Raw genomic sequence first — 72089 nt, 5'->3', positions numbered from 1 at the left:
TCTAGTCCCACACACCTCAGTAAATGAGTTTCGTTTTTATCGTATCCATTTGGTCTGTTGCCATGGCGATTAATGCTACAAAACTAGTTACAAAAAAATGCTTACTTATAATCAATGGACAGGTTGTTCAGGAAGGGCTTTGTGTTTTTCAGCATACTATGCATTAACGATAATTGTCATGGCCTATCAGTATTTGAATCTTATAACAACACATCAGTCATGCTGTTCATCTTCTTGAAAATATTTCCAGTAAATGACACTGCAGATATTTCGTTGCGTCTTTTTATTCAGGGTTTGTTTACCACAAACCGCATATGAACTTCGTTTAGCATGTCGTAAACAGAGCCAAGAGATAGTTGTTCAATACATCCCTGGTGTCATCTATCACAGAATACCAGTTTACTCTGGAAGGGACGTGACAGAGAATTTTGTCACTACTCTTTTCTGTCTAATGAGTAATGATTCCAGTCCATAAGATGTTTCAGATATTGACCAAAATAGACTGCAGCGGGAGGTTACAAAACAATCGAACATCTGTGAGTCAGTTTGAGTGCAGATACAACAAGGAACCAATATATTTCCATTGCATCAAGTTCCATCACTCTGGGTCAATTTTCTCACACTTACATAGGGACGAAATGAGTATTAGACAATGATATAGGTGCTGTGAACGTCCTTTGTGGAAATGCAGCGATTTTTGTGTGTTTTTCTTTTTATCCTGAAGGATACAAGAGCATTCGTGCCCCCTTTTAGGAGTAAGTATAATTTCATATTATCCCCTTTTACCCATTACAGGTGATACACACAAGTTACTTTAGGTATCTTCAGATAAGAATTATTTTTAAAGAATGTAATACGTTGCCTGACTGCATTTCGGATCATTTGCTGATCGAATCCTTTAAGCATAACTAGAGGTACAAATGTTATTAATCCATTCATTAAAATCCCTACAATTTTCACAGTCAAATAATTACCCAAACCTGACACCCTTTGTTATGTTAAGTTAAACCGTAACTTCTAGGCGAAGAGGTACCTCTGCATGAAGGTGGTCTGTATATAATCGAGTATGGACCAGACAATCCAGTGACTGATATCATGAGCATCCATCTTTGCAACTGGAATACAATGACATGCGTAGACCAAGTCAGCGTGCCTGACCATCCGATCCCGTTAGTCGCCTCTGAAGACACGTGAGGGTAGCTGAAGACGAGTATCTATGAAATGTGCGCAGCAATTCAGCACAATGGATGCTTGTTAAAGATACAAACTAAGTATATTATGTTCTTTTTAGTATTACTTAATTATGTATGAACGAAAAAGGATCTCAGTTGCCTATTCCTTTTCAGAAAACCTTCCAGAAGAACTTGGTATATATCCTCTTGCAGCATCTTTCTCTGATTTCCAGAGGGAAATCGGAATGTCCCCTGTAATAGCTGTTATGCAAGGAATAGAAGGTAGTATAGATGATTTTACAACATGTACACATGTAGTGAGTGCTTGAGTATCAATAGGCTTGACGCATTGTACCCATTTGGGACCACACAACTGCACATATAAAGAACAAAGACATATTGTTGTCATCAATACTATGTAAAAAGCGTGAATTTAAAAAAAGGAAGATCTCGTTTACAAGATATCAATACATGATGTTTAAAATATTCACAATGATTTATTTCAGACAATAGGGTGGATAAAATCATTCAACGTTCCTCAGATGAAGGATTGTCCATCATTTTTATCTGCGAAGATTTTCCAAAAACCATTGCATCAATGATGAACACTGAGCAAATTTCGAGATTACCGACCAGTAAATTAGGGTTCAACTTCTTGATATTCTCGGATGTTGATGGACTATATTCAACTTTGAACGAGGTAAAAGTAAAGTCGACATGTGGTCAAAAGTATTGACTTGTTATTCTCTTTATTTCTGGTATAACAAATGTTCAAGGACCACCAAAACTGTTATTCCGGCGCCGTCAGCAACGCTTAGAATATGCTTTCTTGAATTGTTGACTCCATTTCCGGTAAATACAAAATCACGTGCAATAATCGTGAACACGTTTTCAACTGCATTGTACTTAATCTCCATTGAAGAAAATGTCAATTAAGTATTATTATTTAATTGTTTCATCATAATATAGAACAGTGCCCGAGTTTAGTGCTATGATTAACAATAAGAAATCGTGTTCGCTTGATCAATTCAGTTCCATAAAAGATGACGAGGAATGTCCTGGAGTATCATCTGAACCATTTTAGCCACAGGCTACTGAGGGCAAATCATAACTGATGAACCCAGGATTACAATTACGAAGTGACCATGTAAAACTACAAACAAATCAAATATGTCACAGGTCCTTCAATGCAATTATGGCCTTTTAAAGAACATTTGGCATATCAGTTACGCATTAAAGGTGTTAGTAATTATAAAATACATTTGATCTTAACTGAGGAAATGAACTGTTGATTTCCTAGGCTCATCAGATTGACCGACGCTATGGAGCAGGTTCACTCCTCCGTCATTTCTCAAAATGGTTGATTGTGCTGACCAGTGGAGAGGTGGACTCGCTGATACTTGACGATGTTCTTTTTGACAACGTGGCTGTGACGACCTTACAGGCAATGGGAATGCCTGTGGAAATGGTTTGTTCTGAAAGAGATTCTTCATAAACGTTTGGAAACTTCAGTCAACTGATACTGTAATTTCTCAGTTACTCCAAAGAATTTGACAAAAACAAATGTTGATATATTGACATAGTAAAGGGCATACAAACAGATCTAATTCCTTGTTTGGTAGATTTTGTCCCAGCTCTATACACTGATGTGGAAGAACAATTCTAGACAGCTCCAGAACGTTTCACTGTCACATGCTGAACAGATTCTTACTCGAGTTTTTCCAAACACAAAGCATGGATTAAATGGCAGACTCTTGAAAGCAGCAGTTCTTCAGGTGAGCAGAATATAAAAGCTGTTGACTAAATCTACCAGACGTCCTGAATACACAATGTTATACCAGGGGTCCTGTAAATGAAAACATTGCTCATACGATGTACACTTTCATTGTTGTAGTGGGAAACATGTGAGAAGAAAATCGTCAGTGGAACATTCACCTATACAGGGTTTTGTGACTACGTGCTATCTTACCTTTCTAGATCTATGAATTTCAGGTAAATACTTACATTTGTTGTGCAAATGAAATACTCATTGCAGTTGCAGTTATGGTATATCAAGTTTCTATTTACAAATTAACACAGTCATTGCTGACTTCCTGTGATTGGACTGTCTATATTGTGAATTTAATTGTATTATATTAATTGAAGATGAATGGCATTTTTTTATGTGCGTGAAGCATACTCTAGTATCAGGAATAAATATATTAAGAAATATTTTAGTAACTTCCCCAAAATTATGAATTTTATATCTATTCTACAGAGTGAAAATATGGATATGATAAAAAAAATGTATGTTTATTCTTATATCATGTAAATAAGAAACACAAGCTGTAAATACTTTAAAATGCGCTGGTGTGTTACATATTATCATGATTGTATTTTGGGCGGGAGGCCTGTTACTGAACAAAATGTCTGTCTGTCTGTCTGTCTGTCCAGTGATTGGTCAGGAGTGTGTTTCGTATTTCAGTTACACATATATTGAACCAGAGGACAAATCCTGGGGCGTGCAGCATGAGGATGGCACGTGGGATGGAATAATAAGAATGCTCATCGATGGGGTAATGATGATATTATTATGACATAATTATGCTAAATATGTATTTCATCTTATTACAATTGAGTGCTGCAACAGGACAAGGTCTATGTGAAAAAAAAGAATACAGTGGCAGTAATGTTCCAAGTGCTGAAGATGTAATGTTCTATTATTGCGGTTTCACCTGTCCGGAGGTAGCATTACCTTGGTGTTTCTTAACACTACTTAGGCGTCATTTCCCCTGGAGAGAAATCGACCAACCAACGTGCCAACTAATCCAGGAGGACACACTGTGATTGTGTAGCTATATATTTGAATACTTGCAAGGGGATCTCTGCCCAAGTGTCACTGTTGTTTAGGTATTGGTCTTTATCAAGTGGTATAGATGCATGTACAAATACCATAATACCTTTTTTGACATGTGTATATTGCTCTTTAAGAATATGCAATAACTTGTCACACGACTATAACGATCCAAAGCATGACGCAAGCATGAAAGTGTATGTTACATGTACAGTTTATCATACATTTGCCTTTAATGCTGCTAATATTTCCACTGCGAATTTACATTAAATCTATTGAATGTGTTTTACTTACAGACAGCTGATTTATGTCCAGTTCCATATGAGTTCAACTACCACTTATCTCAGTACGTGACCTTTTTGCACGAATGTGGTATCACTTCTACCAATATCATCTACAAGAAACCAGAGTCACAAATGAATTGGACAGTTCTACTGGACTGCTTTCACTGGTCGACACATGTATGTGGATTCGTGGTATTTGTTGGGGTCAGTGTTCTACTTGTCATCTTTAAGAAAGTTAGTGTATGGATACCTATGGAAAGTCAACGGAATACGTTCCCGGACACATTCGTGACAGCTTTTGGCGTGCCTTTCAAACAAGGTTTGTAGGACCTATTGTTCCAATAACCTTTCCTAATATTTTCCTGAACACATTAGAACTATTGTTGACCCTTTGATTAAGGTGTTATGACCTACTGTGTGGAGGCATGTTCCTGTCTTTTTTGCCCTATAATGATATGTGATCTTTGCAAAAGTCTGGTTCTGGTGATCTTTGGATTAATCTGGTTCCCCTGACATTGTTCGAAGAGCCGAACTTTAAAATACTTTCACATATATTCTTGGTATGTGTTTGCCCCAGGAAATGCAAATAGTTACTTTCGTTTTTAAAGTCATTTCATTTTATCTATGCAGGGTCGACAACATTACCAGCCACAGACTCACAACGTACCTTGCTCTGTTTCTGGTGGATATTTTGCATCCTCATCACGTCTGTATACTGTGGGAACTTTGTTGCCTACCTGTCTGTTGCTAAAGAGGACATCCCCTTTACAGGGCTGGACGACCTGCTGGAAAGCGGATATGACATTGGAGTCAGCAGTGGTGTTTTAGCAGAGGCAACTTTAAAGGTAACATAAAATAAATTGGTCCCTAGTATGGTGATCTACCTTCAGTTCTTGGGGATGAATAGCTCATGTTTACATTGTATTGTCTAAAATAGTTTTGTACTTTTAAGATACATGCTAGCTAGTTTTAACTATTTTTTGTGCTACTCTAGTCATTTTACAGTCCGTCGATGACTGGTTATTTAACTGCTTGTATTCATTGTGTATGTACAACATTTCTTGTCACTATATGGCTGAAATATTGCCGAGGTGACATCGCTCACATAAAATAAATTATCTCCTGGCCTTCCAAACCATTTCGATGTATGCCTTCTTGGACATTCTATGCATGTGTTTTGGAAGAAAAATTGTATACATGGAACAAGCATTCAGACAATATTTACAACATTTCAAAACTGTTTCAGGATTCCAATCTATCCCTCTATCAACGAATATGGCAGAAGATTAGAGAACATCAACCTGAGAACATGACACCTACTGAAGATTTCAAGTACCACTATGACAGACTGATACAGGGTGACTATGCCCTCATGACAACCTCAGACCGCATCAGAAGATACACTGCCCACAGATGTGACATTGCAGCAACAGATAATCCCTTTTTCCATAGATTTATATCTTTTTTGCTTCCAAAATACTCACCTCTTGTTGGACTTTTAGATCAACGGTAAGTGTTACATTCCATTTGCTGTTTGCATTGGTCATATATGAACAATTGTCTTTAAAATTGTAAAAGTAATACATGTGCTTTACATTTTTCGTTCCATCCTGGGTGAGTGTAGTATTGAAGAGAAAGGAGGACAGATGGATATAAATTCTCTTCCATTTCATGTCTTTTTCAGGATGATGTCCCTAGTGGAACAGGGTCTACCCGATTACTGGAGGGATCTTGTTTTACCCGAACAGAAGCAGTGTTCCTATTTAAAACAAATGATATTCAAAGTAGATCATTTGTCCTTGGTTCTAATCGTTTCCGGAATCGGAGTAACCACAGCAACAGTCGTCCTTGTGTTGGAAAAATGTGGAGTTTGCCGTTGTTATTGAGAAGACAGGAAAGTGTGTGAGTGGATTTGGACAATATTCCAGCTGTATCATGGCCAAGGAAAGACTGGAGGGATGCAGGTGTTTGGACGTGTATATCTTTGGTTAAAACACTTAAGCACGGGTATGGTGCTAACAAACCTCTTTTTAATGCTTTAAGTCCAAGAGGCCTCAATTTACAATTATTTTGTTCCGGGTTCATGATCATGAATAAAAATGGCTACGCGAATCTCTATTTTATCTTTGGAAAGCACTGGATCAATAATGGCAACTAGATTTGTTCAAGACATCCATTAGATGGTTTTCATTATGTTCCCCACTTATATTTTATATTTTAAAAGACATTTATGTAAATTACCCGGACAGAACATGACGTCTCACCCCAGAACCTGATACATTCACAAATGTTGTTAGCATATGTTGGCATGTGTGACATCCTTCTATGCATCTGGGAGATTTGACTTTCTTTAACATCATGCTCTAGCTGCATATCTAGAAGACTTGTCTATGAGATTCCTTATTGTTTGAGTCTTCCCTTTCTTTAGTCAATAACAGGAGACAGAGCCACATGCCCTGGAACAAAGGTGGTGGTTCAATTCAATGAACAATGTCAATATGTGACGAGCATCCGAGTTGACTAAGGCGAGGAGGCGGAGACGCATTGAAGACACCAGGGTGGGTGCTCCAAATGTCAACATGTCAACATCCCAGTGTGTGCTCTATATACATTCTTGTTCACAAAAAAAGAAAAAAACAAATGTTTTAAAAACGATTGTTTCAAACCTAATGAAGTTGACAAGTCCTGAACGTTTCCACTGTATTGCAGTTTCCACTTTCTCAAGATTTGAAAGCATAATTGCTTCCAGTTTAGAATCTTAGTCCAAATCATTAGTGAGCTATGCTCAGGAAATGATCTTAATCGGATCCTTTAACCTTGGGAGCACAAAAATGGGAACTAATATTGACATAGCATAACAGAGTGGTTCTTTTGAGTTTATTTTGTCTTGAAGTACAAGCAATACGATTTTCCAATAAGGTTTATTATGTTTATTCCCCTCGATCTATTAATGACTCAATTGATCTGACAGAATTAATGATGGTTCGAAAATGGGCGCTATATGACTGTTTGGACACTGGTGTAGTGAGAGAGTGAATGAGTTTAGTTTTACGCCGCTTTTATATTCCAACAATATCACGACGGAATACCAGAAATGACTTTCACACATTGTACCCATGTGGGGACCGAACCCGTGTTTTCCGCGTGACAAGCGAACGCTTAACCACTAAGCTACCCTACCGCTCCGACACTGTTTTAGAGTACATTGGACAAATGTGTATGATATTTAGCCATGTGTATGATATTTTGATAATAATTTGGTACAAACGACAGTCAGGATCTATAATTAGTACAAAGTATAGGCGAGGTCAAATGTCAGTAATTATAACTTAATGACAAGTTTTCAAATAAAGTAAATATCATTAGGTTTATCAACTGTGTCGTCAAAGGTAATTAGGAAAAATAAACTATATGAACCTATCCATAAACCACGCAATTTGAATTGAGTTATGTGTGCCGAATGGTAGCTTTTGTTGTGAAACAGTAGATTTGACTTTGTCAGATAGGCGTCCGGGGCAGTCTTATGGTTAAAGTGTTTTCTCGATCCGGTCTCGATTCCCCACATGGGTACAATATGTGAAGCCTGTTTCTGTTGTCCTTCCTGTGACATTGCTGGAATATGCTGAAAGCGGCGTAAAACCATACTCATCCACACACTTTGTCAGATACTGCCCTGGGATACACGTTTCGCATCTCCCATCACTTACGGCAGCACTGATGTAAAGATATTTTTTCACAACTGATTCTGTAGCAATGACACCAAACTGATGCTCTGTTAGGTAACGACCGTTTTATGGGAATGAGCCACACATGTAAAGACTAGAAGAGTATTAAATCAAATAGTGTATTACCGGAAACGGATGTATTGGTTTTTCATATTCGGGTGATTTCCTGGCAGCTTAAAGTACCTCTATATACATCGCAATGCCTCTCTGTATTGCCATATCCGTGTGACATGCTTTATAACATTAAGAGGAGTGGACGGAACCAGACAATCCAGTAATTGACGTCAGGAGCAAAGACACATCACGTTTTGGTTGAGCTGATGCGCTATCAACCCAATCACCGAAACTGACCGCCAGGAGCATTAAGTCGCACTCAGCAATTTTCCTGTCAGATAACGGCGATAAATAATAGATTCAATACCGTGACTGACTTTATGAGCATCGATATTTGCAAATCGTATACGCAGACATGCATCAGGTCAGCGAGGCGGGCCTCCCGATCCCGTTACTGACCTATGATAAAGGAGTTGCTGGAGACCACGATCCTGATTCTGACCAGAATCTTCAGGGATAATTCCATAAGAGATTTCAAGTCTTTACGTCTGCAACATTTTTAAATGTACTTTACACATGGACATTGATACAAACGGATGGATGTTAAACTTGTGCTGTTTTCCGAGATACTGTCCCTCTTGTTATACATAATGCAGTAAAGATTCCTTCTCTCCAGAGTGGCATGGTCTCTATATAAAAATATCTACATTTGACGAAATGTCGTTCTGGAGTGAATAAGCCTATAATACATGCATTGAGTATTCTTCGAGAGACCAGGAATCTTATTTGGGCATGTCCCGCGGTACAAGTTGGCCACGAAAGGTAGAGATGAATCATGGCCTTTTTCTTTCCGTTGTCTTCTCCTACATATGGTATGTCCATCGGCCTGAAGGTTTTAGATCTTGATCCTTGACGTAACTGGCATATGTCCTAAATCCCCAAGGTCTATACAGGGGACAAACTGGGTTAATTATATAGGAGTCGTCCAAGTAACGCCTGGTTTCAGAAACGCAACGTTGGAAAATTCTCTGACAACACCTGAAACATCTTAATTATACTGACTCTTTCTCACAAATCAACGTAACTTGTTTGAGAAAAAGATATCTTTTAATTAATATATGATATACAAGGAGAAAATAAACTTTGTATCACAGTAAAATGGCATGTTTGATGTTCAAACTAAGACACGGGGTACAAAAGTAGAAAAAGGGTACAACCACACAACAGACATGAATATTTCCAATAATTCTAGACTATGAAATTTTGACGGTCTTCAAATTTTCGAAATATAAAAATAATAATAAAGAAATTTGTTATAGATGAATTTTAAGAGAGCTGGTGACATATATATTAAATCATTATGAATGAAATTTTAGGCTGTTTTTATACTACGACCCGTACAGTAATATGACTTAAATGAATATTACTGTAACATATGGCTGTTGGAATGTTTAGCAGGAAGTCAGGAAGCATAATGTGTATGGGTGATCTAGGCTATACGGAACTCCTGCGAGTGATAGGCTGAGAGGCCGCACGGATCAAAGGCAGCTACAGTAACGAATATGCTCTTGATGGAGCTGTGCTTTGCGGCTAAAGTCATTCGAAGTTCGGTTTTCCTTGTCAGCAATCTCTCGACGATGTCGGCGCCGGCGTGAACGGTTCCCACCTGGACTTCGTATTGCAGGGTCTTCCACGGCGACGAGAACACAACTGGCCAGGACACTATCACCTCCGAGGCATTACGTGTCAGCGACATACTCTTAGAGTCTGAAAAAAGAGTTTCACATGCTAATAATAAGAGTGACGATAATGATAATGATGATGATGATGAGTCAATGAGTTGGGTTTTACGCCGCTTTTAGCAATATTCCAGCAATATCACGGCGGGAGACACCAGAAATTGGCTTCACACATTGTTCCCATGTGGGGAATCGAGCGAACGCTTTAACCACTAGGCTACCCCACCTCCTTAATGATGATGATGATGATGATATGCTGACTATGAGCCTAAATAGTCCAACTGTGGTGGGATCGCCCCGTCATCTTTTTTTGCACTTATATCTTTTAATCTGTGAAGAATGATATAATGTATTTGTATGAAATTTAACGGATTAACATGACAGCAAAAAATATGAAATACCAACGCACAGTTTGAAATTCGATTTGAAATACTTGTCAGCCGTTATATGCAAGTGAAGGAAATTTATTCCTTTCTTGGCGCCATATTGTACATGATATATACTGTTTCCAAATAGTTCACAAAGTATTATCTCTAAGTATAATACGCTCAACGTTGTGTTGAACTTACATCTGCCCGAAGTAACAGCTTGGTCCTAATTCCACATATAGTCATCACTTTGCGGTTTCATTGAACCTCGGATAACTCGAAGTATCTGCGGATGTCCCTTCAACATCGACACAACCGTGTTTAACTATATGCTCATACACAACCACACGAAGAGAGCGGCTTACCAGAAATGGTTGGGGGTGTGCTGTGGACTGTGAAATTCGACACCGTCTTTTCTCCCGTTGTCCCGAGTACATCCACAGGAATGATAAGGGCCTCATAGATCGAACCGTTCTGAAGTTTCAAACCTGCCAGCGTTGCATGTGTATATTCGAAATAATTGGAAATGTCCGTCTGATATGTCACCTTCTGTCCCTCGATTCCAACCTGAAAAGTGGAACAATATCTTCATAGGTGTGAAGGATACACTGATAATCATAGGATACATAAGTGGTCCTTTCAGCTGACGTTAGGATCACTGAAATATCCACCATGGTACTAAAATCGGTGAGGATCCGTATTAAACATGGTCATCATTTCATAAATCATGGGCGACTATGCTTGTCGTAAAAGGCGACTAACGGGATCGGGTGGTCAGGCTCGCTGACTTGGTTGACACATGTCATCGGTTCCCAATTGCGCAGATCGATGCTCATGCTGTTGATCACTGGATTGTCTGGTCCAGATTCGATTATTTACAGACCGACGCCATATAGCTGGAATATTGCTGAGTGCAGCGTAAAACTAAACTCACTCACTCACTCATAAATCATGGTTTAGTTTGTTTCTTGTTTGTTTGTTGTTTAATGCAGCAATCATTCCAGTTCTGTGACGGCTGTCTGTAAATAATCTGTCTGGACCACACAATCAAGTGATTATCCTTGTTGGTCGAAAGGGGGGTCAGCATGGATGATGTATATTATGGTATCCCAAGTTCGTAGATCCATGCTCATGATATTAACCACTGGAATGGTTCTGATTTTACAGCCATCATAAACCTGGAATAGTGCTGAGTAACTGTCTTTATACAACAAACATATCACAATACATATCTCAAACAGTAGTGTTTGCAAGAAAGGCTCTAAAAGTTAAATTAGTAACTGTTATTCTACGATTTTCTAGAACCTCAAACCCTAAACTTACCACAACAGATTTAAAATTGCTGCTCGTTTTTTCCCAATGGAGTCGGAGTCTCTCCTGACTCTGGTGACACACTTCCCTCTCACTGTATACCGACGGACTTTCTCTCAGGAGACCGAAGCCTTGAACTGAAGTCTGGTTCCTAGCCTGGATCACCTCAACTCCGTCTGACGTCATTGCCGCCACCAGTCCTGCCTTGTTGAAGCACCTAACTGTTGTGTAGACCATCAAAGACGATGTGTTGAGTTTGGAGCTGATGTCACGTTGAGCTGTTGACTGGCCTGGAGGCACCCTCTCAAACTGCTTGACGTCACTGGATCCTCGTGTTCTCCCTACAACGACAACAGAACCCTCCAATGACAAATATACCCTCTTACCAACAACCTTTAATTACATTACATACATTTTGTTGTTTAAAGCCGCTTTAATTAATTTTCCAGCAATGTGTTAGCAGTATGTAACTAATCAAGTCTGGACCAGAAAATCCAGTTATTGACATCATAACATCGATCTACACAGTGGGGATATGACATGTATTAACCAAGTCAGGCGAGCCTGGTATCCAAATCCCGTTGGTCGCCTCTTACATACAAGCATTGGTTGCTGAAGATCAAATCTAACCTGGATCTTCACTCGTTTTCAATACACGGTCAGGAAATCACTTCGCCGTTGAGGAAGTAAAAATGATATATTTACATAATTAACAGCTACAGTCTGAAAGTTTAAGGCCATTTAATTGGAAAGGATAAATGTTAAAATGAACTCTCATGTTACCATTAGCACAACCCTACAATCCCACAGCCACATGAGGACGTACCGATTGCCCAGTCGCAGTGATCCACACCAGACTCAGCATCTCTCACTTGCCAGTTGACACTCAGTACACCTGATGATTGGTAGTCCTCGTCTAGAGCTGGAACAATGCAGAAAGAAAGAACTATTTAATGCATCACATCAGGCCATGCTGAACATAAGCATGGGTATGGGCAGAAGAGGGTGTGTATTGATATTGTACTTTATTATTACGCAGAGCGAGACGGACAAAATCAGACAGAACTATCAACCCCATTTGACCCCTACGCCGAAATATTTCTTCTTACTCACATGTCACCATATAGTGCAGCTAAAGACAACTAACAGTAACACCTACCGGCACCATCCATGACGAAGTCAAACTTGGGCGGAGTCATGTCCACCGTGACGGGTTCCGAGGACGTGACACTGGTCAGTCCAGCGCCATTTGTTGCCATGACAGTGATGAACACACTGGCGTTGTGGGTCAGGCGGAGGTCGGAGACGGTAGCCTGTGTTTGCCGCCCCACGCTCTTAAAGCTCTGGAGCTGTGTTCCACCTGCGACTGTCCCTGGAAAAGACGAATACCTTGTCTTTCCTGGCACTAAACGGTTGCATAAATAAAAGCAAGCAAACTCAATAGACATCTGCCAGCAGCCGTCGATTGTACGATTTCGACTATATGTGTTTATCATTGTCGCATAGTGCTGATACCAATTGTTCGCTGAAAGTATCCTGTCCCTCATAAACACATGCAAAGGCTAGTCAACTGTACGCCTAAAACACACATGACGCACGGTACCAGTCATATTAGGGAATTACATCGGACATAATATGTTTCACTGAAATTTGGAAAAGCTTTACTGAAGCCATGAAAAAACTTCGAAAAACTTAAAATCTTAGTTAATGTCGTCATGTCATGTTCTCTGTAACCTAGCTGAGATTTGGAACTTATCGAAATTATCAAATATTATGTATGATAAGAATACCAATGATTACCAATGGCGAACGTGTAGTGTGTAATCGGAGACTGTTGATCCTCAAAGTGCCATGAAGCATGTAGAGATGACCAGTGAGACAGGAACACAGAGTGGACCACCAGATGCTCCTCTGTGTCCACACTGTCCGGTCCAGCGACATAGTCCACAGTCTGGACACTTACATGGTCCAGCACAAACTCCATCATCCTTGACGACGACGATATTTTCAGCACTACATTCGTATCTACGGCTGTGAACCTGTATGTGTGTTGGTTCCAGAGGACGACTGTGTGATCTCCGACACTGCAGGCGCCTCTACAGAGGTTAGGATCAAGGGTAAAGCTGAAAACCTCGCTTCCTATCGTAACTACTGCATCAATAGACCTATGGTTGTTGGAAACGGTTTCAGGGTATCCTACATGGAGACTCAACTTGTACTGCCTCCCAACCTCAAGACCTGAGATGGTTTGGTGAATGGTTCCACTCACTGACACGAACATGTTTCCATCTTTAGCCAGAGGTGATTCAGGAGCTTGAACCTTGATGCAGGAAGCTGTGTCAGTTTCCCATGCTGTAGGTATGACAAGGTTGCAGCGTGTGGAACTGCTGGTGATGCTATCAACCTCGAATGACGGGTTCCTCACCAGATTGTCACCAAGATATGCCATATCCTGAGGTTCTGGTGGAGATGTGTCGATGACAACTCCATCAGATACAGCTATTTCAGTGGTATGCCCAACAGCATCTACAGCATACACTTTGCTCCATAATCTTGTACCTAAAAATATAGACGAGGTCATTCATTTGCATTAAATGCACTGGGGTGAAACGATTCAGCATGGTCACAATCTGATCCGTATGACGATAAATTGGTCACAATACAATACTTATCCCGATAAATACATCACAGTACGATATGTATCACGATAAACACGTCACGATTATATACGTATCACAATATGCATATTTACATCAAGTTGTATGAAAACTTCTGGACAATAAATATACTAAGGGAAACAAATAAGGGAACACGTGAAAGTACAAGTGTTCCTATATTCTTTTCCGGGTTTCTTCGCAAGCTTTGTGTCGTACCATGGGAGAATATCAAGAATAAACAAAGCACACTTCCATCAAATGGTGTTCACTTATTTGTTTCAGTCAGTATATTTCTTACCACTAGACAGCGGACTTGTCAGCGATTTACTGAATGATGTGTGTAGTCCAGTGTCCAGCCAGTCCACCACACTGCAGTCTGTTGTGTCGTTGACTGTTCCCACACACCAGAAATACTTGATGACCGTGGAGTCTCTGTCAGAGAACCCGTACCAGGACGCAGAGACCACAGATGAAGAACTCTGGTAGTCCTTATCGTGGATATCTGTACCAATGTTCAACATGTGTCCATTACCATAAAAAAACCTTAGCCTTAATGTCCAATACAACCAGATTATTACCTATGACATTATGTGAGTGAGTGAGTATGGTTTTAGCAATATTCCAGCAATATCTCGGCGGGGGACACAAGAAATGGGCTTCACACATTGTACCCATGTGGGGAATCGAACCCGGGTCTTCAGCGTGACGAGCGGACGCTTTAACCGCAAATCTACCCCACTGACCGCTATGACATTAAGATATATTTTTCTTATCGTTATGAAGGGAAATAATGCTTTGTTTCGGTACGAACCTAGTCCGTCGTGCACCCTTCCTGTTACTGGAGGCATGACGTCCACCTGTAGACCATCAGAGTGGGCCCAGCTGACCAGTCCAGCCTTGTTGTAAGCCAGGACACTGGAGTAGTAGACGGTGTTGGGACGTAGACTCAGCCCAGTCGCCGTGTAGCTGGTGGACGTCAGGTCCCCAGAATCGTGGATACTGTGACCTGAAAATATATATGGTACTCTTGACCGAATCATACACCTTTCTAATTAATGCCTTTGTGGAGCCTTCATATGCGATGTATCACTTCACCTTGACTACTACAAAGATATACGGTTTGTCACATTTAGAGTGAAGCACCAAATACCAGTTGTCTTAAGTCCATTTTTCTACTACCTCGGTGGCTGAGTGGGTTAGATCGTAAACTATGTGTGCTGGCGATATGGTGTATGACCATGTGGGTTCAAATACCAAGTAGGACAAAAAGGTTCTGAAATGTATTGTTTACTAAGAAGGTGTAAAGTATTATATAAGATATGTTACCTATTCCTGATGCTATGACATAATGCATGTGTATCAGGTTATGGCATCGGAACATTTAAATATATACATTTAACTACATATGCTAAACTGAAGAAATCTAAAAACTAAATACACTGTTCATCAAAGTAGTGAACCAATATATGCCTTTAACCAATCATTCCCATTGGCAGCCACCTTTTAACCCTGATTCTCCCTTACCATTAACTAAGTATGTCACACTAGTCATAGTTCATTACCATCAGTTAAGCAGGTCATACCCCTCATTGTTCATACAACATACATACAATACTTTTTGATATAACCATCATCGCAACGCACGATGCATATAACATTTCCACATATTAATAACACAATCAAGCATCACCAACAATTATTTGCACTGGTGACCCAGGGTGGAATAGTGAAAGTGAAAGGTTATGACAATTATTGTTATGTTAGTGCCAATCTTCCAGTTGTCCTGTTTCTAGAGGCCATCTTGGACGCCATCTTGGATTTGTCGGAAAATGGGTCCAGCTGGGGAAGTCATATAGTATTAAAATCGGAAATCCTTGATTTTTGGCGGCCACTTGGACGCCATCTTGTTTTTTTTCGGACAATGGGCCCCAAACATCGGGCACCTTCCAAAATATGTTTTACCATGATATTCCCCAGCACTTTGCAAAGTTTCATGCTTTAGTCCGCCAAGTATCTATTTTCACCCTAAGCCCCTGCACTAATTGTTCTTGACCAAATCAGGGTATATGGTTCCACGACTCACACCGCCTGTCCTCGAATGCTTAATCAGAACACTGATGCAGCAACCGGCGAACTATAGGCAAACTACAGTCTATGTAGGCATGCCACTTGTCTGTAAAATGTTCTTGGTAGAAGATGAAGTAGTCGTTTTCATTATCAAAATATATTGTGAAACATCAATGAAACATTCTACTGTTACCTTTGGGGACGGTGCATATGTACTGCCTGTATTTGAGAATGCCGCTCTGACCAGAGATGAACTTGTTGGTCCACGTGTACGTAACTTTGTCAGCTTTTATCTGGAAATCAATCTCTTTCGTTTTGCCGGGACCCTCGACTTCTTTAACCTTCACACAAAAGCAAATTCACAATCATCATCATCATCATCATCATCATCATGATGTTACACGCGTTCAGGTCCAACTAGAAGCATGTTTTGGATTCAAAACCGAGCAGCAACTTACAGTGAGGCCGAGCTTGTCTGTCACTGCAGGAGGGGTGGTGTCGACAAGGACGCCGTCGGAGGTGAAGATGCTGTAGGTGTTGGCATCATACCAGGCCCTCACGAAGAAGGAATACCTTCCCCCAGAAGTCAACACCCTGCCTGCAATGAGATGTTTCAGTGATATAGAAATTGCTATGTGATAGCCTAGTAGTTAAAGCGTTCACTCGTCATGGTGAAGACCGGGTTCGATTCCCCACATGGGTACAATGTGTCTGTGAGTCTATTATTAATTACACAAATTGATAATGTCACAGAAATAGACACATAGACACTGTGATGTAGCTGAAATATTGCTGAAAGCAGTGTTAAACCATATTCACTCACTGTGGTTGAGAATGACTACACCCTGCCATCGGGCACATTAGAATCTGACGTGTATGTCTCAATTATGATTTAAATAAGAGCATGCACTGCAATATCGAAATCATGGATTAATGAGTTTCCGAGTTATAATCCGGAAACAAAATTTAATAATAGACGTTTTTGGGTTGAAGTCCAGGTTGTTTCCAAGGAAACACAACAATTGGTAACCAAAGCAGCAAAACGCACTAATGTTGATAAATACAAGTTACATAATAAAATATTAAATAAATTTGTTCCCGAAACTAATGTTACATGTAAATAGGTAAGTTAAGGCTGTAAGGTATATAGAGAATACTACACGAGGTCTCATTACATACGAATTATACGAAACGAGTGTCCTTCCTATGGTATCTGACCGAGCGAAAGCGAGGTCAGATAACATAGGAAGGTCACGAGTTTCGTATAATTCGTATGTAATGAGACCGAGTGTGGTATTTTATTTATTACCCACGTCTTACATGCATTTAAATGGACAAAATAGCGTATTTTTGTTATGTTTTTGGTTTCAAACCGAAACCGGTTTCATAAAGAGGTTGCGGAAGAGTTTTGTACTGTAGTACAATATTTGCATGACGTCACACTAATGACGTCACTGCCATGGTAACCGACGTCACGATGCATGTCAGTTGTCATCGCCTCGTACAGCCTCCTACAGTAAACTACTCCGTAGCACCTCGTTTCTTGGTTTCCAGTTGCTTCATTCGGCTAACATCACTGGTTGAAACATTGCGTTTATGTTTTTCGACAGATATAATGTCTCAGTTCGACTCACAATTAAACAGCGACACGGCAACGTTCGCAATGTTTACATTCCCACAATGCATTTAAGTTGTAGAATGAATGAATTCACGTGTTTGTTATGAATGAAAAATAGTTACGTCAGAATGTGACCTAATTGAGAGGTCATCGGTTATCCAATCAAATCGTTAGAATTTCAGGTCAAGTCGTTACGACACAGGTCAACGCGATACGACACTCGTGTGACGTACGAGATTAATATGCAACTACCCATACGTTGACCACGTGGGTAATAAAATACTGTATCACTTCGGGTTTACATGCGTATATATGTTGCAGGAACATGAGTGACCAAACTCTCCGAAAAAATATTATTGTAAATGGACTTAATTCGCAGTTCTGTAACCAGGTATCCTGCAACGTATGCCAGTACCCTTGTCATATTTGTTTGTTTTTAACGTTGCACTCAGCATATATTCCAGCGACATTCCAGCTATATGGCAGAGGTCTGCATATAATAGAGTCTGGACCTGACTATCCAGTGATCATCATCATGGGCATCGGGAAACGATGAATGCACCAACCAGGTAAGCGAGCCTGATCCCCCGAACTTAAGACAAGCATGGGTTGCTGAAGACCAGTTGTAGCCCAGATATTTACCTATACTTTGTTATAAACCAAAAGTGGTTATGATAGAGAAATTTGCACTCATATAACCTGCGGACATTCAAGTGTTACCTTGTGGCAGTGGAAGAATTGCAGATGTTTGCTGTCCTGCATCATACCACACTCTCTCTGTGGCCACACTGAAAACACCTTGTGGTGAGGGACGGCCGCTCTCTCCAATGCTGTACTCATACCTAAAAGTCCAAAAATGAAAAATGCATCACCATCATCATCATCATCATCATCATCCAGTTTATTATCTGGTTATAACCTTCAGAATAATTATGTCCATGTCGTAATAGTGCCTGAACGGCCCGTGGTGTGTGTATCTGAATGTAAAACCAACCTACCGTGTGATGGGCAAACCCTGGATGTTGTCACAGACCACGTGGCAGCCATAAGTGTGTTGACGGGAGAGAAGCCCGCGGCAGGTCTTAATCTAAGGTCAACGACATCGACGACAGTAAGAACACTGTTCCCTCCTCCTGTAAGTATTCAAATGTTTCAGTCATTTTCAATTTGACTGAAAAATCTGCCCATTTTTTTAATGATTTACTATAAACTATGAGAATGTTAAAAGGGGCTCAAAACAGAAAACAACATCACAACGACTTTCGCCTTCTCATATGCTTATTATTTTTAGTAAATAGGCGATAACATTAAACGTCAAAATGTAAAAGAACAAAGTATTAAAAAAAACCGAATATTTCAGTCATTCTACATTTTGATTGTAACACATAGGCGACACTGTCACAACTACCTCCAAGCTAAAAAGTGCAGGAAAATAATTTGAAATAATAGAGTTCCAAACAATAATATACTTGTATCGATTAGGGTCTTAAGCGAAGTATATTGTTGAAAGAATGATTATCTCCCATATAACCTGTCGTGACAATCCACGGAGTAAGTGGGTTGAGTTTTACGCCCCACTCAGCAATATTCCAATTATTTGGCGCCGGTCTGTAAATGATCCGAGTCTGACCAAACAATTCAGTGATCAACAACATCGATGTACACATTTAGGATACAATGACATGTGTCAACCAACTCAACCGGCCTGACCACCCGATCCCGTAAGTCGCCTCTTACGATAAGCATGGTTTACTGAAGATCATTTCTAACTCGGATCGTTATAGGAAGATACACAGAGCAAGACATTAGTTGAAAAGTAATTAACTAATTGGTTAAGTTAATCTTAAACATTGTTTCTTTCATCTGTGTTCCAGCTACGCTCAACAAGATTGACAGTCTGAAGTTTCTAATCATACCTATATGACCTACACTTACCGTTATTCAGCTGTGTGCAGCCTTTGGGTTCACCACACGATCCTCCTTGTACAGCACACACACAATGCCCCTCGCAGTTGTAGGCCTGGCATCTCCTCACCAGCCACAGAATCCGGTCCCCTGACAGCTCCAGTTCAGCATGGTAGGCGTCGCTCTGAAGTCCTACCTGGAAAACAAACAGTAATCGTCAAAGCATGTTCCCAAGCATCTGCAATAACTGGATGTACCGACATGAATGGTGAACACCCGTCAGCATTTAAGTCTGCAACCTTGATAGCGACAAACATTCTCCCCCAACCTACCCCGTTCACAGCCAAGATGACGACAAATACTCTCTTAAATTCTACCTCTTTCACAACCCAGATGGCGACAAACACGCTCGCTGAATCTACCCCGTTCACAGGCCAGATGGCGACACTCTCCCCCAAACCTACCCCGTTCACAGCCCAGATAAGACAAACACTCTCCCCCAACCTACCCCGTTCACTTTTCAGATAGGGACACTCTCCCCAATCCATCTCGTTCACAGCCCAGATGGCGACAAACACTCTCCTAAATTCTACCCCGTTCACAGCCCAGATAGGGAGAAACACTCTCCTCCAACCTACCCCGTTCACAGTCCAGATGGCGACAAAAACCCTCCAACCTACCCCGTTCACAGTCTAGATAGGATAAACACTCTCCCCCACCTACCCTGTTCACAGCCCAGATTGCGACAAACACGCTCCCTTCTGGTGGCAGAGTCTCTGTGGGTACGGTGAATGTCTGGATGACACCCTCGTCGCCCTTGTCAACTCCGGATGCATCGTGGGAGACTTCAGCAGGAGATCCGCCCTAAAATACATACAGTGAGATCCGTGGTAGATTAGCACAGTACAAGATGCCAACTTTGTTCACAGAGCACTTGAAAATTGTTGGAGATATCTTTACATAGTTTTACTTTGGTTTTACTAATTTCAAGGGTCCTTACATAAAATGGTAGTGTCCTGAAAAGCAGTGAAATGATGTAGTGCACTGAATGATTACGTTTGTTACATCAACCTTAAGTTTCTTAACGAGAATTTGTTCCAGTGAAGACTAGCTTGCGTCCCTTGGGACGCGACCCGTTAAGATCCGGGGTAGAATAGGTCTTCAGCAACCCATGCTTCCCACAAAAGGCGACTATGCTTGTCGTAAGAGGCGACTAACTGGGATGGGGTAGTCAGGCTCGCTGACTTGGTTGACACATGTCATCAGTTCCCAATTGCGCAGATCGATGCTCCTGCTGTTGATCACTGGATTGTCTGGCCCAGACTCGATTATTTACAGACCGCCGCCATATAGCTGGAATATTGCTGAGTGCGGCGTAAAACTAAACTCACTCACTCCTTTGGGACGCGGTAATCATTTTTCTGCGACCACTCTATACATGTGTGTACTGGAAGACATATTTCTGCATGGCGTGTACTAAAAGGGGCACATTTCTGAATGGCGTGTACTAGAAGGGGCACATTTCTGAATGGCGTGTGCTAGAAGGGGCACATTCTGAATGGTGTGTACTAGAAGGGGCACATTTCCGCATGGCATGTACTAGAAGGGACACATTTCCACATGATGTAAAACACTCTCTTCAGGCTATTCGGCCGCATAAAATGTAGGTACACAATTATTACAGTTTTCTCTCATGCAGTCATGGTTCAAATACCTTATTGTAATCTGTGCCGAACTGTTTGGATCCGACTGAAACAATGTAATTGTCTATTCCGGAATGTAGATCGGAGAAGCCCAGCCAGTTCAGACTTAGACTGGTCTGTGTCCACGTCATCCCGCCACGCTGGTGCCGGGACAACTTAGCGGCGTGATCGGTTTCTATAGCAAATGTACCTGGAATCAACAGTGAGAACAATCATTCCAGCGTCGCATTTCACTGCATCATATCAGATCACTGCATCATATCAGATCACTGCGAAAATAAACGTGAATTGGGCCAGGGCAATGTCATGACCTTCTTCTTTAGATTGGTGCTTCGCGTGGGTCAGCACACTAACAAACGTATAAACTAATTCGCTCTTTGATTAAAACCAAACCTTTCTCATGTATGTTATGTACCAGCATACCTGTTTGAGGCTTTGAGTTGTCAACCAGAATGTCTTCAGTTTCAGCCTTTGTGCACAGACCCGCCATATTGCAAGCAATCACCTTCACCTTGTATCTACTTCCATCGTGAAGTTCAAGGCCGGTGTAGGTGTACTCAGTAAGAAAACTTGGGATCTGAATAAGGACAACAAACATAATTGTCTGCAAAAACATATATCAGCTTTACTCTTTTCCGTCTAACTAAGGATATGGATAGTTTTTGACAACCAAAAATCGGAAATATCTCTCTCCTAGTTAATGCCGTCATTGATAGTCTACTAATGGACCAAAAACTATATAACCCAATTGGGCCTCATTTCACAAAGAAACTAAGGAGATCGTAAGTCACTAAGGCAACCTTAGTGCAATGTTAAAGAATGGGAGTTAAGGTTAACCTTAGTAAAGGATGCTTCGTGAAAGAAAGGTAGGCCATCTAAATAGGTAGACATTGTAAAGAATTATAGTAATTCTTGACAACATCTGATGCCGGGTTTCTGGTCTCAGGGAACGTCAAGCTAAAGGGAAACAAAGTTCTATGGATAGTCAACATCGTTATTGCAATGAGTGCGACGTTTCGGTGTAGATACTAACACCGTTATCAAGCAAGTGATACAAACGCTTGATAACGGTGTTAGTACCTACACCGAAACGGCGCACTCATTGCGATAAAGAAGTTGACTATCCATAGAACTGGGTTTTCCTTCATCTATACAACTTCTAAAATGCCTCTCAAAGAAATGTCAAGCTAGTGAGGTGAAATTGGGTTTAACGTCGTGCTTGAGAATATTTCGCTCATATGACGACGTGCATGCGTGTGTATGTGGATGTGCGGCTGCTTGTACTAGCCCAGTCTGAAGCTGGTTTTATAGTGCTAGCCCACTGAGATACCATGCCGAAGTGAAGCATGAATACCCCACTCAGACACATTATACTGACTCCCGAGCCGACCAGACCGTGTTGTACCCATTAATGTCGAGCGCCAGGCAGGGACCAACAAGTACCACATTTTAACGTCTTTTGGTATGACGCGCTCGGGGATCGAACCCGCGACCTTCCGCTTTCCGGGCGGACGCTCTAACCACTACACCACGCACGCGGTCTGTCAAGCTAGTACAGACATCAACCCTGTGAAATAACTACGAACTGTAGTTCATGATACATCATCACATGGAACATGTACACGGTTAAACCAGATATTACATGAATACCCAGTGTACCGTGTTTGGTTTGATGTTCTGAGAGAAACTGCTTAATGTCGCAGAGGTCGGTACAACATTTGTATATTTCAAAAAATGATACATCCAATTCATCTGTACCTATTTTTGTTATCATGACACATGTCTTCGTTAACATGTACCAATTTTTCGGGGCACATGTGTAGTCAGATGGTTGAAGGACTGAAGATCCCAGTTCGAATCCCCACAAGAGTGCAATGTTGTTAGATAATTTATGTCGTTCCACGCCACGATACCACTGATGTTATTAAGATTCGTAGATTTTCCACACAGGTATGTGATCTCACCTCAATAGTTGAGCGTTTGAACTCCCCGAGTTGATGCGAAGACAGAGAAAGATACTGTCTTTCCACAGAAGACTGTGAGTCCTCGAACTTCCATAGTGCGCTTAGAGTTGTTCGGCTGATAGAGGATCGGGTAACAGCTGACGCTATAGACGGTGATAACGTTGGTGATATCACCACAGTCGGTGCGCTGTCGTCAACAACGAGACCGTTGGACGTGGACTCAGTGTATAGACCTGAATGTAACAGGACGACGGAAATTACAACATCTTTCTTCTATCACCGACAATACATACCCGAATGTGTCAATATAGGCTAGATTACAGTACATTAAAGTATCAATACATCTGATATCAGGACTGAATGTACCAATACAAAGAATATCACAAGACCTGGATGTACTAATACAAAGGATATCACAAGATATGAATATACCAATACATCGCCGGCAGAATACATTTCACATAGATCTGGATCTGCCTTTGGGCAGTACTGCCATAGTAGGAATATTAAGAATTCCGTTTCATTGGAAGTAGACAGTTAGTTCGATTGCAATTTATATGTGATTAGCATCATTGTTACCATGACAGCCGAGTACAAATATGTGACATGCTCTGAGTGAGTGAGTGAGTTGGGTTTACCGCTGCTTTAAACAGCATTCCAGTTACATCACACGGCCTGTCAGCTTAACATGGGATGACAGCCCGAAACGATGCAGGCTTCAGACGTTCTGATTTGGTGAAACCCATGAACACAGATATAGTGATGACAATACCAGAAACCCAATCATGTTGACGGGAGTCGAACCCATGATCATAGGCCTGAGGGCCACCCGTGGCCCAGACTTTCAGAATGCCCTTCTTGATTGCGAAAAACTGACACAATATACGAGATTGGGTGAGTGAGTGTAAACTTTACAATTCATAGCAACGATATAGACGAATCACGGTTACAAGTTTGTATTAAAACATTCAGCATTCAAAATATTTTATCATGCTGAACTAATAAGGGTATTCCACTGTTTAGTTTGAATGTACAGATTTCACTAACTGTATAGCAGGATTTGGAAGTCGAGAGAATATATTCAAATTTCTCAGTGCATACTCTGTGTTCACTGGGCGTGTACCTGCTTTGTTGTAGGCCCTGACAGTAGCGTAGATCGTCTGCCCAACCGGAAGCTGCTGGTCAGGTGACAGGGTGTGGAAGATGACTTCCTCGAGAGCTGCATTCCTGGCTGTCAGAATCTCGTCACCTCCTGATGTTGTTCCAACACGCCATTCATAATGGTCCAATCCAGATTCAGGGTCGTAGAAGCCTCGCCACTTGCACCCGATAAATGTCCTTTGACAAAAACATCCTCTTTAATTTACGTTTTATAATCAACCATGCTTGTGCAGATACACAGGAGTAATGGATGGAAATAAATCAGCTAATATTTGTTACCAAAGTAATTGACGATTTTACTGTTCGTTTGGAATACACGCCCGAACATGACCTTGACTCTTAGGCATTTGGGCGGTAAACTAACAAAAGAAGCAGTGTCATTTGTTGTCTCTCGTCTTGGCAACAGGATAACATTTGCTACACCACACTTAAATGAGCGAGTTTGATGTCACTCCGCTTTGAGCAATATTCCAGCACTATCATGACGAGGGACATACATTTACATTTTATCCATGTTGTCTATTGACCCCGGGTCATACTATGAGGAGTGAACATTTTAACCACAACCCTTCCCGTCCTCCATTCAGATAGCCAATACAGATTCTGCAGTGAGCACAATATTTTGTGGCACATTGTTTATGACTTATGTGGGTATGTTAAAATGCTGTATAGTAGTCGTTTGGTTATTAATAATCAGAGTAAACAATCAGTACAGTAAATAAATGTATATTCAGACCTATCTCTCACTTATTACACGGTTACTATATACCAACCGTCTGGTTATTAATAATCAGAGTAAACATTCAGTACAGTAAATAAATGTATATTCAGACCTATCTCTCACTTATTACACGGTTACTATTTTCCAACCGTCTGGTTATTAATAATCAGAGCAAACATTTAGTACAGTAAATAAATGTATATTCAGACCTATCTCTCGCTTATTACACGGTTACTATATACCAACCGTCTGGTTATTAATAATCACAGTAAACATTTAGTACAGTAAATAAATGTATATTCAGACCTATTTCTCACTATTACACAATTCAGCTCAAAGTCTACATTTTCCCAGTACGCCAACATCCTGTTACAAAAGTTATATCACTACCGGTTACAATGGCAAGATGGCGAGAAGGGATGCGGGTTTCAGACGTTTACCAAGTTTTCAAAACCAACGAACTCGTGTGTGAGGTGCTAACAAACCCATACACATACACAATGCATCTACCACCATGACCTAGACCCATCATGCAATGCATCTACCACCATGACCTAGACCCATCACACAATGCATCTACCACCATGACCTAGACCCATCATACAATGCATCTACCACCATGACCTAGACCCATCACACAATGCATCTACCACCATGACCTAGACCCATCACACAATGCATCTACCACCATGACCTAGACCCATCACACAATGCACCTACCACCATGACCTAGACCCATCACACAATGCAGGCGTATTCGTGTTGATGAAATCTCGTCTCACCTGGCCGCTTGGAACTGTATGTCCACGTCCCCGGTGCCGTCCTGCACGGTACCCGTGACTGGCGGGGAGCTGTCCAGGATGACGCCGTCGGAGGAGGAGGGGCTGCTGCAGACACCTGCTGTGTTGCAGGCCGTCACGGTGGTAAAGTACTTCCTTCCAGGGGACATCAGGATGTGCTGAAGGCTGATGTCTATATGAACGAAGACGCGTTATTTGATTCATCTTACAAAGTGAGCGTTGTTTTAAGCTGTTTTAGCAATATCTAAGAAAATAGACGGCGGGGGAGACCAGAGATGGACTTCACACATTGTACCCAAGTGGGGATCGAACCCGGGTTTTCGGATTTACGAACGGGCGCTTTAACCACTGGACTATGCCATTGCCCCTCATATGACAAAGCATCAAGATGTGGTGTTTAGATCTATTCTTGAGTGAAAACGTATAAATTTGCTTTATAGAATAAACTCTACTCACTGGGAGTCAAGCCGTATTCTATTTCCTCTAAGGTATTGTCGCATCCTGCACAAGTCCCGACCTTCACCTTGAACACAGCAATCGGGGAGTGAGGGTCGGCAAAACCTTCCCAGTAGGCCTCCATCTCAGAGACACTGGTGATATAATCCTTGTCTTTGTCGTTAGGCGTGGCAGTTGACTGTATTCCGTCATAGACATGACCAGCAGATGGAGGCATGGTGTCCGCAATCAGAGGGCGCGAAGAGGAGAGTGTGTACAAGCCTGCACCGTTGTATCCCTGAGGAATACAACATTTATACGATTGTAAGATGAGAACATATAATTGCATAACTGACAGCTGAGGAAAATACAAGAAGTAAAGGAATATTCGCAGTAATACCTCAAAAAAGAATACAAGAAGTAAAGGAATAACTCCAAAGGCTGCATGTTCCCAATTCAAATATCATATTACATAACTATTAAAAATAGTACAGCTGATGTGATTGTTATTAACGACTATAGAGACACTCAATCTCAAGTTTCTCATTCTAATTCATTTCAACGTATGTACCTTCAATGAGATATAGTAAGAGTGCCCATCCACTGTGCGTCCATTGGTGTCCATATCGATACATTCCTCCTTCGTAAAGCTGTAATCTACCAAATCATCGTAGCCTGGTCTGGTGCCCAGGGCAACCATGAATGCCGACAGTCCACTCTCCAGATCAGAGAATACATTAGTCCAACTGTAAAGGTGAAGAAGTGTTTGAAACACCTCAATAGCTAATAACAACGGTCATCCAAATGAGATTAAAAACATTCCCAAATTACACTATCGGGCTTAGATCTTTTCATTAAATGCTACTTTTTTAGAACACAATATATTATGATATCAGATAATCATGTAAGAATACATAAGGTAAAACATATATTTGTACGTCATCAAATAGTGGAACAGAGTGACAATCCATTACCATCTCTGTTTATGGGTAATTATCAATATCAGTACTGTATTTTATTATTAATATAGTTTGATATAAAAGAAGCGCCACGTACCAAACATGAAGGAAACGAGATGCTATGTATCTGTGTTCTAGTTGTATGTGCCGGCCTGTTAGTGATGGAGCTGTGGAGTCGACAAGGAACCCGTTTGACACCGCCATTGTTGTTTTGCTCACAAAATCTATGGCTGCAAACCAAGATTGTATATTAATGTTACTAAGTAAGTGATGAACACTGTAATCGAATAATGAATAGCACACGATTAATGCATTAATAGTTCACTAGGTACCCCCAGCCATACTATCCGTGCATGTGACAGTGGCAGCCTGACCAACCAATCCTCTTTAACAGACTTTTACATCCGTGAAGATCCGGGTGAGAAGAACATCTTCCACGGAGCAATACATGCTGATCGTAACTGGCGACAAACGGGATCAGGTGGTCAGGTTCGCTGACTTTGTTGATGTATTTCATCGTATCACAGTTACAAAGATCGATTTTCATGATGTCAACCACTGGATTGTCTGGCTGCATCATTTACAGACGGCCGTCCTATAGCTCGACATGTGGTACTATTCTGACCCAGAATCCCATTTAATATTTAACATAGAGAAATATTATTACCCTTGACAGACGCATAGTACGTTCGCCCAGCCTGAAGGTTTAGACTGTGTAAGGTTACGTGCTCCACAGAACCGACATCGGTGAACTTGACTACATCTTCGCCACCGGCAACAGATCCTGCAATGTTCAAAGAGATCGAGGTTATTAAATCCTTACAACTTACCATCTTCTTATCAAGGCCAAACAAGAATAACCCTTCCATGTGTCCTCAATCAGGCTTCAATCATTATGTGTAATCACAACAAGCGTCAATGACAACATGTTGTACATCAACCGCTTCAATTGTACAAATTCAATACCCTTCATGTATATATTCTCCTTGTGCACAAGGTTGTGCATCATTTACTTGATAACAGTGTTAGCACTTACACCGAAACTTCGCATCTATTGCAATAAAGAAGATGTCCATTCATGAAACGTGTTCCTTCTCATTATACCAGCTTCTAAATGACACTTAAAGGATAATACGAGTGAATTGCAATAATTTGCTTGGTGAAACATATTCCCAAATTTTCAATTAAAAATTATGTATAATTATCTGTAAATCTCAGCTTCGGCCATTATGCATATTTCGCTGGAACCCACGTGACCTTTCCGCTCGTGACGTCAAATGTGCCTGGAGTCCGCCATATTGCCAAAGACCAAGCGCTACAGTAGTACAAATCGTGTTGTTTCTGTCGTTTTTGTAAATGGTACGATGGTGTATTGCGTTGCCTGGGGTTGCACGGCATCACCGAACATGGGAAAGAACCACCATTTCTTCCGTTTTCCAAGTGAAATGACAGATTTCGGCAGGAGAAATGCGCCGATCATTTCGTAATAGGCGGAAATACGAGTACGTTTTGCGTTTTCAATGCTATTTTATAAACGAAATGTGACTTTTAGAATATCCTTAACAATATATCAAAAGTTTTGTTTTCGTTCGTATTCTCCTTTAAGAAGTTCAAAATAATTTACTGAAATAGACTCCACAAATCCTAATTGACTGGATGTAAATGTGAGCATAAGGTCATTTTGGTGCAAGATAAAACCTGTCGGGAAGAGATTTATTTAACTTATAAACCAAAAGTGAAACATTTATCAACAATTTCAGTTTGATACATACGTTCAATGAACCTTTAAGGAAAAGGACTGACCCGTATAAGTAACTCCCGAATAATCAAAGTTTTATTCTTGTATAACCGTACCTATGGCAACTTGATAAGATGCGATTCCACTCCAGTGTGAAGCTGACTTCTGTTCCTCCACATCCGTGAAGCCTGTCCACCTCACCTCAACTTCCGTGGTACTCACCTTTAAACATACCACACGTTACTGAGTCAGCACAAATATACTGATATTGTGATTGCCCAAATGTAATCTCACTGAAGTTCACCTCTGATTGGATAGATTTTTCACATACTGATCAACACGTGTGGCCCCATTCGTAATTACTGGGGTGATTCCGGCAAGCTTCTTGTAGGTCACGGAAAGAGGCGACTGGTTACGAATGTTGTGGCCCATTCGTATAAACCACCACAATTGGCTGTAGAGAGTTGCGTCCCTTTAGGACACTAGAAACATTGAATTGTGGGATCGAATCATTTTTCACCGGCTTTTGCTTCTAGTTTCGTGGGTGCCACTTCAGTTGTACATTGTGAGACCGCCATTACTTCGGGATTTCCTCCCACTTTAAACTGACATGTAATGTAACTGGAATACAGTTCAAAGTGGCGCTTAAACATTCTGGCTTTCTCACTTATTCCTACTGGGTACAGATGGAATTTGGGCAAGCAAGCAAGACCCGTTCCCAGCAGAGTGAGTTTAGTTTTACGCCGCTCTTAGCAATATTCCAGCAATATCACTTTTATCACTGCATTGGGCGATGTAAAGGGACATGAAGATACTAATGTCCGTGGTGTTTAAATTACATCCTGTATACCTGATACATCCCAGTAAGACCTCCGATGCGTACTGTCCCCGCTGTAGGTGGCGTGAGGTCGACTGTGATGCCGTCACTGCAGGCGTTCACTTCAGCCAGCGGGAACGGCCACTTCTCAAATTGAGTGTACTTTTCGTCAGCGTGGATGCACACATAAAACCTCTTCCCGTGCTGAAGGTAACTTCCGTCGCTGAGATCAACGTTAAGGAACTCATCAGCTGGAAATATATATTCAATGAATACGTAGAAGTGTGACAGTTCATTGAACTAGCATTGATTGAAACTGACATAGTCCCGATAACAACACATTGTTGACAAGTTCGAACACCTATGATACACTTGAATATGTCAGATTCCATAGAGAACCAATTCAGAACGCATTTGTGAGTTTACCTCAAGGTGACTGAACTGTTACCTTCTCTCTTTTCACCTCATGGTCGTGTTAGTTTTGGACATCGCCATCATCACCATTATAGTTGACGAGCATCATAATACATTTATTAGTCCGGGATAATATCAGCATAAACACAAGCGCCCCCGCAGACACACGTGCAAGCACACACGCACGAACACGCACGAACATACGACAGCACGCTTCATATTTGCTACAATAATGCAAAGACCGATTGTCAACCCTGCAGAAAAGTTTGTTTGGGAGAAGGAATGACAGTTTTCCCCGACTTCAATAAAAGCGTTCTCGGCTTGTGGGGTTATCAGTTGTTGAACACAGACGACGAACCGGTCAACCGGTCAATCCGAAAAAAACCCATTGCTTTTTCTTGCGGTCAAATAATGATGACGTTTTAACAGGGTGGAAAAGACAGTGTGGCCTTACTCGGCTAGAATAAGCTGGAATACGCTGGAATATGCCGGGAGCGTGGTAGTTGAAATAGGCAGGAAACTTTCAGATTACGACAGATGACGACCATCATCATCAACAACAACAACAACATGTTTTCAGGATCTCCTCGTAATGTACATGGTTTACACACGCACCTGTCTGTCCACACCTGACGACATCCGGCATGCTGCAGGGGTCAGTGACGGTCATCAGACTGTCCTTCTTGTAATGAGACGATGGGTCAACCTGGTCACCCGACACCACTGCCCACGTGTAGTTCCTGTGACGCAGAGTGGGCCACACAGCGGACAGGATATTCTTGTAGGGGGTGTAGTCGACGTCGTCGTGGACCCAGCGGTTGTTCTGAACTAAGCTGATGCTGTAACCCTCATCAGATGATTTGGCTTTGCCTGAAATAACCGGACACAATTTTTCAATAGCATATATTCATGAAACGCATCTATTATTTGTATTCCGCGTGTGGGGCGGTGGGGTAGCATAGTGGTTAAAACGTTCGCTCGTCGTGCCGAAGACCCGAAGGCCACAGGTTTTAGAGTCACCCACACATGTGTCGACAAGTTAAGTGGATAGTATTGAATATAATCGCATAGTCGTAAATGTGTATATTTGTACAAGTCATGCATTACACGTATGTCCGGGGTTTTGCTCGGTATTTAGGACAGAAAATCGGAGGAGCCTGCATACCAGCTGTCATTCCCGATAAGCACAGATGCGCTTCCCTGTTGTGCTATTGAGCACACGTCATTTGTCATTCTCAAAACAACATTGCTCCATATAAAGTCCCAGTGAGTATATTACAGTTGAATGTTCTGTGAAATCTATGGTTCATTGCAAAGATGAGCCATCGATATATATATATACTAGGCACATAAAGAAACTGTGCATACAAAAATTTAAAATCTAAATTTATCAAACCTGTGTAGACACATAAGGATTTAAACTCAAAGAATAGTGACATGTATCCAACATGCATGCACGTGCCACGTTCCGTGACGTCAGTGGGTTCGTCCTTGAGACGTGCAATACGTTGTTGCACGTGCATTCCGGGAAACAGAAACAGAGCAAATGAATGCCACACAATACTGTCACTTTGGAAAGCTCAACCCCTGCCCTTGCGATCGTTCAAAAAATTAAACGGCTATTGAAACGCATAGCATGCCAAGGCTCACGTCTGCACAACGTCATGAGGCCATTGGGATGGTCCGTGGGGGAATGTCTCAACGACAAGTGGCTGCACATTTCCACTGCCACCGGAACACCATTTCTGCACTGGTGAGACGCTACCAGAACACAAATGACGTCATCAGTCGGCCACGTTCTGGACGTCCACGTGTAACAACGCCAAGACAGGACAGATGGATAAGGGTCACCCATCTTCGCCACAGGTTTCAGACTGCAGTGATGACTGCCCGAACCATCCCAGGACTTCGCCGTATCCACACCCTCACGGGATCAGACCACGACGTCCCGCCATACGGTCTGTCCTGACACAACGTCATCGACAAGCTCGCCGAATGTGGTGCCGGAATCATGTCCGCAGACCCTTGTTTTGGTGGAGAAATGTTGTTTTTACAGATGAGTCAAGGTTTAACATTTCCCATAGTGATGGACGTCAACGTGCATATAGACGCGTGGGAGAACGTTATGCACAGGCCTGTGTCTTGGAGAGGAATCGCTTTGGTGGTGGTTCCGTGATGATTTGGGGTGGAATAACAGCACGCCAAAGAACTCCTTTGGTGATTGTTCAGGGAAACGTAACTGGTGTGGGCTACAGGGATCAGATTCTTCGACCTGTGGCAATTCATGGCCCTGGGTTAACATTCCAACAGGACAATGCCCGCCCTCATACGGCAAGGGTTGCTATGGATTTCTTGTAACACCACAACCGCTTGTGGCCTCGTGACGTCATTGTGATTGACTATTCAATTGAAATTCTCCCGACTTGTTTTGGTCTCATGATCCCTCCATTAATGTTTATATGTACCTTTGACATTGTTTTCGTACTTATCAACTGGGATAATATTTTGACAATGCATAGTTTCTTTATGTGGCTAGTATATATCCTTGAAGATAAAGTTGAAACGCCTAGGTGAATTCGTGTTGTCATTATTTTGTGGATTTCTTTATACTTTAATTAATTTTATATATACTGCTGAACTTCTCCCATTACTCTAGGGGCGGTGGGGTAGCCTAGTGGTTAAAGCGTTCCCTCGTCACGCGGAAGACACGGGTTCGATTCCCCACATGAGTACAATGTCTGAAACTCATTTCTGGTGCCCCCCGCCGTGATATTGCTGGAATATTGCTAAAAGCGACGTAAAACCATACTCACTCACTCACCCATTACTCTGCATTTCTTTGCCCTAATAATTATTATATATCATACTACGACACTGCACGAATCTGCAGTTGAGCTTAGCTTAAAATGATCTTACCTATAGCATCTATAACAACTGCAGGTACAATATTCAGTGGATCAAATGCTCTACAGTCCTTGACATCTGCTGATACTGTAGAATATAAGCCAACATGGTTGTAACCCCTGACTGCCAGTCTTCTACACTTGATAAAGGTCAGATGATGTGGAAGAGTTATCTGGAAACGTATCTGCAACAAAACCAAAACATTATCTACTGCAGAAATAGTTCATGCCTGCTCAGCATCCAAATGTAAAAGACAACATATTACTGCAACAAAACATATTGCTAAACTTTGTACAAAAAGCGGTTGGAGGTACATTACGGTCGTAGGTGATGAGGTGGTTCGTGAAGACGAGTTTTGGCCATTACAGTTGTTGAAATCAAATTAACGTTTAGTTATAATGAATACGTGAAGAACACAACTACCTTGTTGCCGTCGGTGGTAATACTTTCGGCATCGACCTTCTGCCAGTTGTGGAACAACTTGCTGCTGTGACTGTCATCTGTGAGTCCCCACTCGTACTTGTCCATAACGTCAAAGGATTCTGATTCCACCGGTATGTCAGGATCTCGGAACCGAGTCATCGTCACCTGGATCTACAAAGACAGTTTGCCATTAGCATTCTGCCAATACGTCTTCAGCAACCAATGCTTGTCGTAAATGGCGACTAACGGGATCGGGTGGTCAATTAGCTGACGTGGTTGACACATGTCATCATATCCCAATTGCATAGATCGATGCTCATGCTGTTGATAAGACGCAATTATTTATTTACATAGCTGGAATATTGCTGATTGCTGTGCTGATCACTATAATTACTTTATTACCCATATGGTGAAACGTAACCAGTGTCATATATATCATATGGGCACATATCACTTTTGCTTAGCAACCATTGTTTCTGTATTTCGTCTAACAGTTTAACGTCACATTTGCTTACCGTGTTTTACATGAATAAAATGGATAATAAATACGTTTAATACGTGTAATAGTCTCTATATATCACTATAATTTAGGTATGATTATAAAATGAAATAGTCACGGCGGAGAGCGGCGTTAAGCAATAAACGACACAAAAAATCATTCTAAATACAACAGATAGAACAAAACACAGCAAGGAACTGACCTGTGCCTGTCCCCCCCCAGATTCCTGATATGTCAGAGCCAAGCTTCCAGGTGCTGGGGGATGATGTATGACCGTCACACCATCACTGTGGATGGGATTCGTACAGACTTTACCAGCACAGAACTTGACAGCGGCCCTGTAGGTTTGACCTGGCTCTAGAGCAACACCTCCTACTGCAATCTTCTCCGAGGTCCCAAGATGCTCGTAATCTCTCACGTCGTGCCACAAACCATCTGCAACATCACCAAATACAATCCTTTGCTAGATCTATGTTGATATATATTTTCAAAACCATGATTTTGTTATACAACCAATGCGTTGCGAGTTACTTAGTAAAAGACTCACCTGATCGGGGAAACTTTTCCTGCAGACTCCAGTATACATCCGGGTACCTCTGTTTACTGACAGCACTTCTCGCCCAGTGGGCAGAATATGTTGATGGAGACACTTGGTATGCAATATCGTTAGTGCACACCTGTATACAGACAGAATACCAATATTAACGGGAATTGCACAACCTGCAGCTCAGGCCTAGCATGGTCCGTTACTTGTTCCTGTTCTTGCATTTGGATCCTAACCTTGTGGTGATTTACCTGCAACCTCCTGTTGTCACCATTCACAATCCGTACAAAATGTTCCATGCAAAATTATAGAAGACAACAAAAGTATTGATATACATTAAACTTCAGTATTTGTTATCATGATTTCTAAACATATGTAATTTGTTTGTAGTGATAGGTTATATGGCAACCATTTAAGGTTTATATGCCATTTTTAGCAATTTCCCTTCAATATCAGCGCAGGGACACCAGAAAGAGGTTTGAAACATTTTACATATGTAGGAAATCGAACCCATGTCTTCAGTATGACGGTCGAACGCTTTAACCACCAGGTTACCAAACCACCCCCAATGTGTGTTTTAACCAAAAATTGCACTAAAGGAATATGCGCCATGACCACATTTCCTGAAAGTCTAAAATGAAATGTTTTCCTTTTTTCTGCATTAATATTGGGTTGTCCTATGGTGTTACACCGTATGTCCCAGAAAAAGACTTTTGAATAAATATTCCGCATCCAACTATTGACCAAAACAGAATTTTTTTGACACAACAAACACATTATTGCCAGAATTGTTCTTTTCAACAAAGAAGTTAAGGCCATCGTTTTGACTTAATGTAAGCATATCTAGTTTTGCAGTTACAACTATATCAAGTTTCCCTAGTTACATCATCTTATTGCATGCATCCAGACTTGATGTCTCACCCATAACCACAATCAGCATCTTTACCTGTTGGTTTTCTTGTCCCGCCAAGTGTTCAATACCTGCATATAGAAGGTCTACAGTTTCAATACAACCAATACGTAAACTTAATACCCTAATACATGTTTATGCTTAAAACACTGCAAAATGTTATTTGTATTGACGAGATACATACAACCCAAACAATGATGCAAAGATGAGATATATACTGTCAGATAAAAAAACAATCTTATATAGATTATATTTGCAAAAATGCTTTCGTTGTATGTAACATATAAGGGAGATAACTGCTATGTATTATTTTTATATTATGTTATGTAATTGTTCTGTTTGCGCAAAATGAATCGCTTCTATGGTAGAGAGTAACATTTATGTTTGAGTTTTAATCAGCACACCATCGTGTTATCGGGGTTGCTACACTCCTGGCAATGACTGGTAAGTGATTTTGGCGTCTGGGCCCCGTTTCACACAGCAATCGTAGCGATCCGACTGTCGTAAGTGCATGTTCCAGTAGAGGAGGTACGACAGTCGTAGCGCTACGATAGCTTTGTGAAACGGGGCGCCGCTACTTTTCCTGGCGCATTGTACGCTATGTGAGTAGTCATGATCTAATGCACGTCGCAGATAAGCAGACAGTGGTGATTGCATTGGAAGTGACAGACAGACAGACATATGTTTATTTACGTCGCATCGCTGTACATCTAAAAGACATACTAGCATAAGATTTTGTAAGCTAAGGCATTGTAAGCTGAGCCTGTTAATAAACGGATCGCAACCCGACATCTACCATGAAAGCCATTGACTTGTATGAAGACAGAGCAATCCAACAGCTAAACAACGACTCTGCAGCTTCTTTACAAGCATGGAGATAATGCCCTTGACATCCATAAGCGCCAATTTGAAGGTGACAACAAAACAATACTTGAGTATCTGGGCTCTGTCTCCCACCCAACTAGTTTCAAACGTAAAAGATTTAAATGAAAATGTTTCAATTTGCTCTAAATGATAATCTTTCAATTTGCCGTAAATGACACTGTTTAAAAATAAATGTAAGATGTAGACATCCACGGTAATGTTCGTTGAATATAATAACAGAATGAATATAGTTTATGAAAACATATGAATGATTCATGTGATGGGATCTAATGAATGTGATATCATGGAATAATAGGTGAATATAACCGGAATGTATTTCGGTGTTACTGTTAGTAAATCAAAGATGAAGATAACATTGTTTAAACCACAGTAAAAAAGCACACACATATATTTATAGCATGGTTACGTGTGCGAATGAGCGAATCCATGCATGACTGCCCGCACATGCACGCACGCACACACACACACACACACACAAAGTGGTCATAGTAAATATAACATTAAATTTAATATGATCGTCACAAACACACAAATATAAACTCATTGGTGATATTTTCAGTGGGTAATTCATATGCAATCCCAATAAACCGCATACAATATGAAATAAAGTAAAGTTAAGAGTAGAATGAAACTAAAACTGAAGAAAGAAATGGTAAAATACTTCTATACGTACAAACCAAAAACAACCTATGTATAGGCGGTAGAAACGAAATTAGTTTTTCTTTTTTATACACAAAATATATTGGATATGCTGGCATTTTCTCTTTTGCAAATAGTTGTACTTATATACTGTGGTAAAATGGTGCATATTCTACACCATTTAAATCCATGATATATGCAGAAATATACAGAAGAAGACATGGATCAACTGTTAATGTGTATAAGGCAAAAGTGAGCTATCAGTGAATGAAAAGATACTTCATGGTAACGACTCCTTTCACCTACCAGAATCACTGCATCCTGGTCCATCTCTGATGGTGACGTCTGTGACATCAACATTTGACCTGACGATCGTCACACCATCAGAGGATGCAGTTATCTCCCCTCCTTCAGCAGCAGCCACAACAGTAACAAAATACTTCTGGAAGGAGAATATAAACCACTTTACTCCCTGAAAACAATACCATTCGCCTCACTGACAAGTGTATCCAGCACATTATACAACTGTCTTATATTATCAGAAGGTGCCAAACTCATGTCCTATGGAGTTAACATGTCTCGCTGACGGGCGCCATGGGCAATCCAAATAAAGACTAATATGTGTCCATCTCAATTTGGATTTTCCTCAACTGGCCAAGAAATAAGAAATCAAGCAGCCTTCATAGCACAAGTAGCACACGTATTTTTACTAAAATTACTTTTTACTTGCTTTAACATATGAGCATATAATTTATAATAAACGTTAATATATATTTCTATATCATGCAAGATTAACGGCAGTTTGTTGATGAAACACATCTATGTGATTCCAACACTAAACACGTTCATTGTAGTAAATAGTCTACAATTACCTATATTTCATTTATACAGAGTAATATCATTGATATAATCAAAAGTGTCCGTCTATTCCTTTATCATGTATGTATTGTGCGATATGGGAGAATAACTGAACTAAAGGATTGTCTCTGTTCATATTCCTACCATATTTTCTTCCAGACTTAAGCCACTAAATTCATGTTGCAGTTTGTTTCCCACTGACACCAGTTCCTTGACGTCAGTCTGCGAAGGCCGAGACCCGATTCCAACCTTGTAGGTTACGGCGCTGACCCCTGTGTCGAACCCGTACCACCTGGCTCTTAGGACAGAGGTAGACACTTGGTGGTCAGTGTCCTCAAATGCCTACAACATCAAAATATCACACCTTCAACACCAAAATATCATACCTACAACACCAAAATATCATACCTACAACACCAAAATATCATACCTTCACCTATCAAAATATCATACCTACAACACCATACCTTCAATATATCATACCTACAACACCAAAATATCATACCTACAATATCATACCTACAACACCAAAATATCATACCTACAACACCAAAATATCATACCTACAACACCAAAATATCATACCTTCAACACCAAAATATCATACCTACAACACCAAAATATCATACCTACAACACCAAAATATCATACCTACAACACCAAAATATCATACCTACAACACCAAAAATATCATACCAAAATATCATACCTACAACACCAAAATATCATACCTACAACACCAAAATATCATACCTACAACACCAAAATATCATACCTACAACACCAAAATATCATACCTACAACACCAAAATATCATACCTACAACACCAAAATATCATACCTACAACACCAAAATATCATACCTACAAATCATACCTACAACACCAAAATATCATACCTTCACAACACCACAACATATCATACCTACAACACCAAAAATATCATACCTACAACACCACCAAAATATCATACCTACAACACCAAAATATCATGCCTACAACACCAAAATATCACACCCTATATCATACCTACAACACCAAAATATCATACCTACAACACCAAAATATCATACCTACCTACAACACCAAAAATATCATACCTACAACACCAAAATATCATACCTACAACACCACAATATATCACACCTACTACATCAAAATATCACACCTACAACACCAAAATATCATACCTACAACACCAAAATATCATACCTACAACACCAAAATATCATCACCCTACAACACCAAAATATCATACCTACAACACCAAAATATCATACCTACAACACCAAAATATCATACCTACAACACCAAAATATCATACCTACAACACCAAAATATCAACCTACAACACCAAAATATCATACCTACAACACCAAAATATCATACCTACAACACCAAAATATCATACCTACAACACCAAAATATCATACCTACAACACCAAAATATCATATCATACTACAACACCAAAATATCATACCTATCATACACCAAAAACATCATACCCTACAACACCAAAATATCATACCTACAACACCAAAATATCATACCTACAACACCAAAATATCATACCTACAACACCAAAATATCATACCTACAACACCAAAAATATCACCTACAACACCAAAATATCATACCTACAACACCAAAATATCATACCTACAACACCAAAATATCATACCTACAACACCAAAATATCATACCTACAACACCAAAATATCATACCTACAACACCAAAATATCATACCTACAACACCAAAATATCATACCTACAACACCAAAATATCATACCTACAACACCAAAATATCATACCTACAACACCAAAATCATCATACACCACCTACAACAACACCAAAATATCAACCTACAACAATATCATACCTACAACACCAAAATATCATACCTACAACACCACAATATCATACCTACAACACCACAAATATCATACCTACAACACATACCTACAACACCAAAAATATATCATACCTACAACACCAAAAAAATATCATACCTTCAACAAGAAAGATTGATCAAACCTACAACAAGAAAGATTGATCAAACATACAACATCAGTTTCTACAACAGCAAGTTGCCATGTGCAAGTAATCGTCCCCATAACAGCAAGTTAAAAAACATGAAACACAATGTTGCAATTACAACAGCATGTTGTACCTACAACTAAATTTCTATTCCAACAACAGCAAGTTGTACTTTTTATGATAAGCATATAGCATGAGTCAGCATATGGCAAACATTACACACAAGTTATCGTACCTACAACAACAGATATCGTACTGCCAACACTGTTGCAAAACCCGGGGTGTTACATACAGTTCGTTTGAATGGTGCATTGTGAGTAATAAAAATCAACGGATGTCATAAACTACATTTTCTTACTTTCATATCAAACAAGGCTTCTTCACTAGCTGGAATGACGTCTTCCACTACACCACGTGACGGCAGCGCGACGTCATGGACATAGGGCTCAGAAACAGCCACTGTGGACAGTCCGACTATGTTGGTGACCCTGACTGACACCAAGTAGGTGTGGCTGTGGTGGAGGTCCCAGTGGAGGTCTGTGAGGGCGACAGCTGTACACGTGGGTGGGGATGTCAGCGTACATCCTTCTCCTGACTGCAGCGCCGTGAAGGGAAATACTGTCGTTCGATTGTCTTCGGATCCTGCATGCAAACAACTAAACTGTACTGGCTGATCGGGGTTAGAATGTGTTGAATTTTGTTCACCTTATATACCGATATTACCATGAAGAATTGGTTTTCTGTAACCCATGCTTATCGTAAGTGGCGGCTAAAGAGATCAGGTGGTCAGCCTCGCTGACTTGGTTCGCACATGCCATCGCATCCCAGTTGTGTTGATCGATGATCATGCTGGTGATCACTGGATTGTTTGGTCCAGATTCGATTATTTACCTACCGCCGCCAAAAAGCTGGATTATTGCTGAATTCGGCTTTAAGCAACAAACAAACAAAATCTACTTACCAACAGCTACTTCATACTTGAGATAGGCTGTCTCTGGGTCGGAGAAAGCGTTGTCGGACCACTGTGCCAGGAGGTGACTACTACCAACTCTCACCCTCACAACGCCAGAAAATCCAGGGTACGTTGTATGAACAACTACGGGACCAATGACCTTTGAAGGGAACAAAGTACCAGATAGTATTTAAAAAAATATTTGGTTGTCAAGTGGTGACAGTTCGCGTACCATACATATAAAAAAGCTGAACGATTCTCCTCACTCATGCCGTGGATATGTTCACCATTCTGTAAAAAGAGAGGAGAATATCTGGTACGGTGCATTCTCACCGTGCGACTTGTAGTTACAAACTGTAGCCTACGATGTGGTTGCAACATCGGAAACACCTAATCGTAACGGTTTTAAATCGCATACAGCTAGCAGCAGCCGAGCTGTAAGACAAAGGACTTGTTCCAACAACAAGTCGCAGGCTCACGACCAATCAGATGGCTTAGAGTGACGTCAGAGAGACGTTCCTTCGTTTGTGGTGACATTATTTCGGGGACACGACAGAAAAACTCGATCTTACAAGAAAAGAAAGTGAAAGTTATTTCGCGTGAGAATCCAGTTGCGAAACCACACTGACTTTTACTTCTTTTCTTCATTTTATTGACTTAGATACACATACTGACAATAAGGCAAGAGTCTTTTCTTCATTTGAAGAATCAGTGTTGCCGAATCAAGCTTGTGAATCTCGCAAGATAAGAGTTTTATGCGACTTAAAAAACACAGGAAACTCAGTCGTTACGATCTTTATTATTACTGCAAGTCGCACTGTGAGAACGCACCATAAGTTCAGCATTCAGTGAAGTGTTATGGTCCTACCTTTATGCTTTTAAGTCCAGCTTTGTTGATGGCCTTGATGGCGATGTAGAACCGTTGGCCTTCACTGAGACGAGGGTGGAAGCCCTGATACTGAGGATGATGGTGAGTGGATGTGTAGGGGAGGATATCTGGAGCTGTTTCAACAGAGGGATCTGACGTCAGTCCCAGCTCGTAGTCATAGATGCCGCTGTCTGTGTCACTGCCAGTCCAGTTTACATATAACTGCAATGAGTTAGTGAGTGAGTGAGTGAGTGAGTTTAGCAATATTCCGTCAATATCACGGCGGGGGACACCAGAAATGGGCTTCTCACATTGCACTCATGTGGGGAATAGAACCCTTGTCTTCGGCGTGATGAGCGAACTCTTTAACCACTAGACCACCCCACCACCCCTATAACTGCAATGAAAATATTATGATGGAATCATATATAGAAAGCACCACAGCTACTGAATTCATATTCATGCTTAATAGTAAGGAGAGGTGACTTGCGAGCTTAAGTTTGCCATGCAATACGTTCTACAAAGCGCTGACTTGACGAAGGTGAGGTGAAATTGGGTTTAACGTCGTGCTTGAGAATATTTCGCTCATATGACGACATGCATGCGTGTGTATGTGTATGTGCGGCTGCTTGTCCTATGCCCAGACTGAAGCTGGTTTTATAGTGCTAGCCCACTGAGATACCATGCCGCAGTGAAGCACGAATACCGTACTCAGACACATTATACTGACTCCAAGTCGACCAGTCCTTGTTTTGTACCCGTTAATGCCGAGCAAGTACCATATTTTAACGTCTTTTTGGTATGAGGCGGTCGGGGATCGAACCCGCGACCTTCCGCTCTCCGGGCGAACGCTATAACCACTACACCACGGAGGCGGTCCTGACTTGACGAAGATTGTTAGGTCAACTGAAACATTGAGCACCGTCCTACTGCATGTGTTTATGTTGTTTAACGCAGAAGTCGAATATTCCAGAGCTATATGACGGCGATCCGTCTGGACCAGACAATACAGTGATTGATATCATGAGCATCGATCTCGGAATTAAGTACGACGACATGCATCTGCCACATCAACAAGCCTGACCACCCGACCCTCCGTTAGTCACCTCTTACAAGCACCCTGGTAAGATGCAGCTAATGCCGATTTGAACAGTTTCATTGCTATCTAAGCTGAATATGGGAGGAAATCCCATGACGTTTATCTCCTTGGTAACTGTAAAATACTGGAGGACAAAATGAAGGTTCTGACAAACCTAGAAACATTATCTGGGCGAAAAAGGATTTGAAACGACAATCCGGCTTGCCCACGGGCAGCAACTCAGCGAACTGTAGAAGACGCGTGGGCAGCCCATGACGTCGTCATATACTCACATGGTGTTCTTTGTAGACGTAAAGTGTGTTGGTAAAGGTGGCGGGCAATGCCATGAGAGAGTCACATTCAGTGTTGGAGAGCTGCATACCACTTCCGTTGAGGTAACGATGTACTGGAAACAGGGAAAGCTTCCCGTCATCTACTAACGTGGCCTTGGATCTGCAGAAAGCAACATTCATGAAATACACATTATCACAGATATACCCAAACATCTTCTACCAACCAACGTAACAAAACACTTAGTCTCTGAAACATAAAATTTGGCCAGAAACAAATTACTGCATTTGAATTGAAAAGAAGCCCGAGTAACAAAGGAGAATCAAAGATCCTGAACGCGAGAAAAGAGCTGGTTCCTGAAGACTATTGCATTGAAGAAAGGCTGGAGAGAAGGGAAACGGTATGGTTCGGAGACTATGAGACAAGGGACAGGAGTATTTATATGTACCTGCAACTGCTACCAGGAGTTACTACTTGGCTACGTCTTCTGTGGATGTCGATGAACCATACATCATTATCAGATGTCTTGACCAGGCCCCCCATCACCCTGGAGTCCCTCACTGCCACCTCACTGACACTGGGCGGTGTTGTGTCTATAGTCACTCCGTCAGAACACACTGGGTCAGATGCTTCCAATGCTCGATTGTAGGCCACCACTGTCACGTGATACTTGCCAGCAGAGGGCGCTGTCCAGGAGGCGGATGTGGAAGATGTTTCAGTGACCTGCGTGCAAGATTACGTATATACTAGTATTGATTAAACTTCCAAACCACACTGGTTTCGACAAATGGCCTCGTACGAAACCAAACCGTCGTGCACATATGTACCCATGACTTACATTGTGTGCAATGCATGTGTGGTGGTGTGTGGTCCTGTGCATAGAGCTCAGGTCACAAATCAGTTGAAGTTAAGCAACGTTGTGAGCGGATATTTCTTGAATGGGTGACCGTGTTTGGCAGCTTGACTCCTGAGAGTTTTTAGGACTTCATTTCTGGCCCACAACGAAGCACATGTGATGACATGTGGTCTCACCATAGGCAAGTGACTTTGTTCAAAATTGTCCCAAGCAGAAAATGGGTACCTGGTGGGATAACTCATGTGACTATTACTCTTCTAGCGCCTTACAGACAGCTTGCGTTATTTTGGGTAATAATGTGTTAGTTCTTTTAGCATGCACAAGTGTGTGGAAACTTGAGCTTAATAAATGGCCATTATTATTATTATGTGAAAGTTTATTCAAAACTCTGTTTAGATATGGCTTAACAAGAAATTCTATTGAAAATTGGTCCCTAGACTGAAAAGGCACAGATGCTATATCTTCCTGTAGATCCTATTATATGCATAATATATTGACAAGTGTAGATACGTTATTGGATAGTTCTGTATACCTGTGGACGAGCTTCTAATGAAAAATCATTTGCTTGGAAACAGTTTGAGCCAAATCTGTATTGGTAGAATTTGACCCCAACTCTCTTTGTCAAAGAACCCGTCCCAGTGGGCTTGGAGCTGCCGACTGTTCTGGTAGTCCACTTCCGGGCGCCCAGACTGACCATCGTGGACAACGCCAGGACTGGGAGGGCTTGCGTCTATCGTCACCTGGATCAGAACGTAAAGGAGTAGTTTTAAACAACAGAAAATGGCATTTACAAAATAATTTAGAAATTTATGAATGTCATTTTTGTAATATTAAGAGCACGATGTTACAGAGTATATTCCATATCCATCACCAGTTTGACACCACTCTCTTTGTGTGTGGTGTGTGGTCTTGTGCATAGAGCCCCAGTCAAAAATCAGAAGCTAAGCAACGTTGGTTACGGAATCTAGAAGTTTCTAGGACTTCGTACCTGCTCCACAACGCAACACATCCCACACATTTGGACTTACCTCAGGAAAGTAAGTTTGTTCAAAATTTATTCACTCATCAGAAAGTGGGTACAGATGGGATAAGTCATATGACTATTATGTATTAACCATCTTGCGCCTCACAGGCAACGTGGGTTATCCGGGGTAATAATGTCCAGATATGTTGTATACGCTTAGTGCATGCTCGTGTGAACACAGCTTTATATACTGGACAAAAATAGCTAAGAGATATATGTAAATTTTGAAATTATGAATAATGATGTATTTATTCTTTGACACATTAATAAAACATCAATCATATAAATACCAATATCCCTAACTTATTTTGTCCAGTATATTAAGTGGCCTCATTTCATTATGTTAATGAAACAACGATGAAGGAGTTTGAAGATTCCCAGAAATGTAGTGCTCCTCATAATAAACAAGCTATAAAACTTCACCCTTTAAGGAATATATCAGAAAAACATTTATCATGCACAAAAAGACAACATCTTTGAGTGGCACATGTAGAAGCTGTTGAATCAGATAAGAACAAACTTTATGGATGAACAACGTTCTTTATTCGGGAAGTACGACGTTTCGATACAGATTCTTGTATCGTTGTCAAGCAAGTGAAAAAAGACGTTCCACTCACTTTAAACCGCAGCTTTGTTGTAAGTTTTGCGTGGTTTGTTACAGTGACCTCTAGATGGTAGTCCGCGTCGTGTGATCCCTTGCTTTTGTCACTGAATATTCCTCCATGTGAAAGACTGCTGTCTACTACGGTAGGTTTTACTTGAAAGTGACGATGGTAGCAACCTTTGACCGGCGTGCAGTAGCAGTTAGCTCCCCTTGCGACACCAGCATAAGTGGTCTTGCAGTCAGCAATGCTCTGTTTTACCAAACATTTGACTGTATTATATACAATAAACATTACAATCACGCACAAATAACGTTAGTTAACATTCACTGTTAGATACAGGTCGAAAGTATCACAATGGGATAAAAATCAAGTTCGATAACTCGGCTGTTAATAGTTTTGGCTGGACAGATTTTCTTACCGTTGTCTCCCCTTGCGCCGCGATGTGCTGAACTCCATGCACGATGTTGCGACCGTGGTACCTATCCACAATCTGCCATGACACCGTCTCTAAACCGCTGTGCTCATCGTATGCGACCCACTCCATCCTGTAAATACAGTCATTTTATCATGTTAACACTCACTTTCATATATCATTGTAATATATTTCACAGTGATATACAATGAGAGACCCAGAGGTAAGTCTTAATGTCGCTGTGTTGTCATAATGCTGCATCTCCAAGCCAGTGATGAATTCTGCTCTTGTGAACCCACAAACTATTGTGGAGAGAATGTAAAAGAACTAAGGGTCCTTAGACCAGCGAATATTTCCACGATTAAGTGAGTCCAACAAACAACTGTACACAAAAAGAATAACAACCGATGTGGGGATTCGAACCCAGAACAAGCGGATTCCTGCATGGCTAGAAACTGTCATTCGTACACACCCAAATGCCGAATCCAACAAACACTGGTAGGCAGAAAGTATTAAAACCGGAGCGGTGGTTCAAACCAAGATCGAAGATGATATTTGCATTGTTAAGAGAAGTATTTCTTACGCATCAAAATTCCGAATAATTTTGACAAATGTGCCCTTAGACATTCAGATACGTCCGTGGCAAGAATATTAAGCTGATATTAATTTTAAAACTACTTACGTCATTTCGGCGAATTCCTCCACATTGTGAACGTTGAGATTGAGTCTGTCTCCTCTGGTGAGCCACAGGTTCTCTATGACTGGAGGTGATGTGTCGATATGGACTGTCACGCTCTCTTCTTTCATGTCCGACTTGATGTCATAAGCTCGAACCCAGAAGCGCACAGTGTCACCATCGGCAAGAGAGGGTCTTATAGTCTGTGACTGAGTCAGGCCTTGACTGGTGAACACATTAGCAGCGGGGGGACTTGTGATGGACGATCCTCCTTTGTGGTCGACCCTGTACGCCGATAGGAACCGAGTTACGCCTGTTGAATATAAATCCCATTTGATGCATATCTGTAATATCAGAGATGATACTTAACTAATCAGAAGAGTGAGTGAGTGGGTTTAACCCGTTTTGAACAGAGTTCCAGTTATATGACGGGTACCAGCTTCATGAAGGGTGAACCCCGAAGTGATGCAGGTAGACCATTAATTTTGGCGATCATCTTGCATCACACAGCTGTTAATGTTCGTTTCTGAAAATCGTACACATGCAAATTTCACGTCACCCACCAATCATCAAGAGCGATTACTGTACAAACAACTATGGTCATAAAGAAGTGCAGAGGTGATGCATTCTCACAACATTCATTATTATCACATCAAAATTGACTCACTCCGATATGTCTCCCAATTTTTCAATCGTAAATCCAAAATGAGTTCCCCTACTTGTTTTTAAGAGAAGCCGACGTGTCGACTTTATGAAGGAACCCGCGAAGATCCGGGTTAGAATTGATCTTCAGTCGCCCATGCTTGTCGTAAGAGGCGACTAACGGGATCGGGTGGTGGTCAGGCTTGCAGACTTGGTTGGCACATGTCATCGTATCCCAATTTGTAGATCGATGCTCATAGTCACTCGATTGTCTGGTCCAGACTCCATTATTTACAGACCACCGCCATACATCTCGAATATTGCTGAGTGCGGCGTAAAACTAAACTCACTCACTCAATTCTCAAACATTTACCACTTCGGTTAACCACATCATGGCATGGTGCTGAAAATCCTAGAAACATACAACGAACCGACCGGGATTCTAACCCACGGTGATTGTGTTCTGTCTTGCTCAAAGGTACTCACATATCTCTGCATAGCAAATAGCGACGCCTTAAAAGATAGGAGCACATGTACACGATTGTGTAAGGGAAGATATGCTGCACGTTGTACAGAGCGATCGTATCGTTAAAGTGATCGTAACTCCCATACTTTAACACAGACTTAAGGCAATGGTAGCGCTGTGGTACAACGTAGACTTGCTCAGGTATTAATTGAGAGTTTAATGAACCATTCTAAAGAAATATATATAACAGACTGGCGTACTGTCCGCTTACCTAGATTTGCCTCTTTAAAGGAAAGAATTACTATGTATCCATGGGCTTAGCATTCAGTACAGCCTTGGAGCAAGGCTAGGGTACAACGCCTTGTCAACGTTGGAGCCAACGTTGTGTGCAGACTCACAACCCCTAGTGTACAGTACACAACCCTGTGCGTTTAAAAGAACCCACGAATCCGTTCGTAAATGGCCACATGAATACGTGCAAACACCTACTTGCGGGTACAGAAACGTGCAGTGAAACTTAGACAAAGTACTGTGACTATTTGTCCCCAACTGCTATTTGGTACCTCGTAAGGATGGGAAAGCCACATTAACTCGGTGCGCCTGGTGGCTGCAAGAGTTGTATGATCTCCAGGGAGTTGAGATTGATAATACGATGTGCCGTTGAGATTGATATTCTAAGATCGAGGGAAAAACAAAGCTCCTTTGAGCAGTTGAGCTGGATATTGGATAATAGCATAATAACAACAACGATACACATGTATACTACCCATCAAAAGTTTAGACTCACTTAAAGCACTCACTATATTTTAAGTGTGTATATATATATATACATGAAAGCATGTGCACATGAAAAGCACATGAAAGCATGTGCAAATATCGTGCATGTCAGGGGCGTACCCAGGAAAGAAATGAAGTGTAGGCACAACTGGACGTGCAAGACCTCTGGAGGTGTTTGTGTACATGTTTGCTCTAGACAGCACTTCCTGCTATATTGTCCTGAGAAAGCATTTCATAAAATATATTTTCAAAAGGAATTTGAACTGATATATTTAGTATTCTAAGAAATATTTTTAACATATTAAACAGAAGTCACTATAAAATGTATATGCATTAGTAAAATCTGTAGACTAGTGGTAGTTATATCGGCTGAAGCCAATTTCTCAGTGCAAGTGATGACCTACGGACATCACCGATGGTGGACCGACGGTTCGTCTTGGTCCTCCTCATTGCACTGAAGGATCTCTTGCTTGAGGCCCATGTCACGGGCATAGTGATGAATTGCCGAAACATATAAGTGTAGGCACGTGCCGTAAGTGCCTAATTGCAGGTACGCTACTGCATGTGAACAGCTGCGTTTTGGTGTAAAGTTTTGTTAAGAATTTACCATTTTTCACTGAGTTTCATCATTTATTGAACTCATGACAATAATCTTTTCAACGTTACCAATTTGTTTTACAATACATCAGTTCATGTGTAAACAGTACCTTTAAACAGTATGGAATATTTTGCAAAATGTAATTTTCTGACTAAAATTGATATTTTATACTTATCCTGAGTAATGCTAATTATGCTTGTCTCCTTCCTCTTGCGAATGATAGTGGAACACTTGAAATCCCTTGAAGTTCCCTTTTAAAAAGCGGACGTAAAATCACTCACCCAAGAGTAGCGTCCCTTTCCTCCCTTTGGCGCCCAAATGGTCACATGATCGGCCATATTTGTCACTCTCTCCGTATGTAAGCCCGACACCCGGATTTACAGGGAAATCCAGAGTGCCATAAGAGGGGAGGTTGGGAGGGCTAACCTCATGAGTCAGGATAAGTATAAAATCAATTTTAGTCAGAAAATTACATATTTTTCCTTATCCTGACTCATGCTAATTATGCTTGCAGAATCCGTCGGAAACGGTGGTGGGTCAAGCCACGTTCTGGATTCACTGGTTGTAGATTTACGTCCTGTATTACCCCCCTTGGGAACTTATGACGGCACTGTTGAAGATTCTTTCAACTTCTCTCTGATGAGTCTGGGGGGACCACAACTTGTCAGATTTCTTCCGAAACTTCTCCTGACATTTTCGTGTGGATTTTAGATATACTAATATTCCATTAGTTATCTATTGCAACTCCATCTCTTGATGCGCGCATCAAGTGGAGATGCGACCCTTCTTCATGTACGAGTATGTCCTATACAAGTACAGGGTCTATCACTCATGCTAGCCTGTCCTAGACGTGTGCATGGACTTTAACCATTTGCTCTCCAGAGCGTTGGTTTTCACAAGTCACGTGATAAAAGGGTGAGATTTTCTCAGCGCCTTTGTGGAACCGTTAGTTGTTGTGCTACAACAAGTGGCCCAAACTGGTGAATGCCTGAGACGTCTTCAGTGGCAATGTCTCTGAACACCGTGTTCGATCTGCAAAAGCAGCCCTCCATTATAGTTGTAATCGAGCAGTTTCCATGCAGAGCAAGTGTTGACGCCAGGGCTCTGACTTCGTGTGGATTGGAGGCTCGTGGAGGCTCAAGTCCTGCTGCTTTATAGGCCCTTAGTATAACGGCTCTCATCCAGATCGATATCGTTGTCCTAGAGACTTCCGTGGGCGTCTCAGTGGATAAGGGGATGAATAGGCGCTTGAATTTTTGTCTCCTTGTTTTAGTTCTTTGTAAGTAGACTTTAAGTGCTCTGACTGGGCATAAGGATAGATCCTGCGTATCCTGTGGCCCAAGGACTGTAGATAGTGCTGGGATGTGGAACTGTCTGTCAGGCTGACCAGGCAGTTGGTTCTTGGCGATAAAATCCCATCTCAGTCCCAGATGTACGATGTCACGATGTCTTGATTCAAATCGTGTTCGTTCAAAGTCCAGAGCATGTATTTCTGACATCCTTGCAGCTGTTGCTAGGGCGATCAGGAACAGCGTTTTCTGAGTTAGTAGTTCAAAGGATGTCCGTTCTAGAGGCTCGTAGGCATCACTGGTGAGATGTTGTAGAACTATGTTGAGATCCCAGGCAGGAGCCTTAAATTTCTTTTGTTGGTCTTCCAACTTGAACGAGCGTAGTAGTGCCAGAATCTCTGGTACTTTGGTCAGCTTGATACCCGTTTTCATGGTGATAACTGTACTGAGGGCAGCTAAGTACGTTGAGAGTGTTGAACCTTTTAAGTGTCTCGTCTGTCGTAGATGACATAAGTATTCCGCCACTTGAGGATGTGTTGCTTTCACCGCTGTAAAGCCTTTCCTCTTTGCATATTGTTCAAATCTCTGCCACTTGTCGTCGTACAAGTTGCGAGTTGATCTGCATAGAGCTAGTGTTACTGCTTTCGCTGCTCTGGCGGAGTACCCTCTAATCTTCAGTCAAGCTTTGATATCGCTCCACGGCGTGTAGCTGGAACAATGCCGGATTCCCGTGAGCTTGCTTGGTGTGTGGATGGACGAGCAGGTTCGACCACTCTGGTAGTTTCAGGGTTGGACTTCCGAGTTCTTGTATGAGGACGGGAAACCATACCCTCGCTGGCCAATAGGGCGCGACCAAAATCAGTTGCAGCGTTGTTGTCTGCTTGATTTTCTGTATTACTTGTGGTAGTAGTGCTGGAGGTGGAAACGCATAAGCGTTTAGTCCTTCACATGAGATGCTTAAAGCGTCTGTTGCCCATGCCTGAGGATCCGGAATCGGAGAGACGAATGTTGGTAGTTGCTTGTTAATCATTGTCTGTATGATGAACCGGAACGCCTCTGGGTGTAACATCCACTCCGTCGGAGATGGTTGTAGTGGACGAGATAGGGCGTCTGCTATGACATTCTTTGCTCCTGGAATGTGGCCTGCCTTCATGTAGATGTTCAGGTCGTCGACGATACTGAACAGGAGAAAGCTGAGTTGTAGCAGACTTATTGATCTTGTTGATCCTTGTTGATGTAGAATGCCACTGTGGAGTTGTCCGTGTGGACCATGAGTCTTGCGTTCTTTAGTACGCTGGACCAGTGTTGTAAAGCGTTGATCACTGCTTTCATCTCCAACAAGTTGATGTGCAGACTCTGATCCTGACTCGACCACTTCCCTGCTGCCACTTCGTTGTCGAGGTGGGCACCCCATCCTTGTAGCGATGCATCTACGTAGAGATGAGTGTTGCAAACCGGCTCTGACAAAAAGGTTCCTCCGCAAACATTCGACTTCCGAGTCCACCATAGGAGGTATGGTTTCAGGCTGTACGGTAGTATCAGCGGATCCAGACTGTCGAGATGGGCGTTCACAAATATTTGTAGTGGGCGCAGCTGTAGTCTCCCTCTGTGAGTCATGTCTTGAGCTGAGGTGAATAGACCAAGCGTGCTTTGCCAACGATCCTCTGGGACGACTGTGTGATTCTGTGGTGTGATGAGCCATATTCCCAGCAATTGAAGATCCTGTTTTGGTTCCAACTCCGATTAGGAGATTACTAGCCATCTACTGCAATCATGTCCTACGTTGTAGGTACGTGGATCTAGGAGCCCTTGCCATGTCCGACATGGAAGCGGAGAGATGATCGATTCTGGAATCATGGCTTGAAGCTTGTCTCATCAATCTTCCGGTAATATGTAATGAAGATGTTGTCACCAGAATCCGAACATTGTGCAGCGATGATGCATAATACGTCGTCTCTAGGTCAGCAAAAATCTATGATGTACTGGGACTGCCATCGATGTGAAGTCTATTTATAGTCGATCGGCTGCCGCGAGCAGAAACCGTCTCACGCTTGTCGCTGCAAGTCCCCAGATAACCAATATTAAATCTGCTGACAGGGGAAGTCCTCTATGACCCGTGAAGATAGTCGAACCACGCTGTACCCTGCTAACTGGACTGTAAATGGAGCCTTTCCCACGTTGAAAGAGTTAGTTTACAACTGTAGACGAGTTGTTTACAACTGTAATGATCCTTGTAGAATCTTGTGCAGTCGTTGATTTCTTCATCAACACTTTCGGCTTGTGCCGGACTTACACGAGTGAACACGTGTAAAGCACGAAAACTTCGCCACGTAGTATCGATGTAAGCAGACTGTTCCCTGTCTGTTGTGACTGTATTCTTCAACTTTATAATCTTTACTGCAGTCGTCATCTTATACAGATGTTCTGTAAAGTTGACCGTAACCGATGTCTCGCTGAGGAACTGCGACAATGCTGTTAACTGTCCCTTTGATATCTTGTAAGCCCATGTGATGAAATTTCATCTTTAGTGTATCATCGGATGTTATCTGACATCTTTACTTCAGGTGTGTCTCTTCTTCTTTCAGCCACTCGTTGATCCAACATAGCCAACATCTAGTTGTAGTGTCCACTTGTGTTATCTTCTTATCTTGAATATCTATTACGGGATTCACTGATGATCTTGTAATCTCAAGCCCTGATGTATCATGAAGGGCTCCGTATGATGAGGGAGAAATCTGCTATCATTGAACAGCGGGACATGCTGACTCCTCCCGTGAGTGCCTCGCGCAGGTTGATGAAAGTCCAAGTTGGAAGATCCGTATCTGCGCAGTCTGTAGAATGCTGGAGAATGACTGGATCTACTTCTGTGTTAGAATCCTTCCTGCTGAGACGCTGAAACTGCGTGGAGGCTCCATCGTGGACTGCTAACGCTAAGCTGGCGTTCGTTGAATCCTCCAGGCTTTTAACTGCTGATACTTCTGACGGTAAAGATCTTCGCAAACGTAACCGTTCGTGCAGGCCTTCATCCGAAAGAGCTTATATAGCTAATATTCCTTCGCGCAGGTCGACTGTCATCGGAGGGGTCTGCTATGCTGCTATGTAGAGTTCTCGAGACTTCTAACTTCTAAGTTAGACATTCCCTCTCTGAAGATTCATAATGACGTAAGTCTCTGTATGTAGATCTGTATGTAGATCCGATGCGATCTTGAATCCTTCCTCAGGTGGATTCCTGGACGTAGCTTCCCTCTGTAGGAGTACCTTCGCGCAGGCTCTTGATGGGCGTCAGAGTCCGGTGGAGATGACGACTTATATCTCGCGACGTCTGTAGGTTTCGGGAGAACGCCTCGATTCCTTCCTGCGTGGAGACCTCTTAGCAGCACTCTCTGGAGGGTCTACTACAGATGGTGAAGATCGTCGTGTCCGTGAGCCTTCGCGCAGGGCTCCCTCTTCATCCAGATGTGGTGGGAGACTGTAGAGCCTTCACGCAGGCTAGTAGACGTTGTAGCGGTCTTCATAGCAGCCTTCTCCTGAGCTGAGCGCGGCGTTCCATCATCGACATCATCTGGTCTGTAAACTGTTGCATGAACAGTCCCGGGTTGAAGTTCTGCGTTGTCTGGAAGAGACTGCTGCAGGGATGATGCATCTGATACTGAAGAGACGTCATCTAAGGCTCGCTGCACTCGTGAAGAATTGACGCTGGTTGATCTCTGGTACCCAATGTCTGCGTTGATAGCAGGTGTTCTGTCAATGTCTGCGCCGATACCAATGCCGATGTAGCTGTAGAAGCAGGCTTCGTCTTCTTACTGACGATGGTGACTTCAGGTATGAGGATGGGTAGATCATCATAAACATCTGTTTCTTCTGGAGGAACAATCTCGGCTGAGAAAGACCTCGTCTTCTGTGTAGAGCTGATCTTAGACTTCGCTGAAGTCTTCATGGTAGTAGCCTTCTTCTTCTGCGAAGATGAAGATTTGGCCTTCTTCATCTGCGATGAGGTCTGCTCAGTAGACGATGATCTCTTTATATCCTCCGGCGTTCACCCCTGGTACATCGACCTGCTCCTGAGAAACGTTCAGCAATTCACTAGAATTATGAATATCTGCAGCAGTGGTTAACACACGGTTATCAGCGCAATCACTGCATTTAGACATGACTTGTGAATACCTACGTACCCAGTCCTTAGCACGTCTATGGATGGAAAAAAGGTAATTAGTAAATTCAACAAAGGTTAAATTTACACAAAACTTACAGCGAGAGCTGAAAGAACCTGAAACAGTGCAATTAGGACATAATAAATGAGGGTCAGCCGCAGACACTCGGTACCTACAACGAATACAAGTTTTCATGAAATGTTAACATGAAGAAAACACATGTCAAAACAACGGAAAATTTAATCAAATTTCCAACCATAATGTAGAATATAATCCTAAAACCGTATACAGCAATAATTTTTATGTAAGGTCCGAAAATATAAAAGGATATGTGCCGTATAGGGACCCAGGTGCTCTCACAACCGTCCTCAAGGGCGAAGAAGGAGAGAGTGACAAATATGGCCGATCATGTGACCATTTGGGCGCCAAAGGGAGGAAAGGGACGCTACTCTTGGGTGAGTGATTTTACGTCCGCTTTTTTAAAAGGGAACTTCAAGGGATTTCAAGTGTTCCACTATCATTCGCAAGAGGAAGGAGACAAGCATAATTAGCATGAGTCAGGGTAAGGAAAATATCTAGTTTAGGACCGTTGACTGAAGTAAGTGGCTACATTTACACTAGTGAGTCTAAACTTTTGATGGGTAGTATATAAGACTTCATCCATCAAGATGCTGAATATGCATGACCACTATATTTTCATCACAAAGCTTCAGATCCTACCTTGAACATTACTGATGGCAGAGACTCTTCTATCACCTTCGTTGTCATCATAGTCGGAGCCGAGACCAGCAACAGAAGCCACCCGCTGCAGCCACTTGTTGTTGTGATGCACGGTGTTGATGAATCTGTTGGTCCAGTCCACGGTCACTGCTGATGACGTAGTTTGCCATTCTGACGTTGCTGATGATGCTGTCGTCACACGGAGTTGTTTATTAGCCTGAACTGTTACAGCGGACGTGCCATCGTACATGAAGATCCTTCTAGCACTTCTGTGATTACCTGCCTTGTCGTAGGCAGAAAGGACTACGGAGTACACGCCCGCAGATGTCAGTGTGTAGCTGTTGGATGTCTGAAATGTTGGTTTAAATAAATCTACTCACCACGTAAACAAGAACTGCATTTTACAATCGAGTATATACATAAAGAATACTAAACAATGGTCACGTGTAAACTCGTGAATGGTAGATTTCGCTCGTTGGATACCAAACCATTCGCGAGTTTCATAAATATGGTATTGCACGGGACATCGTTTAGTAGTTTATTTATGACTCACCCAACATTAGCAAAATGATATCTCAGAATTCAACATACAGAACGAGCGCATTACGCCGTCATAACAGGCGTCACGCGTATGAATACATTTCATTTATGATTGTCAACATTAGTCTATTTAAATTGATTTCTTGTTGAAGAAACAAAGGGGTATGAAAAAGGGGACCAACTGACTTCAACCAACATATTATTATTTTAGATAAATGCTATTACACGCAACCATGCAAAGAACAGATGAATATCTCAAACTGACTTTGAGATGCGTTGTGACACTTCTCCTACCCAGAGTTCCATGCGGCAAGCCAGCATAGTACCTCTGCCACAGGCCAGAAAAATGTGACGATTCGTCACATCTTGCAATGTCCATTCAATTAATGTACAGATTTCTTTAACTCTTTTATTTTTGACGAGTCTACACATCTAACTAAACATCTTTAATATAATGGTTTAGTTTCACTGAGAAAATATCCTAAAACATGTAACACTATTTCGATTTGCGTAGCGATCCTTTGTTTACATAGATTGTACGGCTCCACGTGCAGTCGGAGAGCAAACGATGCAGCCAGTTTGATATCTAGTTATGTACTGTCATAGACCTAACTGTTGCAGTTGTGGAAGAATATATATGTAACAATGTAAAACATTATGAAGAGAGCGCCGAAAAGCTTTCGTGAGTCCAGTCTCTTCTTATTATGAATATGCGCGTTTGATTACAAACAAGAGAAAAGTCCGGTCACGTGATATGCAAATTAGCCTGTGGCAGTGACGTTATGTTAAGTCATCGCTGTGCCGGAGTGTGGCGTTGTGAATGAAAGCCGACATTTTGCTTTGATCACGTTACTTTGGTCATGTGACCGAGTGTAAATAGTTCCGGCAGCACGCTATGTGTAATAACATTGTAGATTCATTAAATTGTGATATCTTCAACGGGTGAGTAATAATATATGTTCTCAGCACAGCAAGGGCTGCCCACGGTCCACGATACGGCACATTCCTTGTAATGTGATGAAGATGGCACTCTTACCGTTGAACTGGTTAACGTTTTAGTGTCGACCTGACGTTTCACTCTGAGTTCAGCCCCTACGGCGTGGAGCTCATACACTTCCCTCACAAAGTGGTCGACACCTGCATCAGCATCGGCCCAGCCACTCCAGCGAAAGGAGGCTGTGGACTGAAACATGTCACGGAATTAGACCAAGGCAGATATTTTACCCAATTTTACAGTTTGATGACTTTAGGAGACTTACACTGAGTAAAATGTATTGGAATGCAGAATATACCCGTCCATATACTTGAAGTTTTGAAGACATCCGGAAACCTACACAGAGTGAAATGTATTGCAGTGAATGTATGTTGCCTGATATACACTTACAGTTTTGATGATATTGGGAGCGGTCAGCATGCTGCCAACACAGGCAGTAGAGCCAGTACAGTGATAGGGATCCACCAGGTCAATGGTCATCGTAAAGGTGTGGGTCTGTGTGGCACCACTGTAGTAGTGGGTTGCCAGTGTATTACTCTCCTTGTTCCGGACCTTGACGTTCCCTCCATTGCTTGTTGCATAGGAGAATTCGATACTGAAAATAGGAATAATGGTGATGAACATGATGATCATGATGATGATGATGGTGCTAGTGGTGGTGATAATAATAATGATGAGGATGAGGAGAAGGAAGATGGTGATGGTAGTGGTAATAATGATGATGATGATGATGATGATGATGATGATGATGATGATGATGATGATGATATAAATGACAGAAGGAACGAGAGCTGACGAACAGTGACCTACAGTGGTTCAAGAATACGTAACTGATAAACTGGAATCAAATAACATATTTCATGGCCAGGCTACCATTCAACTACATCTAATTACACAACCAGCCATTTCCATTTATATCACTTCCTAGTTCACACAAACGTACAGATGCATTGTATATTCACGGTAATGTTTTTGTACATATATGCCGCTAGCATTGTGTCCTGAGCAGACACAACCTATAAACATTCCATCTGGAAGCTAATGATGACAAACCGTTTGAATGGACCTCCTTGAACCCAGCAGTATTTTGAAAGATCTTACAACTGAATCCCCTACTCACGCGTCTTTGTGTTGAAAGGGTAGAGGTAGTACAGACGATCCTGTGGGGTTTCCTTCACACGTGTACAGGTTTGTGTCGGGGCTGGTTCTGCTGGCTCCACCGCAGTTGAATGTCTTCGTCGAGGTCACACGTCCACCTTGGTACAACCACTTCGTTGAAGGATATGTTTAAGGCATTTTCGTGTTGGTTATTTGGTTATATTGGTTGTATTGGTTTTGTTGTTACAGCAATATTTCAGCCATATGAAGGCGGCCCGGAAGTTATCGCGTCTGGACGAGACAATCCCGTGATTGATATTGCGAACAACCACCCATGACGTCATCGTATCAACGACATCAAGACAGACCACTTGAACCATTTGATCGGTTTGACCAGGTTGCCGGAGACAAATTCTAAGCCAGAATCCCTCTTGGATTTGTCATTAGCATGCCCAAAGCTTGGACTGTTTTATCCAGAACAGTAGCTACACCAGAAACCCTAAGTTTAGTTTGACACCGCTTTTAACAATATTCCTGCAATATGGGCTTTAAACATTGTACCCGGGCCTTCGGTGTTAGAGAGAACGCATAAACTGCTAGGCTATCCACCGTCCCCCTCTAAGGTAGGTGTTCTGAAATTGTGATATTAATTAACCAATTAAGTTATTACATGTACAAGCAACTGAAGCTATTTTGCCAACGGTGGTTGGTTCTTTGGACGACCTTATGCAAATTCTGGTCAGCGTGAATATTGTGAAAGAATACTTTTAATTGCGTTTTTGAAGTGTCGGGTGGACTACATACCTCTCTTAAGTTTGATGGTAGTTGTACCGCTGACAATGCCCACTTTGAAGCCTTCAATGAATGCATGTGCGGTTGGGGGTGTTGCTTTATAGTCAGACGTGAACTTGTAGTACATTCTGGATGGAGAGTTGATGTTGGACCATTTCGTGGACTGGGATGGACCACTGTTGATGTTTGGAGGTGCTTCGGCTGTGTCACCATTGCTGGCCGTCAGTCGCAGGATGTTGTAGTGTATTGTGGGCTTTGTTGTAACTGTAACATTGAAATTTCAGATATACTTTTAGTCTATAGGAACAAAGAAGGGGGATGTTGATAGTTCATCTGCAGGTCTCAGACGTTTATCCTTTGGTGAAAGCCACGGCACAGGTGCTTGATTCTGACCTGGGGATCCTTTCACGAAGCAGCCTTTACGAAGGTTAACCTTAACCCCCATTCTTCAGGTTCCACTGCACTAAATCAGAATCACATGCTCCCTGAGCGAGAACCATATGTAACATCTGAAGAGATAGAGACATGTGACAGCTGTGATTGGATGAAATAGTGTAAGATTTATATATTATTTAAAAGCACATCCATCCAGAAATTAACACTATGACTTATGCTTATTGTGTGTACACATATTTTCCAGTAGGTGACATTTGGTGCGAAACTGGGGTTGATGTGTCCAGCTTCCTGTGCTCGGAAAATTAGCCGGAATTCTGTTTTGATAGTAGTTTATAGGCCAGACTGTACCCATGTGTACATGGAATGGCTGTTCACAGCCTGGATGATTTTAAAAGAAATATAACGTTACTATAGAAGTCTATGGGAAAACATCTGGTGTTGTGTAACCCTTAACATTGCACTAAGGTTACCTCAGTGACTTACCATCACCTTAGTGCTTAGTGACAGTTAATGTAAGACACGAGAGTGTAAACATTATACGATATTGCTAAAGCACTTACAGGTCAATTAATGGTATAATTACACATGTTGTATCCCCGGCTGTTTAGTTGGCATAATTGCCTCTTCAAAAAAGTTAATTAATGAGTCTTTATTTGTGATTTGATATCTATAACTACATTGTACTACACCAATGGCTGAGCGGTATTTGAAAGGCGGCCGTCACCCAAACTGCCCAGCCACTTTCCGAGGATCAAGTCACGACCAAAAGAAAACATTATGCTTCTATCCCTAAGGGTCTAACAGTGGTCAGACTGGTTTCTGGTCACCCTGCTGTATCACTCACCTCAGTCACAATGTTATGCTTGAGTGGCCATTGTGTAACTGTAATTATAGACAACTGACCTGCGAATGACTCTGGGCTGCTGACCACGACAATAGTGGTAAGCTGCTTGCATTTCATTTGTACTGACATTTGTTGATTTATTTAATTTACGTAGCTCAGGGAATACAAAACGCCCCGATAAAACCCGCACTAAGTTTGCAGAACCAAAGTTTAATTCAAGGGGCCGACAACACAATGTTGGGGGATACGGATTTTAAAAAGATTGTCCCAGTAAATACTACATACTGTTTCCGTAGAAAGAAACTTCAGCAACAGAAATTACACCTGGCTTTGTATTTTCCTTCTTTTCTTACACCCCAGCCCCCAAAACCGTTATGGCTTAGAAAAATATTCCATATACCAGCCTCACAGCCCCACCCCAATCGACCCCTCCCCACGCTCCATCCCTGGCAGAAACACACATGTTCGATTACTTACATTATGTGAAACGTATTTAACAACATAAGTAACTGACGTATCGACAATGTCTTACTAGTCTGGCAGTTCTTCCCTGTGAAGCCACTGGTACAGGCACAGTTGCTGGCGTACTCCGATCTGCAGGTCCCTGGATAGCACCAGGTGCTGTCACTCCGCCACGAACATGCCTCTGTAATCCATAATGACAATTTATCATAAACAGTGAGTGGGTGAGGGAATTTACGCCGCTTTTAGCAAAATTCCAACAATATCACGGCAGGATCACCAGAATTGGGCTTCACACATTGTACCCATGTACCCAAATGCTTTAACCATCGGGCTACCCAACCGCCCCCATAATACACAGAATTATTTTATCATAACAATCTTCTTATTAGATATTGTGAAGTCTTTGGTCAATTAAAACAAATATAATATATTAAAATATTGACAGAGGAAAACACAATACATGTTTTGTTCATCATCATGTACCCGTGAAAATCCGGGTTATAATTGTTCCTCAGCAACCCATGCTTGTAGTAATAGGCGGCTAACGGGGTCAGTTGGTCAGGCTCGCTGACTTGGTTGACACATGTCATCGGTTCCCAATTGCGTAGATCGATGCTCATGCTGTTGATCACTGGTTTGTGAGCTCCAGACTTAGTTATTTACAGACAGCCGCAATATAGCTGGAATATTGCTGAGTGCGGCGTTAAACAACAAACCAACCAACCAAACCAATGATCATATACGTGACGTAGTGCTCGTATGTGTGTATGTGAAGGCGATTACTCACTGATACAGGATTTCTTGTTGGACGATGCCACGTATGCCCTGTGTCCTGCCTGCTCAGACACAACACCGTCACAACGACTACACGCCTGGTTTGTGCTGCTGGTGCACTCCTCGAGGTCGCAGTTGCTGATGGCAGTGCACACTGACAGGAAAGATGAGGCATACCATGAACAACGTGGGTCAGCATATAGATGAAGCGTAAAACTTTATGGATGAATTGTGCTAACCCTCTAGTTGTTTCATCGGCATTCTAGAAGTTGTTGAGTCAAAAATGAAGCATATTTATGGGTGATAACTCCTTGTTTATTGCATGGAGCGACGTTTTGATGTAGATTCTTACACCATCACTTTTAGCTTGATAACGAATAAGAATCTACATCGAAACGTCGCTCTATGCAATAAACAAAGCGTTGTCACCCATAAATATGCTTCATTTTTGACTCAACAACTTCTAGAATGCAGATGAAACAATTAGAAGGTTAGCACAAGTCGGAGGTTTCATCCCATAATCATACCAAAAGATTCTATTTGTTGTTACCGCGCCTTGGCTTATAGCAAGGGACTGGTTGGCTCTGAGTCAGTATATTTTGTCTGAGTAGGTTTTTCAATTTCAAACTGAGACATGGTATTTCAGTGATATAGTACTATGAAACCTAGAATCCGATCTCACATTGAAGTAGCGTATAGCCTCACAATATCCCCAATCTAGCTACCAGAACAGATAGTAAACACTGATGTCCGTGCAGCATGCAGTCCATCTGGCTTAAGCAGAGCATTGAGAACAATTGAGTTCGTGCTGCAGAAAGATCAGTGACTTGCAATGTATCTTCAGTATAAATATGGCTCCGCGACAAAATTTGAAATAAAAAGTTATTATCTCAGAGAAAATTCACATTGCACACTAAATTCTAGGACAAAAAATGAAAGATTGTGTAAGGTTTTACGCCGCTTTTAGAATTATTCTTGCAATATCAAAGCGAAGGACACAAGGAACGGTCTTCACACATTGCTCACATGTGGAAATCGAACCCGAGTCTTCAGCAAGAAGAGCGAACGCTTTAACCACTAGGCTACCCTACCGCCTCGTATGAAAAAACAAAACATGACAATAAAATATAAACTCGACAGAGAATCAGTTAAAAGAGTAATATACCAGATGTTCTCGGGTATGCATTAATGGTTTAATATTTGGCGAGTGTGTTTCCCATTACATGTAAACAATCTATTTTTGTTTTTTCGTGCATTTTTGTTTGTCTGGGGAACAGAAACAGGCCTAATCATCGACAATGGGCTAATTAAAGATAAAAATACTTTACAAGTTGTATATTTGACTGATACATAAAGCAATATTGTTTGTGCCAAATATAATCATTAAGCATTATTTAGCTGTTTACCATCACACAGTATTTAGTTGATTCAGAGTGTTTTAGCACCACACAATATTAGGTTGATTTAGAGTGATTCAACATTACGCGATATAATCAGTGTGTGCCTGCTTTGCCTAGTTTAATATTTTCTGTACAATCTGCTGTACTTACTTCTGCAGCGCTCCGGGCTGGCATAGAAGCCTGCATTACAGCTGACACACTTTCCGGGTGAGCTGCAGCTGCCTCCGCTGACGTACTGTGTTTTGCCGTTACTGTAGATGATGTGAGATGTCCTGTATTTGATGGTACAGGCAGCGGGGTTGATGTCACCGTCACAAATAGCTGAGGGGTGAACAAGTGAAACCAAGTAAAACTCAACTACCCAATACAATCTTTGCTACCTGGTTTGTATGTATGGGGTTGTAAATGTGTAACCTGGTTTGTATGCATGGGGTTGTCAATATATTACCTGGTTTGTATGTATGGGGTTGTCAATGTGGTACCTGATTTGTATGTATGGGGTTGTCAATGTATTACCTGGTTTGTATGTTTGGGGTTGTCAATGTGTTACCTTGGTTGCATATAAGGGGTTCTCAATGTGTAACCTGGTTTGTATGTATGGGGTTGTCAATGTGTTACCTGGTTTGTATGTATGGGGTTGTCAATGTGGTACCTGATTTGTATGTATGGAGTTGTCAATATATTACCTGGTTTGTGTGTATGGGATACTCAATGTGTTACCTGGTTTGTATGTATGGGGTTGTAAATGTGTTAACTGGTTTGTATGTTTGGGGTTGTCAATGTGTTACCTTGGTTGCATATAAGGGGTTCTCAATGTGTTACCTGGTTTGTATGTATGGGGTTGTCAATGTGTCACCTGGTTTGTATGTTTGGGGTTGTCAATGTGTTACCTGGTTTGTATGTATGGGGTTCTCAATGTGTTACATGGTTTGTATGTATGGGGTTGTCAATGTGTTACGTGGTTTGTATGTATGGGGTTGTCAATGTGTTACCTGGTTTGTATGTATGGGGTTCTCGATGTGTTATCTGGTTTGTATGTATGGGGTTGCCAAGATGTTACCTGGTTTGTATGTATGGGGTTCTCGATGTGTTACCAGGTTTGTATGTATGGGGTTGTCAATGTGTAACCTGGTTTGTATGTATGGAGTTGTCAATGTGTTACCTGGGTCGTATGTATTGGGTTGTCAATGTGTTACCAGGTTTGTATGTATGGAGTTATCAATGTGTTACCTGGTTTGTATGTATGGAGTTATCAATGTGTTACCTGGTTTGTATGTATGGAGTTATCAATGTGTAACCTGGTTTGTATGTATGGGGTTGTCAATGTGTTACCTTGGTTGTGTATAAGGAGTTGTCAATCGGTTACCTGGGCTATGTATAAGGGGGTTATAAGTTTTTTCCCTCGAGGTTTGCACAATAGGATTATCCGAGAACGGAAATGACTTGAATGTTAGGAATATTTGTAATTTGCGTTATAACACATATTACTTACATCCAAGCTTCAAAAGAGGGGATTGCCTCAGCTTATAAATAAGAACTTCCTGCCTGACATTTTCTCCCTTCCTCCGCAGTGGAATTATCTCATTTGCAATACAAAGTTCAAAGTCAGCGTTGACGATGGCGATGAATGTTACGATGTTATTTTTTCGTTTTGTTCTTTATTGATGATGTGGCCCACCATGTCGTGCAGTAAAGCAACACAAGCTACAGTCCCAGTACCCCATGGATCTGGGTGTTTTAAAAACAATTTACGAGTAGAGAAGGGCAAGTTAATCGGGAGCATGCATATGTTGAATATTTTGCCCATTGACACGTACACTCCAATTCGGAAATGACCCAGCCTCACTGGTGTTATTACCCAGAGTGTATACAGCTGTATGTTCTTCAAACAGTGGTATACGTGGGTTAGGAATGAATATGTTTCAGGATCTGTCAGACCATAGCCATCCTTTAGGGTTTCATCACAGTGGTAACCGTCTTGGGTCTGCATTACTTCGGGTTTTGCTCCCACATTAAGCAGACATGCCGTGATATAACTGGAATACTGTTAATAGCGGTGTTAACCCAAATCACTATTGATCTCAGTCTCAGTAACTTACGATGAGGACAGCTGACATCGTTTGTTGACCTGTACCCACTCTTGCAATGAAATGATTTGTCCGAGACTTGTCTGAAAATTTGAAATGTTTTCATTATACGTCATTGTCATTACTTTTGTAGCATATCACAACAGTCATCCGGCAACAGAGTCGTAAAAACCTGTATCTGTGGTCTAATGGACAGTGCGTCTGACCGGAAAGCATAAAGTTCGATTCTCGATCATAGCAAAAGAAAAATGTTTGTTACCCTGATTCGTGCTCGATATAACGGGGATAAAACCAGCACTTGACAGTCCTAGTTAGCTTTCTGTCTCTCTCTCTCGGGTATCCATGTTAAACTAGCATGGTATCTCAGTGTGCTGGCACTATAAGCCGGGTATAGTGCGAACTAGTGCAAGCACACACGCATACATGCATACACAGAAACAAAAGTGTGCATGCATGTCGCAATATAGTAGTCCAATAATCTTGAAAGCGACCTTAAACCTCGCCTAATGTTAGAAAACTGTTTGAAATTTTAAACGTTCATATAGCTGTTCAGTTATTATATATTGGGAAACAAATAAGGGAACATCGCAGCTTCATCACAGTGTTTTATATATATTGGGGCAACAAAGTGTTTATATAAGGGAACACCGCTTCATCGCAGTGTTTATATATTGGGAAACAAATAAGGGAACACCGCTTCATCGCAGTGTTCCTCTATTTATTATCAGATTTTCATCCATAGTGCGATACAGAGCTTGTGGTGAAATCTGGAAAAGAATAAAGGAACGCTTGTGCTGTGATGTGTTCCCTTATTTGTTCCCCTCAGTATATTAACTTCAGCTGTTGGACATTTGATTCATGATGAAGTTATGACGATGAACTCTTGTAACAAAGCACCTACCTGCTTCTTGTGCAGCGGTCCCAGTTCAAAAAGCCACATTTGGTCGTGTACTTGGAAGTCCGGTAGGTGATCTTTGTAACTACATTCTTTCTGGAAAGATATGTGTTAATATTATAAGCATATTAAAAGAACACAATGCCAACATTCGGGGTATTGTGACGATCCTTCTTTTGAAAACCCTAGACATCCTCTCGACTACCTTTAGAGAATAATGTCTTTCCGTTGGACAAAAACACCCCATGAAAAAGCCATGATTTTTTAACGTATCAGACAGTTGTGGAGAAAATCTCTGTAATAATGCCGTGCGTGGGAGGACCCTGAAAGAAAATGCGTGTGAGAAGACCCTAAAAAGCAGACTGATTATGCAAAGAATATGTATGAGAAGACACCGTAATACGATTGTGTTTATTCAATTCCATGTAAGAAGGTTGTGCTTGAGTAAATCCTGTATCAGGTTTGTACTTCAGGAGACCCCATCAGAAGGTTGTGCTTGAGTAAATCCTGTAAAAGGTTTGTACTTCAGGAGACCCCGTAAGAAGGTTGTGCTTGAGTAAATAGTGTAAAAGAGTAAATCCCCGTAAGAAAAAGGTTTGAACTTCAGGAGACCCCTGTAAGAAGGTTGTGCTTGAGTAAATCCTGTAAAAGGTTTGTACTTCAAGGAGACCCGTAATAAGGTTGTGCTTGAGTAAATCCTGTAAAAGGTTTGAACTTCAGGAGACCCTGTAAGAAGGTTGTGCTTGAGTAAATAGTGTAAAAGGTTTGTACTTCAGGAGACCCCGTAAGAAGGTTGTGCTTGAGTAAATCCTGTGAAAGGTTTGTACTTCAGGAGACCCCGTAAGAAGGTTGTGCTTGAGAAAATCCTGTAAAAGGTTTGTACTTCAGGAGACCCTGTAAGAAGGTTGTGCTTGAGTAAATCCTGTAAAAGGTTTGTATTTCAGGAGACCCTGTAAGAAGGTTGTGCTTGAGTAAATCCTGTAAAAGGTTTGTACTCTGAGAGACCCTGTAAAAAGGTTGTGTTTCATAATATTCCGTAGAAGGTCTGTGTTTTTAGAATACTCTGTAAGAAGGCTGTGTTTGAGAATATCCTGTAAAAAGGTTGTGCCAGACGCCTGTGAGATGAGTGTGTCGGAACATCGTGAGAAGGTTGTGTGTTGGAAGATTGTAAGAAAGTTGTGTGTCCGAAAATTGTGAAAAACTGTGTGTCAGAAGATTGTGAAAAGACGTGTCAGACGATTGTCAGAAAACTGTGAAGAGATTGTTGTGTCGGATTACTGTCACCGTGTAGGGAGCATGTGTTTACCAAATCTGCGGGAGAAGACTGATTGTCAGAAGTTTGTGTGATAAGAACCTGTATTAAAGATTATGTAGGCACAGAAAAACAAGTTTGCATCATTTTATTTATTATCAATAAGTGTGAGTTTTGACGGGACACTCCTCAGTTAATGCATACCTCGCCAAGCTTACAGTCATGCACTGATTAGCTAGTATACTAACGTCTAACGGTTTTATTGCTCTTGATTTATTTATGGTATTGCATTGACATTCACTGTATTGAACCACACCTGCAATGTAGGCTGGTAAACAGACATATGCAGTTGAGCATATCGTTTTTTGTACCTGATGCCGATTGAATACAGATATGATTGAAATTCCTCACACCTCAACACACTACCCACCGCGCCTCTTTGGCCCGTAAACACTGGCAAGATACATGTGTACGCTGTGCGGAAAAGACTACATGCCAGGTATTAGCTGCTATTATTCCTTTTGACGTCCAACGTTATGTTGGTCCTGTTTGTTGTGGCAATGGAAAGTAAGCATATATTATACATAAGTGTTGATGTGACAGCACTAAAGCTGCCCTGGTTTTGCACAAACAACACGCTCAATGGTGACCTATATCAACATGCAGTCCAATAAAGCTGAAACTATTGTTGACGGTTGACTGACCGGCAAGTCATGCATCTCCCAATGGACATTCACATGACTGTACTGTAGAGCCCTACCTGCTTTCAACTTTTAACCAGGTCAAATCCGGGTTACCTTCTGTATTTCTCTCTGTGGAGGCGGTACACGTTAAGAACGCTACATTAAACCTGTACCCCTTTTACACTTTTGTTATAATACACTCCCAAATGATTTGTGTGTGAGGTGACAAAGATTTGTTAGCATTACCTGGCAACGGCATGTTTCAGTGTTAACTGTCGTGTTTCAAATTAAGTGTAAATGTGTCTGTCTCAAATAATATATTTTTTGCTATTGGTTAATCACTCTGAATTCTGAATTTTGCTAGGGGCGAGTGAAAACGAGTTTTCCATGTCTCCGGTGTGATAGTGATTTTTGAGGTTTTGAATTTACGCAAGCGGTAAATAATCTGAAATAAACTGAAATACATATATTGACAAGTACTGACTGGAATGATGAGAAAAACGAACGTGTTGTTAGTGTGTTATTCTAACGGGTAGTTAGGTTATATAATTGAGCCCAATTTCATAGCAGAATCCCCAAATATTCAACATAATTTACTTTCATGTTCATAAGATTTGGAATATTTGTATATGTTCATGTCTTTGTAACCTTTGAAGTGACAATTTTAAAAAAATTTATAGGCTATCTCTCTAATAGCTTTTAAAAATTGATTAAATGTTAACTCTTTATTATAAAGGTATTACCGTAGTTCACAGCATAAGAAGTGTTTGTACAACTGTGGCCTATTAGAAGTTCTCATTTATGAGTGATTGAGTATGGTTTTACGCCGCGCACATTTAGCAATATTCCAGCAATATCGCTTCGTGTTACACCAACATTGGCATCGTGCATTGCATATGCAGGATCTGACAAAGACTTGCGAGAAATGTAGAAATGAAGATTGTGAGGCGTGTTTATATGAACGAAAAATACTTCGTTCTTTCAATGCGTGATTTGTTTATGATTTCAAACTCTCAAGTGCAGCGTCTCGTTATTATATGTGATTATTGTAGTTACTGATTTAAGAAGTACTTTGAGAGGATGACATTTTGGCCTCGTCTTTGGCCCACTTTGATATTGTATAGATGAAGGAAGAGAAAGTACAAAAATATGTTAGAAATTCACCTTATATGACAGATTGCTCATTATTTGACTTCCGCTAAGAAATTAAAATACGGAGGTTTTGAAGTATATCTTCGAATATTTGTTTGTTGTTTTAGGCCGCACTCAGCAATATTCCAGCTATAAGCAAATAATCCAGTCTTGACCTGACACAATCCGGTGATCAATAGCATGAGCATCGATCTACGCCATTGGGACAGTCGTTTTGAAACTCATGACAAGCATACATAAACGTTAAAAACTGAATAAATGCTAAATGGATTCGAGCACTTTAGACGTTGGTAATTGCAATTCTAAATTTGATAAAGATCTTAACAGTAAAGCCACAAATGAACATGTCTGCCAACTTCAATGAAACTTGACCAAAGCAAACAGTAGGAAATGTTGATTTAATGTTACATTAAAGTAACTTATAAGCAGACCCTTTTGTGGACTGTGAATATATTTATGTGGTCCTAATAATATGATGTCGGTATAAATATGGATTGATCTTTGTTTAGAGCCGTATCATTTGGCCCCCACCCAGCTTCCCACGCATCTTTTCAGGATCTCATCTCCCACTGTTCCACTTCTTAATGCGTACATGTATTTGAAAACATAGTTTTTTGTGTGCGTAAAAATGGAGGTTATCTTTTTTTTAGCGTCATCGATATAATTGTGTTGTTATAAATATTTTTACCCCAACCCTCCAACTTTGCCCCCTCATACACATAACTTTGCCCCCCTCAAAATAATAAATAAGAACAAACGTTAAATCAGCCATAACTGGTGATAAACACATGGAATGATATTTCGTTATGTAGATGTACCTTTCTATTGCCAACCGAATTCACCATAATATACACTCGTGTTTTCCAGTGAAAATTCTAGACGCATATATTTCATGTATAATAAAAACAGCCCTGTACTCACGCATTTTCTGTTAGCCCAGCTGTCAAATCTAGAAAAGTGACTAAATTTCCACAACACAGGAGATATTTCCACAGGTAGTTCATCTCCAGTTTATATCTTCATCATCTGTTGACATCAACGTGGTCTCACCAGTTGTTGACGAAATACAACCTGTTTTCGTAGAATTCACAACTGATTGAGGAAGCGTTCTAACCGGAATAAGCAAGTCAGTAATCTCAGCGCGTCACCTATTCAGGCAAGGTGAAAAGGGAAGTAACTGCAATGCATCTTAAACACATGTTGACAAAGACTGCGCGCTAGTCGTGCTTCATAGGAAAAGCCCTCAGGCGTCAACCCTTAGACGGCGATTTGACTCGGAGACAATGTATTCACGCCAAGTTGTTTATTACTGGAGGAAATTTTGCAATTTACACCACGAATGTATTATTAAATAATTCTTAAATTTATCACAAATCCCATGTCAATATTGGTGCATTTGCTTTAGCGACATGCGTTACTGTCAAGGATATTTTACAGTGACTATATAAATCATATATACATATGTTTAAATTCGAATTTGTAAATATAGTTATAATGTTTTAAGTCAGATAAAACCGCTGGTTAGTCACACGTGACTAGTTTCGCAAGTCGTGCATTCCTCCAGTCAAGCGTGTGTGCTGTACTCCACCGTCACTCAACATCCGCATTCCGACCAGCTCACTCGCATTGGCTGACCTCGTTGTGATAAAGTGGAGATTGGACACATTATCCCGTGTCGTCATCAGGACAGAGCCAAGCACGGAAGAAAACAGAGCAGAATTTCAATTTAAACTACATGTATATAACAGAATTAGGTATTTGCAAACCACCAACTGTAGCAACGAAGCAGCTGTCTTGATGTATTCTAAAAGGAACCTGAGGACGTGTGTTTGCATAGAAAGATCTCACATTTTTATTCAACAAGATTGTCCTCGTTTTTATATTAGTGGCAATTTACTAAGGGACCGGTCATTAAGGGGTCGTCATTGATTTTGTACATGACATGAAAGGGGGTGGCACTTAATGTGTACATAATTTTTAGGCGAGTTTTGTGTGTGTGTGTGTGTGTGTGTGTGTGTGTGTGTGTGTGTGGAGGTAGGGGGGTGGGGGTGTTCACTCACATTGTACATGCTTCTCCATAGCAGTCAGTCATCATCAAATCCACCACCACCACGCCTCCTAGCCATTAATTATGAATGGTCCCTAACAACGCCCAGAATGTTCATATTTTACCGACTATACTGACTTGTAACGCCCCTGTCGGTGCCCTCAAAACGAGGGTTTCTAACTTAATAGTATACATTTCTGTGTCATAACTCGGGGCGATGGGATAACCTAGGGCTTGAAATGTTCGCTTATCACGCCGTATATTCCCGGGCTCCATCGGGGTGTTCTCACTTTGCCTGCACGTATTGTTTAGGGATTACAATTACTGGACCGCACTTTTACTTACAACAAAGGGGAATAAAGCTATTGTTGTAGTCGAAATGCAAGTATGTCAGCACTTGCTGGTAAACAGTAGCATTTATCACATTTTGTTTATTGCATATAGCACCCGCATATATAAGAATATGAGTCATTTGTAAATATGGTGACAGTTATACAATTTTACTGATATTGCATGTAACATAATATGCATGTACAATATTGCATATATACAAATATATGAAATTGCATTATCTGACAAATATGATGGAATTATAAAGCAGCAAATACACAAAATAAGCGTTAAATGTCACACCAGGAAATAAATATCTATGTGTACTGTGCATTATACATAAATAAATTTACATGCAATTGAATAATTTGTTTCACATGACATAATATTATTGTTCTTCGTCGGCAGGTTTTTGTAATATAATTCCATTTTTATTATCAGTTTATAACTTTTTAGGTCACGATATGGCTGAAATATTGCCGATGTGACTATAAATCTTAACTCACTTACATGACATAATAATCACATTCACAATCCCACCAGATGAGAAACGGGATCACCATAAACAAGTGGGGAAACCAGTTAAGAGTCTATGTTTCTCAAGGTCAATTAGGGCGGTGGGGTAGCCTAGTGGTTAAAGCGTTGGCTCGTCACGCCGAAGGCCCGGGTTCGATTCCCCACATGGGCACAATGTGTTAAGCCCATTTCTGGTGTCCCCCGCCGTGATATTGCTGGAATATTGCTAAAAGCGGCGTAAAACCAAACTCAGTCAGTCAGTCAGTCAAGGT

General features: G+C 41.3%; 2 protein-coding genes across 2 annotated transcripts; both read right to left on the bottom strand.

The window, feature by feature from the left end:
• Positions 1–16518: 16518 nt before the first annotated feature.
• Positions 16519–45964, bottom strand: LOC124254113. Its single transcript, XM_046687990.1, has 32 exons — positions 45834–45964; positions 44725–44932; positions 43785–44059; positions 43339–43498; positions 41968–42189; positions 41109–41259; positions 40506–40789; positions 38252–38449; positions 37556–37691; positions 35762–35796; positions 34819–34948; positions 34474–34706; positions 33773–33943; positions 33362–33533; positions 31061–31315; positions 30065–30282; positions 29331–29436; positions 28144–28260; positions 27574–27706; positions 27089–27263; positions 26539–26815; positions 26065–26254; positions 24524–24738; positions 23401–23633; positions 21860–22013; positions 21448–21626; positions 20457–20597; positions 19764–19929; positions 18827–18961; positions 18549–18670; positions 16669–16808; positions 16519–16551 (listed from the first exon to the last, which is right to left on the bottom strand). The coding sequence occupies exons 2-31, from the start codon at positions 44887–44889 to the stop codon at positions 16797–16799; spliced, it is 5160 nt and encodes a 1719-aa protein (XP_046543946.1). The 5' UTR covers positions 44890–44932; positions 45834–45964; the 3' UTR covers positions 16519–16551; positions 16669–16796.
• Positions 45965–53384: 7420 nt separating this feature from the next.
• On the bottom strand, positions 53385–65882 carry LOC124254116. The gene is made up of 11 exons (XM_046687993.1): positions 65844–65882; positions 64348–64354; positions 63006–63176; positions 61469–61609; positions 60749–60862; positions 58989–59240; positions 58207–58342; positions 57477–57681; positions 57129–57275; positions 55553–55901; positions 53385–53659 (listed from the first exon to the last, which is right to left on the bottom strand). Exons 1-11 carry the CDS (start codon positions 65880–65882, stop codon positions 53385–53387), a joined length of 1836 nt encoding a protein of 611 aa, XP_046543949.1.
• Positions 65883–72089: the final 6207 nt, after the last annotated feature.

The sequence above is a fragment of the Haliotis rubra genome, unplaced genomic scaffold (genome assembly GCF_003918875.1).
Source record: "Haliotis rubra isolate DU_JTF1 unplaced genomic scaffold, ASM391887v1 Scf564, whole genome shotgun sequence".
Taxonomy (NCBI): Eukaryota; Metazoa; Mollusca; class Gastropoda; order Lepetellida; family Haliotidae; genus Haliotis; species Haliotis rubra.
The sequence above is the reverse complement of the archived record's forward strand: the minus strand, read 5'-3'. Positions and strand labels throughout refer to the sequence as shown.

What these genes read in the sequence shown, in the direction of transcription:
- LOC124254113 (XM_046687990.1), bottom strand. Translation starts at nt 44,889, where the DNA reads ATGGTCAGTCTGGGCGCCCGGAAGTGGACTACCAGAACAGTCGGCAGC. An exon ending in ACTCCTGGTAGCAGTTGCAG is followed by an intron (nt 43,499 to 43,784) that starts GTACATATAAAT and finishes TGCTTTCTGCAG; the next exon opens with ATCCAAGGCCACGTTAGTAG. An exon ending in ACCAGGATGCAGTGATTCTG is followed by an intron (nt 35,797 to 37,555) that starts GTAGGTGAAAGG and finishes TTCTATATGCAG; the next exon opens with GTATTGAACACTTGGCGGGA.
- LOC124254116 (XM_046687993.1), bottom strand. Translation starts at nt 65,882, where the DNA reads ATGTGGCTTTTTGAACTGGGACCGCTGCACAAGAAGCAG. An exon ending in TACCATCAAACTTAAGAGAG is followed by an intron (nt 58,343 to 58,988) that starts GTATGTAGTCCA and finishes GGTTGTACCAAG; the next exon opens with GTGGACGTGTGACCTCGACG. An exon ending in CTCCCAATATCATCAAAACT is followed by an intron (nt 57,276 to 57,476) that starts GTAAGTGTATAT and finishes GACATGTTTCAG; the next exon opens with TCCACAGCCTCCTTTCGCTG.